This window comes from Lactuca sativa, chromosome 2 (assembly GCF_002870075.4).
Source record: "Lactuca sativa cultivar Salinas chromosome 2, Lsat_Salinas_v11, whole genome shotgun sequence".
NCBI classification, from domain to species: Eukaryota; Viridiplantae; Streptophyta; class Magnoliopsida; order Asterales; family Asteraceae; genus Lactuca; species Lactuca sativa.
In genome coordinates this window covers 148,442,423-148,507,779 of record NC_056624.2, presented here as the reverse complement: position 1 = coordinate 148,507,779, position 65,357 = coordinate 148,442,423, and the positions used below count along the sequence as shown (strand labels likewise).

Below are 65,357 nucleotides of genomic sequence, written 5' to 3'. Positions count from 1 at the left end.
TAACTCGCCGAGTCACCCCGAGACTCGTCGAGTTCAACAACTCCGAGCCCACTCGCACACAACTCACCGAGTCATCCCTTGACTCACCGATTCCCGACCCGACCAGCAAATATTGGAACTCTTCGACAAGACTCATCGAGCCCAAGAACAGACTCGCCGAGTCTAAGGCTATCTTCAACCTACTCGCCGAGTTGTTCATACAACTCGCCGAGTTCCAGGCCATCTTCATCCAACTCGCCGAGTTGTTCTTCCAACTCGCCGAGTCCCAGTTCATCTTCAAGCAACTCGTCGAGTACACCCATGTGACTCGCCGAGTACCACCGGTTTGAATCCATTCAGAAGCATTCCAAGCCATGCAATTGCTCCAAGACATAGATCTAGCCTCCTACAACTCATCCATCACGTAAAGTGGCAAACTTTACGTGAATCCATAGAGATCTAGGCCATTTGCACATTGGGCTAGGGTTTGGGACATGATGGCTCCACAAAACACTCCAACACAGGGACTTTCATGCTCTCTGATCCTTCTCCATTCCAGATCTGAGGTAGCAACCTCAGATCTAACCTCTAGACTCCAATTACATCAAAAGACAAGTTCCCACAAACCCCAAAATGAAGAAACAACATAACAACAGCCCAAGAACGAGATATTACCTCCAAGGAACGCCCCAACTGCAATGAAACTCGAATCCAAGCAAAGCCCCTTGCCCCAAGCCTTCAAACTCCCAAAATTCCTTTAACAAACACCTCCTTCAAGCTCCCAAATGAGATATGATCACTCACACACGAAGGCTAAGGGTTTCTGGACTTGAGGATGAATAAAGAGGCTGAGAGTGGGCTGTTATGTTCTTTATATAGGGCTCAACCCCGAGAATTAGGGTTTTCTCCACTCAGCGCCTACTCGCTGAGTCCATCTTACTGACTTGCCGAGTCGGCTACTTAACACGTGACCCAGTTGCGACTCTACTCGCCGAGTCCACCCATGGACTCGCCGAGTCACTCTTTCCCAAATTACTCTTTTAGCCCTTCTACTCTACTCTTGATATTTCGGGATGTTACATATAATAGGTATAGTTAGGAGATACTACTTACTATTCCAAGTACAAGGAGTCATACAAGAGTCATTTCATTCATGAGTCTATACTAATACATTACAGACTATATGAAATACAAACACATTACAAAAGATACAAATACATAGATAGTTTACTAGATATTCATGAAATTTTACATACTACAAGTACTATGTCAAGAAAATACTTTCATATACAAAAACAAATGGACTTTCATACGTAAATCTATTTAATACTAAGATCTGTGAGACATTTAGCTTCACGTACTCTCAAGTATGCATTTCAAGTCCTGTATTATAAACCATAATCTCTTGGAGGGAAAGCGTGATACTTGTGTATAGATCTATACGAGATTGACAATCCCGCACCTAAACTGTTAGCTACAGTTAGACCGGCAGGTCTGGGGTGACAAACGTCATAACATTCCAACGCCTGAAGAACGTTGTTACAGGCAGTCTGGGTCATTAGTATGGTTATAAAACTCACATGGAGTATTAAAAACACGTTGATTTACGGGGTTATCAAATGCCTTAGTGATTTTATACATACATAAATCTACTATTTTAGGCATGAAAAATACTATTGCATTTCAGTTTTGGGGGACTTTTAAACTACCACCCACTTATGGACAAATATTGGATTTCTAAAAGTAAACGTTCAAAGTAGTCGGGTCTTGGTAGAAGGCTACTTTTTATACTAGTAGGAAATATGAGATTTTCTAGGGTTTTCAAATGTTTACAACTACTTACAAACATGTTCATTGATACAAACTTTCCTTCAAACATTTACAGGTCTTTCTTTACAGTTTTACAAATCAAAGTCACATAAATACTTATGAACTCACCAGCTTTATTGTTGATACTCGCTTTCAAACTAACTTGTATTCTCAGGTCACAAATAGACAGGTACGACGACTAGGTTTTGTGAAGACAGAGCAGTCAAGACTCGTCTTTTATTTTGAATATTCATTATGTAGATCTATACTATGAAAGAATTCACATGTACTTAAAATTATACTATTAATGCAATGGATGATGTTGTTGGTTGTTTACTACTTTGCATTGTTGTGATAAATTACATGACATCCTCCGCCCCAGAACGTTTCCGCCGTTATTGGTTTTGGGGTGTGACACAAGCCACCATGTTTCACTTGACTAGGTGATAACTGATGGGGTTTGGTCCTAAGAGCATCCTATGTGCTCATACAAACCCTAATGCTTGGATCTAGGTTTCTCTATTGTACATGCAAGTTATCCAAGACTATAAACCCTAATTCTAGCATACAAGTAATCATATTAACATAAGAATGGTTTTAAGATATTACCTTGATTGTTATGTAGCAATAACAATCACAATTCCTTCTTGTATTGACTTTAGAAAACTTAGAGTCACAAATGTCACTCCTCTAATGGTTCACAAACACCATAACAAGAGGATGAAGAGGAGAGAGGATGGAGGCTGCCCAAAAACGTGTGAAACCCTAGAATAAAGCTTGGCCACGTTTTTGGTCCTTAAGGGGTCTATATATATAGGAGGTTATTAGGGTAATCTAACAAGGAAACCCTAATTTGGATGCTTAAGCCCTAAGCAACCCATGGATCCCTTTTCTTAAGGCCTTGGACGATTTCCATATGGGTTTCCCCATAGAATTCGTCCACTCCTTAATACAAGGCAATCCATGGCCCAAATTGCAATCATCCTATAATTACAATTCCAGTCCCCTAAAGTTTAATTAATCTCTTTTAGTCACAAAACTAATTACCAATTAATTATTGACTAATATTAATCACACAATATGATTTCTCATTTAATATATTATTCTCATAATATATTAATAAATCATATTTAATCATTTCTCTCCATAATTCATCCTATCAAGTTGCTTTGGTGAAGGCAACCCAAAAGGACCATGCACCATCTGGTCAAGTACATACCAAAATAGTTATGAACTTAAACACTAATCCAACAATAACTCCACCTCACCCTGACACCGCCCTATAAGGTCATTAGCCTTAAGGGCAATCAACACTGATAAATATTAAGCAACTTCAAGCAATGCTTAAACTTGTCACATGATACCACCTTGGTTAACATGTTTATCGGGTTCTAGTCTGTATGCACCTTCATAAAAGATATATCACCATCCTATATGACATCCTACACAAAATGATATATGACATTTATATGTTTGGTACATGCATGATAAACTTGATTATTAGCTAAGTGAATTGCACTTTGACTATCACACCACAAGTCTACACAATCTTGCTCAAACCTTAAATCATATAAAAAACCCCACAACCACGGTGCTTCCTTTTACACCCTCTGTTATAGCCATGTACTCATCATCTATAGTAGAAAGTGTCAATGTTGCTTGTCGTATCGATCACCAACTAACTTGAGAACCATTGAACACATAACCAACTATAGATCGACATCTATCCAGATCACCAACATGATCTGAGTCCAAAAATCCAATAATTCGACATGTATTTCCACCAAAGCATAAACCAATATCAGTGGTTCCTTTCAAATACCTCAAGACCCATTTCACAACTTCCTAACGTGCCTTCCCCGGGTTCTCCATGAACCTACTCACCACACTGACCGCCTGAGAAATATCTGGATGTGTACACACCATGCCATACATCAAACTGTCGACTGCACTGGCATAAGGCACACACTCCATAAATTAGGGGTGTTCATTTGGATGGATCGGTTCGATCCGATCCAATTAAGTAAATCCAAATTGATTTCGGTTTTCAAAATATGAATCCGAATAATCCAAACTAAATTCAAATCCGATCCGATCCGATCAAATTACAATTCGGTTGGATCGGTTTTTATAATCCGGTTTTCAAAAACTTAAACATTTTAAAATGACATAATTATAATATTATCCAATTTTTATAGAAGAAGTAAAAAAATATTTAATTGTGATTTAAAATTTATAAACTACTAAGAATCTATATTATAGTTTAATATTTAATAGATAAAGAACTTTTAAGAGAAAATGCATATTAATGTTTTTTATTAAATGAAACTTTTTGAACTTATTTGAAAAAATGAATTATAAAATTAATAAATAGTTATAGTTATATTCAAAATAAATAAATAATAAATATTCGGTTTTTTTGGATTATTCGGTTCATATTTTATAATCCAAAACCAATCCGAAATCCAAAATAGTAATTCGGTTTTGTTGAAAACCAATCCAAAAATCCAAACATCCGAACCAAATAGTCCAATCCAATTTGTCCAATTGGACAATTCGGTTTTATCCAAATAATGAACGGTCCTACCATAAATGTCTTATCTTTTGCTATAGTGGGAGATTGTCTATTAGAGAGCTTAAAATGTGGTGCCAATGGATTCAACACTGACTTGACATCTTGCATCCCGAACCTCGCAATAACCTTCTCAATGTAGCCTTTATGGCTCAAGAACAATTGATGGTTCGACCTCCCTTTTTTAATCTCCATACCCAATATTCTCTTGGCAATTCCCATGTTCTTCATCTCAAACGCTTTACCATGTTGAGATTTTAGTCTATTTGTCTCCATCTCTCACGTTCCAGATCACAGTTCATTTATGATCCCCTCCGGTGCTGCCACTGGCTTCTCGGCATAATTCCGGCTCGCATCCCCCTGAATGTCTTCTAATGGAACCACTGCCGACTCATCGGCTATACACTTTCTCAATTGCGACACATGAAAAATGTCGTGGATTTGTCTCAAATCCGTGGGCAACTCCAAACGGTAGGCCACCCGGCCTACCCCCGCAATCACATGAAAAGGCCCAATATACCGGGGCCCCAACTTGCCCTCTTCCTGAATCGAATCACTCCTCTCCAAGGAGAGGCCTTCAGGAGTACGAGGTCGCCGACCTGAAATTCAAGCTCGGACCGGCGTCTGTCTGCATAACTTTTCCTGTCGGCTCTGGGCAGTCAATAACCTCTGTCTAACCTGCTGAATATGCTCTGTCGACTGAAGCACGATCTCTGTATTGCCCATCACTCTCTGGAACCGAGAATTACCCAAGATGCAACTCTGCTCTAAATCTCAACGATCACTTGACCCATAAGGGTTAGGAAACCATGAACCACCGGATCCTCGGTCCAAAGCCCACTTTGTCCATTCCGGACCGACTGAGAGACCCATTCTCACTCTCAGAGCAACTCTCACGAGTTCTCCTCTTGCAATCACATACACATGCTGAACTAGCCCCAACGCCCGCAGGTTGGAAGACCCGATACACTGATGATATCCTCGAACATCTCCCAAGATGAACCACTAATATCCACCCTATACCCTGATCAGAATCACACTGAGACTTCAAGATTCTCTCTCCCCCTGCATCCCTTCTGAGTCTCGACAGTCATCCCAACCCGGATGGGTTCCTACTTCACTGCCGCGAACACGATGCTCGAAACCATACTCGAAATACTCTAACCATAACTCTGCTCTGCAGCTTTCACTTTCATGAACTTGCACCCCCTTCGGAGTTACACACCTTCCTCTTTTCCTTTTCCAAGGAACCCTCTTGGCCATAATGCCACTCCAACCGGTGCCACGGTGCTCGCCCCAATCGACACCACCCTTTTTGCGTAACCGCTATTCACATACTCTGGCTCTCATTGCAGGGGCTCTCAGCCTCATGCACTCTCTCCACTCATCAAAATCACTGCCTCAGCTAAACAAGATCACCAATCCCGGGGCCAGACCTTCCAATGTAATCACACTGCAACATACACCATCCGAAATCTCAAACTGATCCAGCAATACCAACAGAGTCTCCAGCATGACTGGACCGACTCTCATAACACATACTAGCCACTCGAGGCTATATCTCTGTGGGTCCGTACACCCAAACTCTGCGAACCCTCAGGTTCTAACTCTGGGAACCTTCCGGTTCCAACTCTAGAAACATGCACAACATAAATCCCGTGGGATTAATGCAGTACAACCCATCACGTACATCAAGCATACAAATACTCTGATCGCATAACCCCGGTTACTTACTCAAACTTGATCCCGGCCTGCTCCCAGGCCTCCACATTCAAATGCCCTAGGTCTGTATCCCGCCCCGCGTACTCGACAATCGCTCTTGTCAGCCTATACTCTGAGCTGACAGAACACTGCTGAATCCCAACAACTAAGCACCCTCACATACTCATCGATCTCCCGGAGAATTCTCCAATTCTCCCCCACTTAAAACACTGACTCATAGCCACCGATCGCCATTAACGACCTTCCAGAACAATCCCGCACAGAGAGAACACTTACACACTGACTGCTTCCCTCAAGCATAAGCAACCCTCAGCAAAACACATCTCCTCCCTGATCAATCCGCTCAAAAGAATCCGGTCTTTCAATTATCCACTCCACGACTGCAGATGCTACCCGACATTCAACCCAGTGCCGCATCTCCACTATCAATCCTCACGAATGATAACCAACGGAATTCCCAAACAATAACCCATAACCAAACCCACAACCTGCAAAAGGATGAATATCGCATCGAAAACCGCACAAGGATACCGGCACCAAAACACCAACTGTAACCATACCAAACCATCAGGGAACAACGAATGCCAAAGCGAAAACCTGAAACACCAATCCATAACCATGCCAAACCCGCGAAACAACGAATACCGCATCGAAATCCACACAAGATACCAGCACAAACAATACGCCACAATCAACGCGAGATAATCAAGACATCAAGAAGGCATCATACCTGCAGCTGCCTCCGGCACTGTTCCGTCTCCCTCTGCCGCAAGCTGATAAGCACGACTCTGAGCCCTTGGGGCTCCGCTCCATCCTGTCCTCCTCCTGAACTCCTCAAGGTGGCCGGTGCTAGAGCCTACACCGGTCCTGCAGAAAGCTGTGGACAGTTGACCCTCAAATGTCCAACCTGCCGACACTGATAACAAATCCTCAAATCCCGAATTGGCACTGACTGCCGACAATCCCGTGCACCGTGCCCCTCCTTTCCGTACTTGCGGCATGCACCACCGGACCAACAAGCTCCGGTGTAAACCCTCCCACACTTCCCACAAGTGTGGCCGCTCCGATCCCCCATTCTGACATCTACGGTCCTGGACCATTTCGGCGCCGACTGCGACTGCATCGGGGCCTGCCTCCGCTCACGCAACTGCAACTCAACCTCTAACTCACGCCACATGGCGGCCTCCTGCAACTCCAACAAGGTCTCACACCTCTGCGCAGACACGAACTGTCTGATATCCCTCTTGAGCATACTCAGATATCAGGACATCTGAGCCTGCTCCGAAGCGAACTCAGGGCAAAACATCGCCCTCTCAATAAACATCCTGGTGATCTTAGTCACCGACTCCGAATCCTGCTTCAGCTCAAGGAACTCCCGAGAAAATCTCTCCCTCTCATCTCGCGGAACATAGCGAGTACTGAACATCGATCTAACTGATCCCCTGAAACCGCAGCCCTCTGCGCGTCGGAATATGACCCCATGGTCAATCTCCACCAATAGGTCCAGAGCACACCTCGCCCTCTGATCAGCAGGGCATAAACTCGTGGAGAAATACCCCTCCACGTCTGATAACCATCTCATAGCAGCAATCGGGTCCTGAACTCCATCGAATGTGGGAGGCTTCGTATAATAGAAGTCCCGATACTGAAAACCCCGACTAGCTCCTCTCTTTGCCGTTGCTACAGCCGCTGTAACTGCCGCGGCAACCGTCTCTGCGAGAGCCGCATATCGCTCATCAAACTACTCAACCATGGCGGTCCTGATCGACCCAAACAATTCTGGCGACTCAGCCCGTAACAATGCAACAACCTCATCACGCAGGATCTCGCGAATCCTCGCATCCCGCTCGCTCGTGCTCGTCCGATCGATAACCTCCGACGGCACCGATTCACCCGGAACTCGCTCCCCCGCTCCCGATCCTGATCCGGATCCACTATCATCATGCCTCTAAATCTCCATACTGAAGGCACCCTACCAATCTCAGACACTTCCCACAATCCTGGGATCCAACTCTCGCAACCCTACCCTAGAGACCATGGTTTCCCTGATACGCGTATGGGTCCTGTGCTTTCAGTAGTACGGGCCCATACTACCTTCCACACCTACCCATATTTGTATGAAGTACTACCACAATACCCTAGGGAACATGCATAACAACTATCAACCCTCACCACTAGAGGAACACTGAGAATATCCCATAAGGGACCCTAGGCTACAGGCATCACAAATCAGGCAACATTATCATGAATTCCTGAAGATCCCTAGCCTAACTCTAGCATGCTGTTCTATCAAGCTCAATAAAACAAATATCACGTATGGTATCTTGGGGTTACTTACTGGCTCCGGCTGATCGTACCTCCGCGTCCTCCTTTTACTAAATTTGAAAACCATTTTAATTTCTCTTTTTAAAATCCTCCTCGATTTGAGACTGGAGTCACACGAATGTTTCCCCAATTCACTCAAACCAAGACTCTGATACCAACTTGTAACATCCAAAATTTCAAAACAATTAAAACTTTTCAAAATCACCCATTTTATTAACATTGATGCAAAAAGGTTTTCAATACATTATTAAACATAGTAATTTCCCAGGTTCATATCATAAAACACCAACGCGTGGAACGGTACGATCACGCCCTTGCCTTGCCACAGACTCTTGAGAACCTGAAACATAAAACCACAACTGTAAGCCCGAAAGCTTAGTGAGATACCCCCAGAATACCAACCACATATACGCCTTTCCAGGCCCTGACCTTCCGGTCCATCGCACAACATAATCGCCTTCCGGCCCATAACATATTGCCTTCCGGCCCATAACATATTGCCTTCCGGCCCACAACATATATTGCCTTTCGGCCCATAAGCATAAAATGCATATACAACATAACGAATAATCATATAGCAGTTCATAGACAACAATCGATCAACAGATTACATATCATAGCATTACTCTAACAAGATACCGGTCTAGCCGGTCACTATCATAACATTACCCTATGAATCAGTCAACATACTAAATGCATACATACGCCTTTCCAGGCCATGACCTTCCGGTCCACATAGTAATGCCTTCCGGCCTGTAACATATAATGACAACTACCCGGATTTCCATCCGGTAAAAAGGGTCGGCCTTGGTGCCATAAACCCTAGCGATATAGTGAGGATAACTCACCTCGAAACTGCCGACTGAACAGATAGCTCAAGCTGCTCCGATCACTGATACGATCTCCACCTCTGGACAGTCACCAATGCACTGAACTCAAACAATAACAACAATTACCAAAATACCCCTGGAACCACTGGTAAATCCTTGGTCAAAGACAAGGTCAAAGTCAACCCCTGACTGACCCTACTCGCCGAGTCAACCCTATGACTCGCCGAGTCCCCATACTCAAAACTTCACTCAACCCGCGATCTAACTCGCCGAGTCACCCCAAGACTCGCCGAGTTCAACGACTCTGAGTCCACTCGCCCTTAACTCACCGATTCCTTAAGACACCCTTTCTACACGTCGAGTATCCCCTTTTTACTCGACGAGTTCCTCCTTGAAGAATCGCGGGGCCACCCCGACTCAACTCGCCGAGTCTGAAGAACAACTCGACGAGTCCCAGTAAATCTTCAAGCTACTCGCCGAGTCTGTTCATCGGACTCGGCGAGTTCATGCCATGCAACCGCTCAAACTGCTTCCTAAGGTCAGAACTGCTCCGAACATTCATAGGTCTGGCCTTCCTAGACTGATCCATCACGTAAGGTCCCCATTTCAGTGCTCATGATACACCCCATGATTCATAACATACATATTGACCTAAGGCATAAGGATTCCAATCCAAAACCTTCATTAATTCCTGAAATGTACAGGCATGGGACATTATGGACCTCCAAAGGTCCCAATACAAAGTTACAATCGTTTGGGGGGACTAGGGTAGCATTCAATCTAATCACAAAAGGGTTCCACAAACCCTAATTCCATAAACACATCAACATAGCAGAGCATAACTCGAATTCTTACCTGAATAATGTGCCCTCTGTGTCCCCAAATCCTCAGAACGTGACTCCCTTGCTGTTCCTTTAGCCAAGCCCTTCTCTTCCTTGCACAACAACACTTCCAAGATCAACAATGGCCCTTGAACTTTGCTCCAGATGCACCCAATCGATTTAGGGTTCTTCTCAGAAGGCTAAAATGAACAATGACGGCCAATATGTGCCTCTTATACGTCCCAAACCTGAACGGTTAGGGTTTTCGCTAAACAGCGCAGACTCGCCGAGTCCATATCTGGACTCGCCGAGTCCAGTCGCGAACCCGCGACCCGGTCTTCGATCCTACTCGACGAGTCTAGGCTCCAACTCGCCGAGTCCCCTCTTAAAACACCCCAAAATCATAATTATATCAATATATGGAATTTCGGGCTGTTACACCTCGCTTTTCCCTCTACAACATACGTAATGTTTTTCTAACACACTAACCCTAACTTTCTTCACTAAATATTACATAACAAGGATACATTGGCCTATTAACTTGGTCCAAAATAGTTGGTCCATAAACTTAAGTTACTAGAGCTATTTCAAGCTTACTAGAGTCGTCCCAAACTCACTAGAGTTGTCTCGATCTTACTAGATAGACCACTTAGGTTGACCACTAAAAATTCTCCACCTTGAACAACATTTGATAGACCTTAAGTTTTGGACGATACACCAAAGAAGAAATTACACAATCTTGAAATGTAAAACTCAACCTAGATGAACCATTTGACCATGGTGTCCTACATACCCTCATTTGAGATCAAGTTGTGACAACCTGAAATTTCTAGCCAATATAACGAATCCCAGTCGAACCTGGTAACCCGTTTTAAGTTAATAAAATATCTTGGAAAATAAAATGTTCAAAAAGTCTCAACTAGGTTGTCTAAATGATAGATATCGTTTCAAGGTTTTCAGGGATATCCAGATCACTCGACTCCGAGTTATAACGAAGAAGTTATGACCAACCGAAGATTCGTGTAAAAACCGGCAAAACTTGTAAACGTAAAACGCGAAGTTTCACTACAATAATTATTAGCCTTAGGTGTCTAAACGAAAGTCGTAGATTACGTTAAACCGTGAGCATGCATAAAAAGAACGCCTAAATCTGACTTCGCATGAGGAAGTTATGATTTTTCTAAGTTCCGAAGTGGCAGTAGACAGCTAAAAACTCGAAACATTGATCGAGTGATTTGTGGCCGACACAACCTAATCGAGAATCGAAGATCTCGTCAATGGTAGCACAACGGTAAAAAGTCTGACAGAAACGGACATCGGATGAAGAAGTTATGGATTTTAAACAGACTTTTCGTGTCCCGGCCTATTAAAAATATATAATTAAAAATAAAGTCAAAATTTACCAACGAAGTCTAAACGAGAGTTGTATAGTACATTCTCACCTACGCGTGCATATAAGGAACGTCAAAAACGGAGATCGTATGCAAAAGTTACAAATTTTATAAGTTTGAGGCACACACACTAAGACGATTTACGCCCAGCGTACTCGGGTGCTAGGCCTCGGTTCGTCCACATCGCTCCAATGCTCCATCCGAGGATGCGGTAAGCCATGATGCATGCGAACGCCCAACGTAACCGAAGTACGCCCAACGTACTCCGAATTTACGCCCAGCGTAATCCCTCTTTCAGCACCCTATAAATAGGATGCGAGTGTGTCGACCATTTTTGCTCATTTTCTCCATTTCTCGCGCCGAAGCTCTGCGTTTAAACCCTCGGAGCCATCCCAAAGTCCCGGTTTTCATATCCAAAGTTCGGAAGGAAGTTTTACGCTCCCGGGATTCCCAAAAATCCCGAGAAATCTGCTTTCTCGAGTAGAAGTTCTGCTCGGTTTTCGTCTCGCTTTCTTCAATCTATCAAGTGAGTTCATACCCTACAAACACACTTTAAATACATTTTAAATGCTTTTTAAATACTTTTAAAGGGGGGGGGGGAGGGGAATACAAGTAAACACCCGGTTATTATCGTGTGAAAATATCAATCCTTTTCTATGTATTCGATATTATTATTTAATCAATCTTATGCGATTTATGACTAGTATACAAATGGATTTACTACACGTTTAGCTGTTTCACCAAACATATTACTTCAAAGGACTTTCTCAAACGTTTTTACATGTTAAAACTCTTTATCAAACTGTCTTACATACTTTATGTTTCCTTTCAAACGCTGTTAGAATCGTGTTTCAAATAAAAGTTTTCTTATACTTAAAACTGTTCTTATCAAACAAACTGCTTTCAAGTCATTATTTCTTAGTTATTCAACTTTTCAAAGGTGTTACAAAACTTCTTTTATACTTTTATATTGTCAAATGCACGCTTATATATGTATAGTTATATAAGTTCCATCAGTTGGTTCAATACCTTTGAGTAGCAAAGGCATACTCGGTTATACACATACAATACTAGTAACTTGTAACGACCGAAAAATACAACCAATTTTAACTTTTTCAAAAACATCTCGATTCCATTAATTCTTTACAAAAAGGTTTTCAATACAAAACATTTAACGTTTCCCAGAATCACAATACTATGAAATCATGAGGAGCGGCACGATCACGCCTTCGCCTTGCCACAGCCTCCTGAAGAACCTGAAAAACATGAAACCACAACTGTAAGCCCGAAAGCTTAGTGAGATATCCCCAAAATACCAACCACACATACGCCCTTCCAGACCACGACCTTCCGGTCTAAATCGTATTGCCTTCCGGCCCCTAACATATTGCCTTCCGGCCCATAACATATTACCTTCCGGCCCATAACATAAAAAGCATACAGAACATAGAACAGCCAGGCATATCGGATCAAACTCCAGTCCAAGCAACCGTGTGCACATAACATATAATCATATAACAGTTCACAGTCAGCAAATCGATCAAACAGATCACATAGCATATGATCACCGTAACCAGGATACCGACCTAGCCGATCACTAGCATAACATCACCCTACGACTCAGCCAACATACTAATTACGCACATACGCCTTTCCAGGCCATGACCTTCCGGTCCACATCACAATGCCTTCCGGCCCACAACATATAATGCCTTCCGGCCCTCTACATATAATGCCTTCCGGCCCATATCATAATGTCTTTCGACCCATATCCCGCAATATCATAACAACAGACAACTACCCGGATTTCCATCCGATAAAGGGTCGGCCTTGGTGCCTTAAACCCTATTGATATAGTGAGGATAACTCACCTCGAAACTGCCGACTGAGCAGATAACCCAAGCTGCTCCGATCCCTGATACGATCTCCACCGCTGGACAACTACCAATGCACTGAACTCGAAACAATAATCAACAATTACCAAAATGCCCCTGGAAACCACTGGTCCACTCTTGGTCCAAGACAAGGTCAAAGTCAACCCCTGACTGACTCTACTCGCCGAGTCAACCCGATGACTCGCCGAGTCCCCATACTCAGAACTTCCCTCAATCCGCGACCTAACTCGCCGAGTCACCCCGAGACTCGTCGAGTTCAACAACTCCGAGCCCACTCGCACACAACTCACCGAGTCATCCCTTGACTCACCGATTCCCGACCCGACCAGCAAATATTGGAACTCTTCGACAAGACTCATCGAGCCCAAGAACAGACTCGCCGAGTCTAAGGCTATCTTCAACCTACTCGCCGAGTTGTTCATACAACTCGCCGAGTTCCAGGCCATCTTCATCCAACTCGCCGAGTTGTTCTTCCAACTCGCCGAGTCCCAGTTCATCTTCAAGCAACTCGTCGAGTACACCCATGTGACTCGCCGAGTACCACCGGTTTGAATCCATTCAGAAGCATTCCAGGCCATGCAATTGCTCCAAGACATAGATCTAGCCTCCTATAACTCATCCATCACGTAAAGTGGCAAACTTTACGTGAATCCATAGAGATCTAGGCCATTTGCACATTGGGCTAGGGTTTGGGACATGATGGCTCCACAAAACACTCCAACACAGGGACTTTCATGCTCTCTGATCCTTCTCCATTCCAGATCTGAGGTAGCAACCTCAGATCTAACCTCTAGACTCCAATTACATCCAAAGACAAGTTCCCACAAACCCCAAAATGAAGAAACAACATAACAACAGCCCAAGAACGAGATATTACCTCCAAGGAACGCCCCAATTGCAATGAAACTCGAATCCAAGCAAAGCCCCTTGCCCCAATCCTTCAAACTCCCAAAATTCCTTTAACAAACACCTCCTTCAAGCTCCCAAATGAGATATGATCACTCACACACGAAGGCTAAGGGTTTCTGGACTTGAGGATGAATAAAGAGGCTGAGAGTGGGCTGTTATGTTCTTTATATAGGGCTCAACCCCGAGAATTAGGGTTTTCTCCACTCAGCGCCTACTCGCTGAGTCTATCTTACTAACTTGCCGAGTCGGCTACTTAACACGTGACCCAGTTGCGACTCTACTCGCCGAGTCCACCCATGGACTCGCCGAGTCACTCTTTCCCAAATTACTCTTTTAGCCCTTCTACTCTATTCTTGATATTTCGGGATGTTACATATAATAAGTATAGTTAGGAGATACTACTTACTATTCCAAGTACAAGGAGTCATACAAGAGTCATTTCATTCATGAGTCTATACTAATACATTACAGACTATATGAAATACAAACACATTACAAAAGATACAAATACATAGATAGTTTACTAGATATTCATGAAATTTTACATACTACAAGTACTGTGTCAAGAAAATACTTTCATATACAAAAACAAATGGACTTTCATACGTAAATCTATTTAATACTAAGATCTGTGAGACATTTAGCTTCACGTACTCTCAAGTATGCATTTCAAGTCTTGTATTATAAACCATAATCTCTTGGAGGGAAAGCGTGATACTTGTGTATAGATCTATACGAGATTGACAATCCCGCACCTAAACTGTTAGCTACAGTTAGACCGGCAGGTCTGGGGTGACAAACGTCATAACATTCCAACGCCTGAAGAACGTTGTTACAGGCAGTCTGGGTCATTAGTATGGTTATAAAACTCACATGGAGTATTAAAAACACGTTGATTTACGGGGTTATCAAATGCCTTAGTGATTTTATACATACATAAATCTACTATTTTAGGCATGAAAAATACTATTGCATTTCAGTTTTGGGGGACTTTTAAACTACCACCCACTTATGGACAAATATTGGATTTCTAAAAGTAAACGTTCAAAGTAGTCGGGTCTTGGTAGAAGGCTACTTTTTATACTAGTAGGAAATATGAGATTTTCTAGGGTTTTCAAATGTTTACAACTACTTACAAACATGTTCATTGATACAAACTTTCCTTCAAACATTTACAGGTCTTTCTTTACAGTTTTACAAATCAAAGTCACATAAATACTTATGAACTCACCAGCTTTATTGTTGATACTCGCTTTCAAACTAACTTGTATTCTCAGGTCACAAATAGACAGGTACGACGACTAGGTTTTGTGAAGACAGAGCAGTCAAGACTCGTCTTTTATTTTGAATATTCATTATGTAGATCTATACTATGAAAGAATTCACATGTACTTAAAATTATACTATTAATGCAATGGATGATGTTGTTGGTTGTTTACTACTTTGCATTGTTGTGATAAATTACATGACATCCTCCGCCCCAGAACGTTTCCGCCGTTATTGGTTTTGGGGTGTGACACAAGCCACCATGTTTCACTTGACTAGGTGATAACTGATGGGGTTTGGTCCTAAGAGCATCCTATGTGCTCATACAAACCCTAATGCTTGGATCTAGGTTTCTCTATTGTACATGCAAGTTATCCAAGACTATAAACCCTAATTCTAGCATACAAGTAATCATATTAACATAAGAATGGTTTTAAGATATTACCTTGATTGTTATGTAGCAATAACAATCACAATTCCTTCTTGTATTGACTTTAGAAAACTTAGAGTCACAAATGTCACTCCTCTAATGGTTCACAAACACCATAACAAGAGGATGAAGAGGAGAGAGGATGGAGGCTGCCCAAAAACGTGTGAAACCCTAGAATAAAGCTTGGCCACGTTTTTGGTCCTTAAGGGGTCTATATATATAGGAGGTTATTAGGGTAATCTAACAAGGAAACCCTAATTTGGATGCTTAAGCCCTAAGCAACCCATGGATCCCTTTTCTTAAGGCCTTGGACGATTTCCATATGGGTTTCCCCATAGAATTCGTCCACTCCTTAATACAAGGCAATCCATGGCCCAAATTGCAATCATCCTATAATTACAATTCCAGTCCCCTAAAGTTTAATTAATCTCTTTTAGTCACAAAACTAATTACCAATTAATTATTGACTAATATTAATCACACAATATGATTTCTCATTTAATATATTATTCTCATAATATATTAATAAATCATATTTAATCATTTCTCTCCATAATTCATCCTATCAAGTTGCTTTGGTGAAGGCAACCCAAAAGGACCATGCACCATCTGGTCAAGTACATACCAAAATAGTTATGAACTTAAACACTAATCCAACAATAACTCCACCTCACCCTGACACCGCCCTATAAGGTCATTAGCCTTAAGGGCAATCAACACTGATAAATATTAAGCAACTTCAAGCAATGCTTAAACTTGTCACATGATACCACCTTGGTTAACATGTTTATCGGGTTCTAGTCTGTATGCACCTTCATAAAAGATATATCACCATCCTATATGACATCCTACACAAAATGATATATGACATTTATATGTTTGGTACATGAATGATAAAATTGATTATTAGCTAAGTGAATTGCACTTTGACTATCACACCACAAGTCTACACAATCTTGCTCAAACCTTAAATCATATAAAAAACCCCACAACCACGGTGCTTCCTTTTACACCCTCTGTTATAGCCATGTACTCATCATCTATAGTAGAAAGTGTCAATGTTGCTTGTCGTATCGATCACCAACTAACTTGAGAACCATTGAACACATAACCAACTATAGATCGACATCTATCCAGATCACCAACATGATCTGAGTCCAAAAATCCAATAATTCGACATGTATTTCCACCAAAGCATAAACCAATATCAGTGGTTCCTTTCAAATACCTCAAGACCCATTTCACAACTTCCTAACGTGCCTTCCCCGGGTTCTCCATGAACCTACTCACCACACTGACCGCCTGAGAAATATCTGGATGTGTACACACCATGCCATACATCAAACTGTCGACTGCACTGGCATAAGGCACACACTCCATAAATTAGGGGTGTTCATTTGGATGGATCGGTTCGATCCGATCCAATTAAGTAAATCCAAATTGATTTCGGTTTTCAAAATATGAATCCGAATAATCCAAACTAAATTCAAATCCGATCCGATCCGATCAAATTACAATTCGGTTGGATCGGTTTTTATAATCCGGTTTTCAAAAACTTAAACATTTTAAAATGACATAATTATAATATTATCCAATTTTTATAGAAGAAGTAAAAAAATATTTAATTGTGATTTAAAATTTATAAACTACTAAGAATCTATATTATAGTTTAATATTTAATAGATAAAGAACTTTTAAGAGAAAATGCATATTAATGTTTTTTATTAAATGAAACTTTTTGAACTTATTTGAAAAAATGAATTATAAAATTAATAAATAGTTATAGTTATATTCAAAATAAATAAATAATAAATATTCGGTTTTTTTGGATTATTCGGTTCATATTTTATAATCCAAAACCAATCCGAAATCCAAAATAGTAATTCGGTTTTGTTGAAAACCAATCCAAAAATCCAAATATCCGAACCAAATAGTCCAATCCAATTTGTCCAATTGGACAATTCGGTTTTATCCAAATAATGAACGGTCCTACCATAAATGTCTTATCTTTTGCTATAGTGGGAGATTGTCTATTAGAGAGCTTAAAATGTGGTGCCAATGGATTCAACACTGACTTGACATCTTGCATCCCGAACCTCGCAATAACCTTCTCAATGTAGCCTTTATGGCTCAAGAACAATTGATGGTTCGACCTCCCTTTTTTAATCTCCATACCCAATATTCTCTTGGCAATTCCCATGTTCTTCATCTCAAACGCTTTACCATGTTGAGATTTTAGTCTATTTGTCTCCACCTTGCTCTTCGAAGCAATAAGCATGTCATCCACATACAAAAGAAGATAAATATTAATCACCTCCATGAAGCTTCCGCATGTAAACACAACAATCATACAAACTTTTGGAGAACCCATGCTTCAACATGAAATAGTCAAATCGCTTGTTCCACGGTCAAGGAGATTGCTTCAATCCATATAGTGATTTCCTCAAGCGACATACTTGACTTTCCTTATCAAGAACCTTGAATCCCTCAAGCCGATGCATATAAATTTTCTCGTCCATTTCTCCATGCAAGAAAACAATTTTTACATCGAGTTGTTCCAACTCCAAATCACCTGAGCAACAATACTCAACAACACCCAGATGGAAGTGTGTTTCACTACCGGAGAAAATATATCATTATAGTCTACTCCCTACTTTTGTGCATACCCTTTTGCTACTAGTCTTGCCTCATACCTTATATCACCGAGTTCGGAAGGATTCTATTTTTTCTTGTATACCCACTTACAACTAATAGCTTTCTTCCCTGTGTACAATGAGACCACCTCCCAAGTTTGGTTCTTCTAAAGAGACTCCATCCTTTCTTCCATTGTAGCCAACTAACTCTCGTTATTGCCATTTTGAATAGCTTCCTTGAAGGATATCGACTCATCCTCCTCCATCGAGAGTGCATACTCAACCAAATTTGCTTGCCCGTAGTGCTTCAAGGGTTGATCAGACCACAACTTATGAAATTTCTTATATGCTTGCCTCGGCCTAGTAGAGACTGAATTGTCCTCGAGCTCTTGTTTCTTTGGTTCGTGTACATTTATTGCTGAATCGTCTCATGTTTAATATCATCATGAAAACCACCATGTTCTTCCTCGTGAACATGACTAGAACCTTGTTATCCTTTAGGTTCTATATCAACTACCCGATGCTTAACCGTCTCAATGTCATCACCATTTGACATCGTAGCTTTCGAAGAAGCTACATTTGAGTTCTCGTCAAAGGTAACATCTCTACTAATTATAAACTTGGAATCTCCCAAACACCAAAGATGGTAGCCTTTCACACCCGATGCATATCCAAAGAAAATTGCCTTATTGACTCTTGCCTCAAGTTTTCCCTCACTAACATGGTAATAGGTTGTGCACCCGAAGATTATGAGTTTCTCATAATATGCATGTTACACTGACCATACCTTATAGGGTATACATCCATCTAGAGACACATGAGGAGACCGATTGATAATGTAGTAAGTTGTAGCAACTGACTCTGCCTACCATTCTATGCCCAAACCAACATATGATCACATACACATTGATCTCTCTCTCAATATGCGATTCAACATCTATGCGACCCCATTTTGCTGTGGTGTTTTCCTGATTGTCTAATATTTAGCAATTTTCTTTCTGAGCACAAAATTCCTTGAAGACACCTTCTGTATACTCAGTATCGTTATCAGATCGGAGTGTATATGGTACAACTCGTCGAAGCCTACAAAATGTTAGTTTATCTATTATGATTTTAGGGGTGAGTATTTTGGATTAGACTGGTTTTACAGAAATTGATGAACCTTGGACTAGAGCCGTTGAGGCTGGTCCAGATCCGGTTCACGGTCCGATATGATCCAAAGATCAAAATGTTTACCCTTAATCTTATGAGACAATGAAAAGTTGTGACCGGTTCACGTGAGATATCACCAAACGAGATAATGAAAAATTGTAAGAAATCCTTATTGGCTGCAAAATGGGCTACAAAATAGGCTCGTCTATTTAAGAAGGAAAATAAAAATGAGTTTTAAGATGGTATTAAAGTATTTTGCAGATGATAATTTTAAAACCCTTTAAAAACTATAACATTTTTGCTAGGTCAAAACTATAATATCGTTTTCTTTTCTTTTGCCATGAAAATGATTTTTAAATATTTTTAACACAAATAACTTAAGAATGATTTTTTTGACAATTTTTTTTTTTCCGGTTAGTCTTATGAAATTCTTTGAGTTGTTTTTTATTCATTTCTCAAAAATACAAATATCATTGTCTTTTTTTTTTTTTCGTTTTAACTTTTTGTTGTGGGTCAGTCTCCCTTTAATACTTAAATTGACTGAAATTCGATTCCATCGCGTCATCTCCTCTCCCGCCACGTATATTAAAGGGTGCCGACGATACAGTTTCCACAATCTTCGTAAACTCAAGCACCAAATCACGGCAGCGTCTCGTATTTTCATCGGTCAAAACCCTAATTCTTCTTCATTTATTGATCGAATCGTCATTTTTTTGTGTTTACATTGCATTCTTTCTCCGATTGAAGATCGAGATAACTGTTTTCCTGTTTCAGTCTGAACATGGCTTGATTTTCGATTTATTTGTTCTAAAAAATTTTCCGTCTTCGTTTGCTATATATTTTGTAAATATTTTTTTAATTATCATAACTTATGACATGATTATCATGTTTGATTATTATAACGTCTTAGTCTGGTTAACCCTAGTTGATGATTACTAAAGTTCTTACTGTGAGTCCGATTCTAATGTACGATACTGAACTTACATTCTTTTTTTCTTCAGCCACTGAAGTTCGAAGTTGCTTATTACTCCTTCTGGTGTTTGGACGTTCATGTAAGGTGATTATCGCACTGACTTGAACTGTTTTTGGGGTTTCATAGAACTTCGTTTCAATTCTGATTAACCGATTCTTTATGTATAAAATCATTACGATTAATGTAAAATTCTCTGAATCTTGCTTTAATCAACTCATTCTCTGATTATGATTCTTTACTCTAAGTATCATCTGATTAGGCACTACTATTTTACAAACTTTACATGCCTTTTGTTTCTATTTTTGTATGTTTAGGAAGTTCACTGAGGATATGGGGTATAGAAGTAACATTGTTCCAGGAGAGCTTCCTGGCTATGGTGCAATATTCATGTCAAATTCAGGAACAAAGAAAGAGTGTTTCCAACGTAAGTTATTTGGGCTACCTTTAGCTCAGTCTGATTTTGTGTTGCATGTGAAAAAAGGAATGTTTCTATTCCTTTTTGAGTTTGAAAAGAGGCAATTACATGGTGTATTTCGTGCTACCTCTAATGGTGAAATCGACATTGAACCCCATGCATTTAGATCATCACAAAAATGCTTTCCTGCTCAGGTACTGGTTTCTACTTTCTACACTGCTAACAATTAATTATGATTTTCATGGTTTATGTATTCAGTATTTTATATATAAAGAAGACTTTTATGTTAAGGATAAGGGTGTGAATAAAGTAATATAAAGCCATTGATTTTGTAGATGCCAATTATTATGCAGGTTCCCTTTACTTCTGTATGGAATTGCTATCCACTATATGAACATGAATTCAAGGATGCTATTAGAGATAATTACTTCTCATGGAAGAAGTTCAAATTTGGTTTGTCCAAGGATCAGGTAGGTCTCTTTACCCTTACATATTGTAATGTTCTTTCACTCATATACATATATTCTAGAAATGTTATCATATCTTGTGTATCCTTTTTGATATAAAACTTTTCAGGTATATAAACTTATGGCATTATTCCGTTCCAAACGAATATCTAAAAACAACCCTTACCCTCCCAGAACTTGCTTGAGATATGATGATAACTCAGGAAAGAGAGACACAAGATATGGTGATAATAGGAAAAAGGTTAGAGAGAGGATGAAATTTATAGAAGAAGAAAATGGCCATGGTTTTGAAATTGATGAAGTTAAAGAAATAGATGATCAGGGCTATAAGACTCTTATGAAGAAAAGAGCACAAAAAGATAACAAAGAGGTGTTCTTAACAAATTGTATGAAGGAAATCGATGATTTTGATTATCGTGATTATAGGAAGTTAGATAGACGCCTTGATCATTCATTAAGGGGATTAAGAAGAGTGAGTGATGAAAGTTTGCATTTTCAGTGTGATATAAATAATGGGAATGAAAACATTTTGGAAGATGGTATTGCCTACAAAAACAAATATTTTAGGGATTACAATAGAGTACATGATGAATATCATGTTCTTAATGATTTCAGTCAAAATCATTCAGCACTGAATAACCTTGGTAATACCCCTAACAAAGGAACTCAAAAGATTGTTGATGGATGGTTTTTTCCAACAGTAGAAAGTCAACAAAGAAGGTTGACCAATCACCCTAAAGGGGTCACTCTCACTACTGATGTTTGTCAAAACCCTAATTATGAGCCAAGAACACCACCATTCAAATCAAGAGAGGAAGATTTTGGGATAAAACTTTGTTCTGATGAAGAATTTGACTTGAAAAATGTCAACCAAAATCTTTCAGATTTTATCCCTGTTTCTGAAGCATCCAAGCATTTTCAAAATCCTTTTGAAGCTAACAATATCGAAAACTCATATGAACACAAGTTTCTGAATTTAACATCTTGTGATCCTTCAATTTATCCAAGTGAAACAATTCCACCACATTTTAGAAAAGTTAGAAGCAAAAAATATGTGCGTAAAGCTAGTGTTTTTGATCGCTTAAATTCGGCTCCAAAACCACTAATCCATAAACAAGAACATGAAAGTGATGAAAAAAGTGAGCTAGATGCATCTACAATGTTGGAGAAAGTTGTAAGAGAAGAAAAAGAATCAACTTTTAAACAAGATGATAAGAATGTAGATTATGAGGCTTTAAAGAAGGAATCCGATGTGAAGGTAGAGTGTGAAGGAATAGATATAGTTGAGGAAACAAGGGTTGTGGATTTTAAACGTCGCAAGAGAACAAACAAGAAGAATCTTGATGATGAATTTAAAGAAAATAACACATCAGGGACAGATTCGGATGTGGGGATGTGTTGTAAGCGTAGGAGACTTGTTAGACCAGTTTTTGTTAAAAAAGAGTCGAATGTTTCTAATGATGAAAATGTACCTTTGAAAGACGATTCCTCTTTAAGAAAAGCATGCGAAAGTGTGAAAAAGATTGAAGGTCAGAAAGATAATATTGAAAGTTGTTTGCAAGTTGAACAAAATGGAAATGCAGTAGATCCGGAAAAACATGAAGAGATATGGGGTTTTGATGACATGGCATGGGTAGTTTCGTCTAAATATGAGCACAAGATGTGTGGTTGGATCGATGAGTGATCTTTCATTGTGACATGAGGGAACTTTAAAAGGTTGATGTGTTTTTCATATTTTATTGTGTTGACAAGAAATGTAAAGTAACCCACTTAGGTCTTATGTTTAGAACATATTTTTGTAACATCAAGTTTTTTTAGCTATATGGTAGCTAATCCGGTTAAAGTTTCTTCATTTTGAACATTTGTAACATCAAGTTGTTTTTTGCTATATGTATTTGTATCCTGTGAAAATGACTTAGGAGGGTAATATTATCTATTTGTTTTGTTTGCATCGGGGCAAATTTTTTTTAATACAATTGACCAACAAACTTTTTGATACTTTATTCGTAGCTAGTTTCAACCCTAAACCAAAACAAAACCTGATCACCGTATGAATAGGGTAAGAGGAAGGTTAGGACTTAGGCAAGACTTTACCCAGAAGGGATATTTCCATTGATGACATTCAATATAAAATAAAAATGTAGAAAGTAGATAAAAAAAATAAAGATAATAATGCGTTTGAATGGTTTCCTACACAACCAGCAAATGACATCCACATTAGCTCAAGCCGTGAGAATGATGTAGGGGAGAAGGTGATAAGAATGCTCATACCGTGTGAAAATCATGTATATACAAATGTCACCACACAAGTTGAGAAAAAAATAAAAAAAATATAGAGTAACTAAAGGAAAAAAATATATATTTAAGCTTTGGAGTTATAAATAAGAATGAAGATTGTTGAGTGGATACGGTAATGACCATAAATACTAACAATTAAACGGATGACAGATGCTAACAATATAAAGCAAAAAAATATATGATCAACCAAAATCGAATCGGGTTCTAACAATGAATTGACATTTTAATCGAATAGTTTTTATATAACCTTCTTTTCTTCAGCTAAACCGATTTTGGATCAGATCCAACAAAAATCGGATAACAAGTTTTGTTTTGCACCTCAACAAATGATCAACTTACTTGTCAAAAGGGAAGTCCTAGTGTAATCTTCTTTTTATTATCTTTGTTAGCTATTTCATTTGTCATCATGAGTAACTCCCATATTGTATAATTTTTGTTTATCTTTGTTTTATGCAAAATACTTTTGTAAATTTATTGACTCATTGTCATGAGATAAAGAATTGTAAGGCATATTATCAAACACGAGATAAACGAAGCTTTTAACGGAAATCCAGACAATGTCACGGTCCACCGCCGTCTTAAGAAAATGTTGAGAAAACTCCGATCACGGCGGCGGCCCCGCTACGGCACCCATGTCTGCGCCTTCATCGCAGCCTTCCTCCTACTTCTCTCCGTTTCTATTCTCTACAATCGCCTCAGCACCGATCGCCATTCCCATCATTCCCGACACCATAACTCCAACGAACTAACTTTCGATCCCCTCCTCGAAGAAGCCGACCCTAATGATAGGAACTCCTCCGAAGACCGGATCGATGAGCTAGACGATGGCGTACAGGAAGATCCAGATTCTAGGGTTCAGGACGAGGAGGACATTCTCAGAAATCTAGATGCTGACGAAGATGAAAATGATCAGTCTAGGGTTTCAAAATACTACTTCGATCACGTTCAGGGTGTGATTCGACGCTCTTTTGATAAGAGGTCGATCGATCAGTGGGAAGATTATGCTAGTTTCGATTCGAATTGGGATAGTAGTACAACCAGCATTAATCTGGCATTTAGTTCGGACGATGTTGCTTTGGATGATAATGTGAGGAGGAAAGTAGCGGAAGTGAAGGGGATCGAGGATGCACTTCTGTTGACAGTGGGGCATAGGGTTTCGCCATTAAGGGAAGGTTGGGGAGATTGGTTTGAAAAGAAGAGCGATTTCTTAAGGCGAGATCGGATGTTCAAATCAAATCTGGAGTTGTTGAATCCTTTAAACAATCCATTTTTACAAGATCCTGATGGGGCTGGAATTACAGGTCTCACCAAAGGTGATAAACTGATTCAAAAACGCATCATTCATGAATTCAAGAAGGTACCTTTCACCAGTAAAAACCCAGACAATCCAGATACAAAATCCAAGGGAACCAACGGACTATCAGAAGAAACGAAAGGAGGGAATTCGAAGGCTGAAAGTGTCCATGAAGCTAGCAAGGCTGAAATGAAGATTGCAGAGAGGAGAACATTGGATGACAATGGCGATAGCAAAACACAATCTGAATTTTCTGGTCAAATCTATGCAGATGGGAAGAGATGGGGTTACTTTCCAGGTTTGAATCCTCGTCTATCTTTCTCAAACTTCATGGATGCATTCTTTAGAAAAGGAAAGTGCTCAATGAGAGTATTCATGGTATGGAATTCTCCACCATGGATGTTCAGTGTTCGACACCAAAGAAGCCTCGAAAGCCTGCTCTTTCACCATCAAGATGCTTGTGTTGTCTTCTTTTCTGAAACATTAGAGCTCAATTTCTTTGATAGCTTTGTAAAAGACGGGTAACTTCTCAGTTCAAATATCCATTTAAAACACATTTTCTGATCTCTCTTTTCTACTTATACATCTCAATTCTTTTATAGTTTCAAGGTTGCTGTTGCAATGCCAAATCTGGATGAGTTGCTGAAAGATACACCAACACACGAATTCGCCTCTGTTTGGTTTGAATGGAGAAAGACAAAGTTTTATCCTACTCATTACAGTGAACTCATCCGCCTTGCTGCCCTTTACAGGTAAGCAACTTTCATGTCTCCAATTGTTTCTTTTTAGTTCTTCTTCATTACCATTAATGGATTTTCTTTTTCTTTGTTGTTATCAGATATGGTGGGATCTATCTTGATTCTGACATTAAAGTCCTTAAACCACTTCATTCTCTATCCAATACAGTGGGCTTTGAAGATGATTCATCAGAAAGTCACTTAAATGGAGCAGTGATGGCATTTAAAAAACACAGGTAACAAAATGTCACAATTGACTGAATGTTTATTTTTGTTTTTAACTTTTTATATTTGCATGATAATGTTTTTGAAATTATTGTATACAGTCCGTTTATAATGGAGTGTTTGAAGGAGTTCTATGAAAGTTATGATGAAACCAGCTTAAGGTGGAATGGAGCTGATCTTTTAAGCAGAGTAAGAACTAAGTTTCTTCATGAAGAAAATCGTGTCAAGAATCAAAAGGAACTGAATCTTCAACCATATTCAGCTTTCTTCCCTATAAGTCGTAACAATATTACAAGGTATGTATGTTTGTGTGTTTACTTATTATATTTCTTCATTTTACATGCAGTTTGATACTTGTTATTTTTTGGTTTATGAAATAGATATTTCAGAGCACCTACAACAGATGTTGAAAGATTTGATGAAGATGGTTTGTATAAAAAGATTGTTAATGAGTCATTTGCATTTCATTTGTGGAACAGTTTAACACATTCTTTAGTTCCAGATCCTGAAAGCCTTGTAGCTAGGCTTATCAATCAACACTGTATTCGTTGCTCTGATGTGTTGTAAATTTAGAATCCCTTATTATATATGTAGATGGGGATTCACAGAGTGTAAATTATTTTTGTTAGAAGAGCTTATAATTGTATGATTGTATTTTTTTTCTTTCCCAAATGAACACTGTTTTATAAACTACTAAAGAAGATTGTATAATGATTTAAAGTTTCTTGGAATCTTGTATAAGAGTAAATTCATTGTAAAACTGTTGAAACTTGAAAGACCACATTTCCAAACGAACTTAGTACAATTCCTAGCTTTTGTAGACTTGTGGTGAATATTGTTAAGCTATTTAGGCGTATAAATACATGAAACGTTTTTACCATTTTGCAATCAAGCAAACAAAATCATCCTGAAACTGTAGAAGCGTTCTTAGAATTTTATTTTCAATCGTTCTTACTTCCTCTCTGACTTCCATTATGCTTTTTCCCCTACCAAGCCTGTCCTCCTTTAGTATTTTCATCTAATACTCTCACAACCAAAGTATACGTGGACATAGAAGTTTAGTAGGTTATAAGAAACCACTTAATTTAGGCATGATGGTTTTAAACTATAGATAAACTAATGTCTCCCATTTCTTATCAAATGAAGCATGATGCCATATCTTATAAAGGTGCATCGTTTTTCCTACCTGCGGTACACTATTGCAATCCCAAATCTACACAAATGAAACTCTTATCATGATCTAGAATAAGCTCGTGATTATTTTTTGGCGAAAGGTCGTTTTAACCTTTTATGTTTGCGGGAGGAAGGATATTTGCGGAAAAGACTTTGTTTTTCAAAAGACAAAAAACATAAAAAAAAATCTTTTTGTCATTTTTTTTCTAGAAGACACAAAAATTTATGATTTTGGAAGATGTTTCCTTAAGTTCTAACCCTAATGTGATATTTCTTTTTCCATCGCCACCGCTACCACCACTGCCGCCAACCAACACCAACACCACCCATCTTTTTTTTTTTTTTTTTTTTTAATGAAAACTTTAAAAAACAAACAGTTTTTTATGAAGACTAGAGATATCGAAAACGCCTTTTGGTCTGAGGTAAATATAACAATTGAGTCTGCCCAACCAAACTTCCATATATTGACATGTACTTTCTACATGTGGACGATGTGTGTTATGGAAAATTATGCTTCGATCCATTTTAAAGGACATTAGGATGGATACCACCTAAAAAACCATCTTCTATATATTGGGAATGTTCAGATCAAACAATAAATAAAGATTTTTTTCCTAATTATCATTCCAACATCATTGGTAATGTTCCGATCAAACTAAATTTTGAGAACACCATTTTTATCCAATTAAAAAAACCTATAACTAATTATAACTTACAAAGAGTTCTAACAAACAAAAGCTTACCATTTATGAAAAGATAATAAAGTACCAAGCTTGGTTCTTCTTCGCTGCACATCTCTATCATGCATTAAACATTGACGGATACTTAAGGGGTGTTTGTGATTGCTTTTTAAACTTTTAAATGACTTTTGGCAAAATGGCTTATTGACTTATGACTTTTTAAAAAGGAGTTTATAAAGATGTATTTGGATTACCTTTTTTAGTTGGAAAAATCAATAAATCAATAAATTAAAAAGTGTTTGCATAACTTTTATATGTAAAATGACCAAAAAAATGACTAAAACCTGGTTTTTGGAACTTCTTGAAACCTCCATTTTCTCCCTTGTCAAAAGTCATTTCAAAATGAATTTTCAAGAAACCAAACACCCTTTTAACTTATTGGCTTTTTGAAAAAGCCAATAAGTTAATAACTCAATTTAAGAAGCAATCTCATACACCCACTTACATTTGTAGATCATAAATCTTTAAGAGTTGATTATGAAGATGGTCTCCCAATAAATGGATGAATGCATGTGCCTTTTTAAGTGCAAAAAAGCTATGACGCCTCGTGGAGTAACAACGAGATCCTCTAACAAGCGAGATAAAATAAGAGCGATGTATAGTGAGAAAGCTCACTCGTACCTTTAGAGTTTAGAAGATAAAGCTTTTTTTTTTTTTTTTTTTTTTTTTTACATCCCACCCCATCCCACCCCCTAGACAAATATGTTGAATAAGTTGTCTAAGAAGATGTTCTTTTGAGTTTTGATATGAATCAATTTGTCATTTGTAAAATAATATACTTGTCTATTGGAAATATGTATCATATAACAAGATATTGAATGCAACCATGTCTATTTTATATATAATTACCCATTTAAAAATTGTATACCTTTTATTTGAAATATGTATTTGGTAACATGAAATTTCAGTAAAAATTTATCATGGTGTCTTCATTTAAGGAAACACTCATACATTTAAAAACTAATTTGTTTATATTGATTTGGAAATACACTTGTAAATTGATTAATGGTGTTTTACAAGTTGTTTTGTTAAAGAAACAAACTATAAGGTGTATAGAGATTCCTTAAACCCCGTTACTATATTATACTTGGTGTAAGACCCATGTATTATATGAGTTAATTAAAAAAAATTAAATATAAAGGTCTAAATATTTAAGAACTTTGGATTTATAAGAAAATAAGAAAAATAATGAATTTTTACTATTGATTTTTTTTATCTTTTAAATTTAAATAAATAAACAAAATAAACTAATAAGCTTTAATTTGAGAATTTTGAAATAAGAATATAAGTCGATAATAAAATTGATATTCATTTATTACTATATTTATTGTAATTATTACATTAAAGTATTATATGTAATTTATTAAAATAGAATAACCCATAAAATGACATATGGAAAAGAAATTAATTCAAAATAATCACAAAATGATATTTGACAAATTGAATGAGAGTGTGACATGTGGCAAAAAAACATTTATTTATTAGAGTATATATATATATATATATATATATATATATATATATATATATATATATATATATATATATATATAAAGTGGAAATAAATAATATATAGTTTTATGTTTTTGGCCATAATGGTTTAGTATTTTAGCACTTTTAGTCCCTATGTATAAAAGAAATACAAAACCAGTTCTTTGTAATTTATTGAAAATGTCATTGTGCAAATTAACTTTACATAAATGTTCCATGTGTTGAAGATTTTTGTATGTTGGCAGATTTGATTCGTATGTAGAAAATAAATTACAAAAAACGTCCCGATATTTTACAGAAAAGGTCCATGTGTATTTTTTTTACAGAAATGATCCATATGTTTAATTTATTTATTTATTTTTAATTTTTTGCAAATTACGTTTAAAAGAATTAAAAAAATAGTCCATACCTAATAGAAATTTTACATTTGAATTTTCTACTGAAATGTCGATTGTTGACAATGAAATCTTCATCGGGTTCTTCAACATTGATGTTATGTGTATGATGACACTCCCGTTAACATTCTTTCTTTTTATCTTCTAAAATATCGTGCTACACGTAGAGGCGAGCTATTTAGAATAATTATTTGGTGTTGATGATGTTGTATCAGTTGGACTGGCTGGAGTGACAATAATCTCTTAAATTATTTCTTCTTTATCTAAACATCACATGTAATTATGCAATGCCCCCACTTTATGGCTATTTGGAGAATACACTTATCTGAGGAAGTTTTGACATTCAAGCCCTTTGTATACATGAACCATAACCTTTTCTCTTCTGATGGTTTTATATAACATATTTTAATTTTAAAAGCTATAGTTTCATAGGGACAAAGTGTCATATTAAACTTTGATTTACTACCTCATTCCATCTCAGATTTTCTAGATCAGTAATTGTGTCTTTTGTTTGAAAAATGTTGTTTTTTTTATCTTCCCCGTGGCACTTGTGAACTACGATGCATGGTTTTAATAAACTCCACATTTTAATAAACCCACCAACATGTAAACCATGTATGGTGTAGAGAACCACTTTCATCGACATTTTTGAAAAGTCGCACTTCTTAATTATAGAAGAACATAAGATTAAAAAACTTTTGACTAGCTTTACAATTTGTTGCTTTTTTTAGTATTTACTACCCTTAGATAATAAGACTCCATCATGTTTGGGGTTTGTTGATAAGACCGATAATTGTTGTTCATTGATGTTTGTAAGATCTATTGTGTTTTATGTTTTATTAAATCATATCTGAACTAGATCTTGTATTCTTTTGAAATAGCTGCAAGAATAGAGATGAAAATGCTTCTCCAAACCATACATGGGTTACATGTTGATGGGGTTATTAAAAGGTGGAGTTTATTAAAACTATGCATCATGGTTACAAGTGCCATGGGGGAAGACGAAAGTAACATTCGACTGAAACACACAATTATCAGTTTAGAAGATTCGAGATGGAATAAGCTACTAAACCTAAAGTTTGACATGCCTCTTTGTCCTTATGAAAACATTGTTTTAGTAATTAAAGAGATGTTTGATAGAACCTTTGGAAGTGAAAAAGTTCTAATTTGTGTATACAAAGAGATTGATTGTCTTAACTTCATCACATAAGTGTATTCTCCAAAAGGTCGTAAAGTGGGGGCATTGTGTAAACCCATCCTATATGGAAGATGTGAAAACCGATGGTTTTGTACCATCCCAGAATGGTGATCTCATTATTGGAGATGGAAATGAAAAGGGTTTAATGGAAGTTTTCTTCTTAGGCAGGAGAGGATGAATCCTGTTGGGATTGGAAAGCTCTTCTATGAAAAATAAAATAGAATTGCAATAGGAGGAGCAACTCTCACACTCAACTATTACAAAAAAAACCAACCATCTTTCTAACACTCCTACTCTAGTATTATGCTATGTATTTCTCTGTGTTTTGGGTTGCATCATTACTGATGACGAAGCCTCTATTTATAGTCATGCAAGCCATAATTTCTCCAGACATCATTTATTGTGTTCACCATAAGGTAGGAAGAAAAACTTGCTACACTAGCTTCTTCATTGTTAACAAAAGGGGCTATTGTAGCTTTGGAGGCTGGAATACAACAAATCTTCCCCTCTAGTCTCCTTCCAGCAATCCTCAGTCCAACTATGTCACCATATAGTTTGTGTTTCTTTTGTGTCACCACCTTGGTCAACATATTTGCAGGATTATCATTTGTGTTGATGTTGTACAACTTCAATTATCATCCCTTGACTGCTTTTCTAAGTCAGTGATAATGAATATTTGTGAGTATGGTACATTGAATTCTTGCTTAATTCCATAGCACTCTGAATATCGCACTAGATGATGTACTCTTCATGTGGAAAGCCTAATTCTTGAAGAAACTGTTTTAGCCATATATGCTCCTTCCCAACTTTAACGACAACAATGTACTCGACTTATGTTGTTGACAGTGCTACACACTTATGTAACTTGGATTTTTAGGAGATAGCTCCCTGCCAAAGTGAAAACTTAACTTGATATAGAATTCCTATTATCAAGATCTCTTGCTATATCGACATCTATATAACCTTCCACGATTGGCTTTGCTTCCCTGTAACATAAACATACTTTCGAACTAACCTTCCTGTATCGAAGTATCCACTTGACTGCTTCCCAATGTTTCTTTCCACGATTAGCTAGATATCTACTCAAAACACCGACAACATGAGCAATATATGCTCTTGTACACACCATTACATACATAAGACTTCCTACAACTGAGGAATAATGGACCACCTTCATGTTTTTTTCTTTCTTGGAAGAGGGACGATTTTTCTTACTCAAGAAGTGATTATCCACCAATACCAACGATCTTGGCATTTTCCATGTTGAACCTTTTGATCATACAGTCGATACACTCCTCCTGTGATAAGAACAATTTTCTTGATTTTTTATCACAAAAAATTTTCATGCCCAATATCTATTTTGTTGGCCTAAGTATTTTATATCAAAGAACTTAGACAAATCCTTCTTCAAGTTTTCGATCATCGTTGCATCTTGGACCACTATCAACAAATTCAATTCCTTCTTTTTATTGGAAACCTTTGACAACGAGGCTCACCTTATACTTCATGATATTTCCCTTGCCATATTTATTCAACTTGAAAACCTACTTGTTTTTCAAGACTTTCTTTCCATTGGGGAGTTTCACCAACTCATATGTTTGATTCTTTCGTAAAGAATTTATTTCTTCTTCCATGGCCTTCTGCCAATTTGCTTTGTCAATATGAGATTGAGCTTCTTGAAAGCCCTCTGGCTCCCCCTTATCAGTAAGAAGGATGTATTTTGAAGTTGGATATCTTATGGATGGAGCACAAACTCATTCGGATTTTTCAAATTGAGTTCCTTCGTTTGCAACTTCCAGCAAATGGATTTGAAGTATTGCGCGCGCGTGTGTGTGTGTGGGGGGGGGAGGGGGGAGGGGAGCTTCCCCTGCTCAACACCTTCTTGATCTGCATTATCAACTTCTTCAGTGGAAACATCATCTTTATTTTCAGATATTGTTTCTAAGAATTTGGAGTTCAGTTGGTTGCTAACTTCTCCAATTTTGGGTCCCATAGCCTGTACTTGAATTCTTTTTCTCCATATCAAATAAAGATGCACGTAATGGATTTGAGGTCCAAATTCTTCTACAATTCACTTGATACATGTGTAAACGCCTTGCATCCAAATACTATCAAGTGAGAATACAAGGTATCTTTACCCGTCCATACCTTCTCCAGAATTTCAAAATTCAACAGAATGGAAGGTGACCTATTTATTAGATAGCAACATGTATATACAGCTTCACCCTAAAAAGGATTTGGGAGTTTATCTATGCTAAGCATGCACAAAACTTTCTCAATAATGGTGAAATTCATCCGTTCTGCTACACCATTAAGGTGTGGGGTTCATGGGACAATCGTTTCATGTATGATGCCATGTTTTGTGCAGTATGTAGAGAACTCACAAGAATAGTACTCACCTTTATTATCTAACTGAAGATATTTCAACTGCTTGCCTGTTTGTCTTTCCACCATTGCATGAAAAGCTTTGAAGCGGTCCAATACTTGGTCCTTTGATCTGAGACAATATGCCCATATATTTCGTGATGCATCATCAATGAATGTCACAAAATAACTATTTCCACCAAGAGATTTTACTTTAATGGGTCCATATATGTTGGAGTGGACAAGGCTCAACAACTCGAAGTGGTTCATTCTTGTGGAACTAAAAGAAATTCTATGTTGTTTCCCAAATAGGTAGTATTCATAGGGATCCAAGGCAACATCTTTTTCCATTGAAATGGACTCATTCTTTGCTAGATTTGCCAATCCCTTCATGCTCGTGTGGACTAGTCTTCTATGTCACAAGTTTGGTGATGTCTCTTCTTCAACAACATTGAGACTTGGCTGGAGGAGCTTTACATGGGTTTTATAAAGTGTATCATGAAGTTGTTGATGGGTTTCGAGCCTAGTCAAAGACCAGCTCGGGACAGAGGAGGCGATAAACAATTTATGATCTAAAGACTCGAAAACATGCAGACTTAACTCAAACAAATCTATGAAACTTACTGGATATAAAATAATAAATCATACCTGTGCTTTCTTGGTGGTTTTCTTTTAATGAGCCAATTGATTGAACTAAAGAACCCAATGTAGATTTGATCTCTTATGATCGCACCCAAGGTACAAAACCTTTGCATACCTGAATAATTCTTGAATAACTAACAACAAACAAATTCGATCAAATGAATCTGTGGTGGACCGCCATGTGGTGAATGAGTAACCACGACATGGGAATTGCACTTCGGAAATTCTAGGGTTTTTGAGGGTTCCAAACTTTGGTGAATGAAGGGTATTTTTCTCATGTACCAAAACCATGTTTTGACCCCTCTTTATATAGGGAGGTGATTTGAAACCCTAAAGGTAATTATATACTATAATACTCCATTCATCCCATATTAATAGTCCATGTTTCCTTTTTGGGTTGTCCCAAAATAATAGCATACTTCTAAAAATAAATATATCTTTTACCAAAATACCCTTCATTATTAGTTAACCTACCATGAAATTAAATTCAACAAAAGGATGAAATTAAATGCAATAAAATGGTACAATTTGTCATTTAATTTAATAAAGTTAGAGGTAATTAATGTTTCCTTAATTTGTGTGTGTGTTTTTTTTTATCTATAGACAATAATTTTGGGACGGAGGGAGTAATAATTATCTAGGTATTTCAATTCATTCTGGAATCCAAATTAATTTATTTTCTATTAGTTAATGAACAAAATGAGTCCCTCATATAAGTATCTTTTCAGTTCTGCTTTATTTTGTTCTTGCATGTAACGCAAAATGACACTATTATTTATAATAATATTATCGGGGTTGTTATGGCTATGGGCACTAATCTCCATAAGCTCCCACTTGCACTTAGGTATCAACAATTGACCGGTCCAATACTTACTAGGAACAACAATGAATGACAGTTCAATGCACTTTTTTATTATGCTTTTAGTACTACTAAAAGTCGGTTAAATGGTATTTTATGTGTACTGAATACGATGGCATTAGTGAGTCAATGAGTTGATACACATGACGAGAGAGTTACTATATACCTTAGATATATCAAGACCAAGCAACGGTGAATGAAATGATTCAAGCTTGTTAATGTCTAATGGGATGACAGGTACGGGTTAGAAGTGACCTAGGTGGTCGAAAAATACATGAAGGTTCGTTAACCGAAGTTGTTCGTATCGGTATTTGATTCATATGATGAAATCATTTTAAGGAGGGGAGAATTGTAACGACTCGAAAATCCTTCCATTAACGACATTAGGTTTCCATTACTCGGAGAAATATTTATTCGAATGATTTTATCATTATGAGGCTAAAACGGAATAAATTAAATAAAAATGGTGTTATTTAATATCTAAAAGAATTAATCAATAACTGAGAGGAATATAATCCAATTAAATTGATTATGAAATTATTAGGGTAAATATAATTCATTTAATTGAGGTAATGGGGTTGAGGGGCTAAAGTGTCAATATTTGAAACGTGAATTGTTCTCTTATTAGGGTTTGGGGTGTTTGGAATTTACTTATAATACTTGAGGGACCTAATTGACAAATCATTTATAACCCCCCATGGTTTCCTATCGACGTGTTAATGTAGCGTAACGAGTTCGTTAGTTTTATCTCTTCTTGCGCTGCCTATACGTACGCTCAAAGAAGTCTACTCGATCAGTCCTTGGTTGTTAGCATGCGTCGATCGTAAGGGGGCTATTGCTCTTGCGTTTGTGTCCCACATAAAAAAAAGAAACGAGCGAGGGAGAGGGGGCAGTGGGATCGAGAGAGAACCGGGGCCTAAGAGGTGTAGGAGATGCGATTGGGGTTCAATTCGGGGCTATTAATTGGCCTTGGTACAATTCTAATTTCCTTCTTATGCAATTCATTCCACAATTGTTGAGAATTGGTTGCAATCATTGTGTATTGCCTTCTATTTGACATCTTTGATCATATTGCTTTCTACTTTCCATTTTGGGATTATGATCGCTTACAACCACTTTGAGTGTTCTTTTTGATGAAGTGTGGCTGTTAAAATCCTTCTAAAACTCTAAGTGTGGAATCGATTGCTTTTTTTTGGTAGTAAAAATCTTTTATTCTTTATCTTCAATTCTTGTGAATCCGTGTGTGTAAGTTTCTGCATATAACCATGCTTTGAACCATTACTAAGGCTCTTAAAACAGCCCTTATATGTCTTGTTCTATGGCTTAATGGCGGAGAAATCCAAACTCTAATTGTGTTTCTTTTTTAGCATCACAATTTGCTTTTCCTTTAAAAGCATTGTACTCTGAGTCATGGTTTGAAGTTGGAATTGTCCTTTGACTCAATGAAGTGCTACTACTCAATTTCCTGCTTCGAAGTTGATGTGCACAATAGATACCTATCAATTTTTAGATTTATAAACCTAACTAACTTAACTAATTTATGCAACTATAAGCATTGTACCTAGTCAGATTATAGAATAACTTAGGTAAGTGGGTGTTGAACACAGAGAACGAAATTTAACTAATGAAATAACTACTTTTAATTAAACTAAGAAAACAAACTTCAAATTGGGTTTTTACTGATTTTGCAATTTCAGTAACTTAATTCAAATTACTTACCAATTAAACAATTATTAAAAGTAAACAAGTAAAGAAAATGATTTTTACTTCAAGTTTAAATAGTACTTCCGTTTAGTTCCGAATTCCCTTTCTCTTATGGTTGACTTCTTGTGGATGGATTATGTTGGTTACCAATTCATTAAATTATTGGTTATTATGATCAAATACCTAGATGCATCAATTTATGAATTACCATGCAATGGTCATGCACAAGGTAAACACCAAATTGATATAAGCAAGAATTGTGCTGTGAATGATAAAACTAATAGTTACTTTCCTACGATCAAGTCAAGCAACCAAACACAAATTATGGATTACTTATGCTCTCTAACCGAATTAAAATTACTAGCTTTATTTACCTAATCCAATATTTGTTCAATCCTAGCTTTAGCAATTTAATGATAATAAACCACTAGGAAACACGTTCATGCAAATAGATTGATCATCTACTACACTAAACTTATATCACGGCAATCAAAGACTAGAACTAAAACATGTTAGGATTTTGATTATCAAACACAAGTAAAATCAAAATAAAACATCCATGAATTTGAAATCAATACATAGGATTCAGGTTCATATTCACCAAACAAAAGTATGCGGTGATTAGCCCATAACTAAAACAGAAACAAAATGAAATCAAAGTTAACTAGAAAAGACATGGTAAAATCTAGAAAACTGAATGATTCAATGATGATCTTCCTTCAATTATCTTCAAAGATTGAATGCAAAATGAAATCTTCACTTTTGAGGGCTTTCTAAGGGGTTTTAGTTGTAATCCTTAGCTTAATCCTCAAGACAACCTCCAGAATTCGACCTAATGCCCGATTTATATAAATACCAAAAATATGGCTGCCACGTTGTAGGCAATAGGTGCCACACCATGGTCAACTCTTAAAACGCGTATACCACAAGTCACCGTAAGCTTCTATGTCAGGACCAGTGGCCACGTCGTGGCCTTTAGATTGCCATGTCGTGGCATGCAATTTTTGCACAAATTCTTTTCTTCTTCCATGTTGCTGCTAGGTTTGACCTCCAAGTTTCTAGCTTTCATCATTTTTGGTCCTTTGATCACATAGCTTGCTCACTAAAGGACCTTTGGATCATTATTTGGGCCTTGGGATTAGATTGGGCCATCTTGGGACTTAGGGTTGGTTCGGGTCATTATGGGCCATGAGTTGCTGGGCCTAGGGTAGGAAGGGTAAAATGGACTTTTACCATTTGATAGAGGGATTATGATTAGGCTTTTAGCTGTGGTTTATTACACTATAGTAGTTAGGGTTGGTTTGAACGTGTTCAGTGTGAGGAGCCGTTGTAGCAACAACTTGCGTGTGATTGTTTATCATCAAATTGAGGTGAGTCTTCTCATAGTGTTTTGGCGAGTCAAAGGCACCAATTCCGGTCCTTTGATTATTGTTATTAGAATGCTATATGTTTGTGTAACTCTTGAATGTATTGTTTGGGTAACGCCCGCAGATTCAGGCTAGTCAATTTAGAGACAATAAGCGTCAAAAATGATTTTTGATAGAATATTATTTAGAATACATAATATCAACTAAGTTATAGTATATGTCACAAGGGTTCCGTAAAGAACACTGAAATCCGAGTTATAACGAAGTAATTATGACCCGTCGAAGTTCTACGGCTAAACCGACACGACACCGCGTAACGTAAAAAAGTGAATTTTTGATAAATTACATTTTATCCTTAGAGATCTAAACGAAAGTCACACTATACTTGAAACTGAGAGCGTGCATAAAAGGAACGTCCAAATCTGACTTCGTATGAGGAAGTTATGATTTTTCTAAGATTTAGCATAACAATGCACAACCCGAAATTCGAATTTTAGATCGACCAATTTTTAGCCGAAACAATCTAAACGAGAATCGAAGATTTCATTAATAGGAGCTCAACGATATAATAACAGACGAAAATGGACGTCGGACAACAAAGTTATGACTTTTTAACGAATTTTATCTGTCTAAGTTTGTTAAAATATAACCTTAAAAATAAATTCAAAATTAGCCGACGGAGTCTAAACAAAAGTTGTAGATTACGTCGCCACTTACGCGTGGAAATAAAGAACGTCGAAAACGGAGCTCTTATGCGAAAGTTACGAGATTTAGAAGTCGGAAATAGGCTAATGCGAATGAGGGTGACGTGGCTTAATCTCAACCCTTGCTTCCTCCCCACGGCCTCACTTCGGATGACCAATAACTGCCCCCTTGTACACGTAGTGTAGCCCTCGTACGCACATCGTACCCCAAGGATTACGTCCAACATAGTTCGAAGCCAACTCCTATAAATTGGTGCGAGGTTTCTCCCATTTTTTCCCACCATAACATTTCTTTCCCTCTCAAACATATCTCTAAACCCATCCCAATCCCTAGTACTTCCCAAGTGCTAAGAGGCGAGTCCCAGAGTGCCAGAAGTCTCCAAGATGCAGAGCTTTCGGCTCAGATGTTTTGCCCCCGTAGAGCCCGGTTCCTAGCTAAACCCTCTTATAAGTAAGTTATGCTTACCCTACTTTAAGTATAGTTTATGTTTAAGTTTAATATCGTTATTACGAACCTATAAACAATATATGTATTATAAAATATAATATAAAAAGTGTTATTATAATATCTTTTAACTACTCGCGGTATGGGGAATCTGGTTTGAAGGGCCGCATAAGGTTGTTGGATTTCATAACAGCTTAAATGCCAAAATGGTCCTACCCTCTGGTGTTTCATACATGGCCCTTGTCTGTACATAGTGGTTGAAAAGTATTGTTTAACACTTATAAAACAATATCACTCGCAAATAGTCATAATAAATATTAGACTAAAATCTAGCGATAATGATACTAGGTTTCGTCAAAGGAAAATAGAATTGTTAGAAGCGAAGCGCTGCCTGAGTTTGGAATCATCACTTTAACAAGTGAGTGCATAGTTACTTTCATCTTAAACATAGATATGAAGTATTTAATATAAATTACGTGTTATGTGTGCATATTATCTGTGTTCTTGATATCTATGCTGGATGAACAAAACAATTTTAAACTTTTCAAAACATCCCTTTTACTAATAAAAATGTTTACAAAATTAGTGTTCTCAAAACATTATTTAAAAATCAGTGCCTCCCAAGACCAATGAAAAAAAATCAGGATGTGTACGGTCACATCTTCGCATTGCAACGTTTCGCTGAAGCACCTGAAACCATAAACAAAAAACTGTAAACACAAGGCTTAGTGAGTTCCCCCAAAGTACCAACACACAATAAATAAAATACACCACGAACAACATGCATCTAGGGCCTTCAACATGACTAGAACGCCCCACTGGCCTAAAGTCCATCTGGTACGCCCACAGAGCCTTTAGAATGACTGGAACGCCCCACCGTCCTACAGTCTATCTGGTATGCTCACAGAACCTTCAGCATGACTGATACGCCTCATCGGGCCTTCAGCCTATCTGGAACATTCTTCGGGCCTTCGGCCTGACTGGTACGCCCTACTGGCCTTCAGTCTATCCGGGACACCCTGGGTCTGTTGGCCTTCAGCACATAGCAGGAATGCCTCAACCCAACCACACATAACATGTCAACATAGACATATCCAAAACACATATAAGCCCGATAAATCATAAAAACATATCGATATAAACATTACCGGGTTTGTTGACTGACGACACAAAGCAATACAGTCTCAAACCACCCACACCATGGCAACATATACACAACTAAACATATATAAGGATGTCAAAAAGTCCCGTGGGACCTCGTTCCCGTGGGGTCCCCGTCCCGTCTGGAGGAATTTTTTTAAAAAAATTGGGGGCGGGGACGGGGGCGGGGGAGAGGTTAACCCCTGTTTTAATTTCGGGGGTGGGGGCGGGGGTAGGCAATCCCGCCCCGAAACCCCTATGGGGCCCCCTTTAATAAATTACACATATATTTACATTTATTAATTATATAAATACAATAAACAATAACATGATTTTGAGCTTCCAAAATTCATCAAAAAACATATTTTTAAGTTGTTTGTATAATGTTTTTAAGACGCCATAACTTTTTTATTTTTAACATGTAAGATTCTGCTATAAATAATTACTTGTTACTTAAAAAATAGCTTATTTTAGCCTAAATAATAACTTCTTTTAGCCCGAAAAAAGGCAGCTTGAAATCAATCGGGGGTGAGGGTAATAAAGGGGATTCGGGGGCGGGGGCGGGGGTTGGAAGGATGAACATTTCGGGGGCGGGGACGGGGACGGGGGAACAGGAAAATTCTGGGGGCGGAGGCAGGGGAGACACTCACCGTCCCGTTTGCCCCCGTTGACATCCCTAAACATATAACCAGTCAACAGACAATCAGATAGATCTTACAGATCACTAAGCATAACATCATCCTATATACCAGGATACAGATTTAACAGATCACTACATAATACCAACATGCGATAAACCAAAATACAATATAATAGGCCGACCTTGGTGCCTTCGACCCAAAAGTACAGGGAGAAAAACTCACCTTACACTGCCGAAACATACATACGATCCCTGGCTGCTGGCTGACAAATCCCCAAACTGCCCAAATCAAGAAAACCCTATCAACAGCTGATCCCACAAATAATATCTGATTGCAGATCCGCTAAAATCCATGCGCTATCAAATACCACAATGACAACCCATGAACATCTAGCCCTTGACTCACGTTATGAGCCCAAATTAGGGTAAAAGACCTTTTTACCCTTCCTCAAGCTTGGCCCAAGGCCAAGGCCCAAACTAGATGACCAAAGGGCCAAAATCCAAAATAAGCATCTAAGGCCCAAATATGACCCAATATCCTAAAAGGCCCAAAATATCCAAAAGTCAACCCTGGTCAAACTTATGGTCAAAGGTCCATAGCCAACAAGTCAACAAAACAAGAAAAGCCAAACAGGTCGAGTACACCCTGCGTACTTAGCTGGTACACCCAACGTACACCCTTTGGGGTCAGCCAACGCAACGTACCAGATGGGTACGCCCAACGTACCCCTCTGAACCCCAATCTTCTCCATTAAGCACTTAACCACATAAGTCCTTGCTCCAAATTCTCAGGTATAATTCTTATGCATGACTTAACACGTAAAGTTGGCAACTTTACTTGCATGCATGGATGAATAGGGATCTAGAGCTCAAAAGAGCTTAATGAAAGGTCTTAACACATGCATGAGTCCAAATAAACCATAAAGATCCCATTTTTATACCTTTGGGACTCCTAAAACATCCAGATCCACAAGGTCAAGCCTCTAAAACAACCTTAGCTCACAAGGACCAACCGAAAGAGGCTAAAATGACCATAAACAACCCAAAAGAAGATCCAACCAAAGAGATGACAAGATCAAAGCTTTTTACCTTCAATAGATTGTAAAAGATGAGAAACTTCTCGATCTACAAGCCCTCTCCAAGAATTGAGTCTTCAACCTTCCTCCTCTCTTACACAAGCCACCATAAACCCTCTTCCAAACTCCATCACTCACTCAAGGCACTTTAGGGTTTCAATGCATACAAAAAGGGGTGGAGGCTGACTTAAAATGCCCAAAGGAAGGATAAAATGATGCTTATATAGAGGTAAAACCCCGAAATTAGGGTTTGGTATTGAAGGGAGTACGCCCCGTGTACCCCTTAGTATGCCCGACATACTCAAGGACCATCCACGACCATTACACCCATTACGCCCCACGTTCACAATGAGTATGCCCCGTGTACTCATTGAACCTCAAAAACTGCAAAACTTCACTTGGCCCTAACTTCTTCGTTCTAAGTCTGTTTCCGACAAAATTTATATCCATAGAAAGGTGACGGGAAGCCCTACACTTCTAACAACTCACCTTTGCCTTAAAACCTCCCGAATAACAACCCAAACTCATAAAGACCCGAACTGCCCAAGTTACGAATATACCCTTGGGCACTGCAACACAATCGAACTCTTGGATCATATAATCTATAATACACACATCCGAAAAGGGCGAAATCCTATCTTCCCTATGGCCCTAAGCCTTATGATAACTGATGATCGGGCAACAACCCCAAATAATGAAGCGATTCGAAACTGTGTGTTACAACTCTCCCCTACTTAAATTCAATTTCGTCCTCGAAATCACTCATTAACATCCCCGGCATGCCCAAAAGCCTGAGGGATACAACCTAAACCTTGAGCATACAACGACCTTCCTAAGGCAACCGAAGCCAGTCTAAGTAGAACTTTTCCAACCCGAAGAAGACGAAACCACAATCGTATGCAGAAAACCAACCCTACTTTACCTGAAATCAGAAGTCGCGAACTGGTCTGACTCCCTAACAGACCGCCCATACTGAACCAATGCTAAATCCATGACACTTATCCATCAACCATCTACTCTCAATGATAAGAATTCCATGAACATAAGGAGATACGAGATACCTATTTCCTTAACTGTCAGACCAATACACTGATACTATAATCTTGGAGCCCCACAATTTCCCCGACCTTTTCACAGGTAGAACCATTCCAGAGCACATATACATAAGCTAAATCCTAAACCCTCCAGCTGATGCCTTTGGCATACAAATTTCTTAACCCTCGTCTATCTGAAATACAGACCTTGAACGGATACACTCACTATTTCCAGCACGAGTTTCCACCAAAATCCAGCTCAAAAATGGCCACTCACGGAATTTCTCCTAAATTCTTTCCTAAAACTGATGAGCATCCAATTATGGAGCTACCCCCAATCATGATTGGAGACGCTACCAAAACATACCGAAATGACCCTCTAAACATATAAATTGCAAACTTTACCCAAATTCAAATCCATACAACTTACCACAACCTTAATACCCTTGATTCTCTGTCATGCTATTACCAACCACTGCTACAACGAGCAGAGATGATCAATCCAAAAATTTTCGCATTTCATCCAACCCCATCTGCTCAGGTGTACTCCCGCCTGGAAAACCACTCAAGACATTCTTGAGGAACTTATGATTCGCGGCTTCAAAAACAATTCCCAACTTGCTAATCAAACCCTAACAACAGCTTGCGAACAAACGGAAACATAAAATGCCTACATTTCACTGATACTTTCTGATACCTGATTGATACTCCCAACAATCCTTAATTGTTCCATTTAAACAAAATAAATTACACCTCTCTCGGCAATACACATATTGAGTTACCACAATGCACATCCTTAGGGAACCCATAATCTCGTCCCAAAAAGGGAAGAAACACCAGAGCTCTACTGAGCAAAAAACCTCAAACATTAACAGAAAACATTCCCATGAATGATCGCAACAAACCCCAAACCTTGATTTGAGACTTAACCAATTCTATCAATACGCATATAGCTCACGAAGGCTTTCTGAATGCTACCAAAAACCGGATCCTGCTATAACCAAGTTTTTACACCCCAAGAGGGTAAACACACCCCGAAGCCAAAGGAACAAAAAAATACTTAACTTGATGGTAGTTGACACATTCCTTGAACTTAACCGTCACCACTTGAATTCTTCGGAGAATCCCCACTGAATGATGAACTCAACGACCGATGGTCTAGAACGCATTTCTACTTAACCCAAAGAACCACAAACCTACCTAGAACTGAACATACATGTTTCTAGAAATGGTTCACTGATCAACATCTGCCCAAACTAATCTGAAAACAGCAATCCAAACAGCGAACTGACAAATCCCTCAATGACTGATACTCAACCCGAGAATCCCAGTTCTCCCCCCCCCCCCCCCCCCCACACTTAGTACTCGAACCACCACCCACTGGTGTTGAAACCATATCATAACCCAACCGGCTCAACCAGGTTCGACCATACCTGACCTTGGAATGAATAATATACACAGAATGATCCTCCATAATTATAACCTCTTAGCATTAAGGATTTCACACGAGAGCATAAGCAGCTATCGACTTATGATTCAATATAAACTCCTTCCCTGCTATCCCAAACGACAATCCGACACATGGATTTCCTATATCCCAAGAATACAGGCCCTTGCTCGCATAACAAAGTAATCATATCACATCAATTCACCCACGCACACCGGTGCCGACATAAAATCGCCAACCACTGCGACCAACAGACCACAAACTAAGTCTGCAACTTAACTCTGAAAGTCATAAGCCTGCTCACTTTTCCGAACTTGGAACACTGAAAGGGCATGATCCTTGCCACAGATAGCAACGATCCAATTCGTCAATCAACCACTCAACTCCCATCTAAGATCTCTGAGCCGATCATAACAATCGCTTCCTTCTGTAATCTTGCTACTCAAGGCACAACCTCGATTAAAACCCTCGAGACCTCCAAAACAACATGCTCATCACGTTCTTCGGGCCTTCGACCTGACTGGTACGCCCAACTGGCCTTCAGTCTATCCGGGATGCCCTGGATCTGTCGGCCTTCAACACAAAGCAGGTCCGCTTCAACCCAACCACTCATACACCGTGTCGACACACACACACACACACACATATATATATATATATATATATATATATATATATATATATATATAACAGATAATCATGCAGTTACCAACCAATAACAAACATACACATCACTAAGCATAGCATCATACTATCTACTAGGATACAGATCTAACATATCACTATAATTCTGAATCATGCAATAATCAGAATAACAATCCAAAAGGGCCGGACTTGGTGCCTTCTAACCAAAAGTATTGTGAGGAACACTCACCTCATAATGACGAATCACGCAGAAAACCTCTGGCTGCTGGCCCACTAAAATCCCTGAACTATCACAACAAACAAATATCCAATTAATAATTGTATTCCCATCCTTGACTAATAACTCATACTTAGGGTAAATGGCCACTTTACCCTTCCGCAATTGAACCAAGACCCAAGCCCAATTCTTGATCCAAAAGCCCAAAATTAATTAAGACCCATCATTGGCCCAATTTTCCAAATTGGGCCCACACTCCCTTTTGGGCCTCCTCCTAAGGTCCAACCCTTCACTTGGCCGAAAATACTCATACTCAGATAGTCCAATACGGGCCCAAGCATACAAGCCCAAAATCCAAATTCCAACAAAAACCGTATGCGAGGCATACACCGAGCCTCGCATTGACCCACAAGGGGTGGATGACCAAGTACACGGGGCGTGCCTTCACAGATCCAAAAGTCCCTTTTTATGCTTAATAGCTTAAGTACTTAAGCCCAAACTACATATCCACGGTCTAAATGCACCCTAGAGTCATAAAGTCTCTAACTTTATGACTGTACACGTCCAAAAGTTCTTAATACAAGGTCTTAATACATTAAGAACCTTCTACCAAATGCATGGGACACTTCTAGCCATTGGGACCTCATTTTTATGATTAAGGACCCCTCCAAGGGTCTGAAAGGGCGACTCAAAACATCCAGAACATGCCATGCTCAAGATGGAGCATTTGGGGCCAAATGAAACATAAAAAGGACCCAAACATGAGATATATCATATAAACCATAAAGGTATGAACTTTATACCTTTAGATGATGGAGAAGGAATCTAAAATCCGAGATCCAACCTTGCTTCAAGCTTTCAAGCTTCTTGATGCACTTCCCTTTCCTATAAAAACACCAAGAACACACTTTAGGGATCTCAATCTCACTCAAGGGGGCTAGGGTTTTGCAAGAACAACTCAAGGACTTGTAAGCTGAAAGGATAAGGGTAAATGGTCCATAAAGATGTCTAGATACTCCTCAAACCCTAAAATTTAGTGTTTCACCCGGATACTAGTACGTCCAACGTATATATGTGTACGCCCATTATACTCGCATATACGCTCAGCGTACACCTCCTGCCCTAAAATTTACCATTTTGCCACTAGGGCTTCTTAGGGACAATTCCAACCAATCCAAGGACTAAAATGACATAATTTAAAACCAAGGGAAGGATTTGAAAATACATGAAACCCAGGATGTTACAATATAAATATGAAACACATATACCAACTTCACATGGAATTTTGAAGGCAAGTGAGCTTGATTCATTTGATATATGTGAATCCTATTTATATGGGAAGATGATTCACAAGTGTATTTATCTATTAGTGGTTAAAGAAAAAAAAAGGCTTGAGAAAGAATTATACATAAGTGATGTATGTAATCTTTTCAATCCATGAATAGATTTGGTGATAGATGCTTAATCAATTTTACTAACAATTTTTTATTCGTTATTGTTGTAACCTTTGATTTTCTAAAATTGTGTAACATCCCAAATTTCGAGTCCAAAAATTTCGTTTTTAATTTAATAACAAAACCATAAGTGTCAACCATTCATTCAAAACATGTCATATCAGAGTATCATGTCTAAAACATTATTTTATTTTATCAGAGTAAAACATCCCATGCTAAACAAACAATGGTGTGTGCCATGCGATCACCCCAAGCTCCTCCCTTCGCTACCGGAAGTACCCGAAACTAGATCTGAAAACCGTAAGCACGAAGCTTAGTGAGTTCCCCAACCTACCATATACCATACATAATCACATACTACAACGTAGGGCCTCGCCCGCTACATCGGGCCCCGCCCGACTCCGGACGAATCCGAAATCAAGCCCCGCCTGGCTTCGAGCCCCGCTCGGTATACAAATCTATCTCTCTTAGGCCCCGCCTATCTCTGGGCCTTGCCCACTAAACACATACAGACATATAACATAACACATAACAAGTAGCTAACATACTCTACTATACTCCTAATCTAAGGCCTCGCCTAACTTGGGCCCCGCCCCTGTCCTACAACCGGTGAGTCATGGAACCCCGTCCATGCTCCTGCTGATAGTGAGATACGGGCCCCCGCCCACACTTACCTATCTCCTATCTCGGGCCTCGCCCATGTTCTGCTACTAATGAGATACGGAACCCCGTCCATACTCTACTAGTGGTGAGATTCGGGACCTCGTCCGCACTCACCTCCCTACCAGACACATACAGGTATCACACAGACAACAAGTATAATCTATCATGCAAATATACCTCGGGCTCCCGCCCGGTATCAGACCTTGGTTTGGAATATCATACATATAAACCTGCCTCGGGCACCCGTCCGGCATCGGACCTTGGTCCGGAATATCACACTAGCATACAGTGCCTAGGGCTAACCCCCGGGTCTTCCTACTCATAAACTACATGGGCCGACATTGTGGCCTTAGACCCATTCATATAGTGAGGAGACTCACCTCGCACTGTTGAACCCTGTTGATACTCCTTTGGCTGTTGACTGGCAAATTCCCGAACTGCTGACCCTTCGGCTTCCCGAACTACCAATACTAAACACCAATTAGTCCAATACAATAATCCTTCTTAGGGTAAAATGACCATTCTACCCCTAGTCCAACTTGGTCCATGTCTAAGGCCCAATACTAGGTAAGCTTCCCAATCCCACTAGGGCCCACTAATGGCCCAATTTGTTTCGGGCCCAATCCCTCTAATAGGCCTTATCCTAAGCCCAAACATTTCCTTGGTCCATATTATCTAACTTCTAATGGCCCACTATGGCCCAATAACCCAAAGCACGGCCCAAACTAAGGCCCAAAATGCAAGGCCCTCACTGACAGAGTACGCGAGGCGTACATTCACGTACGCTAAGCGTACTAGCCCCTGGTGAGTACGTTGGGCGTACCTACATGTACGCTCAGCGTAACCCCCTTGTTAAGCCCTTTTCTCATTAAGTGCTTAATACTCCACTTTAGAAGCTACAAATACAGATCCCGGTCCTTTTCCATGTCTTAATCCATAAAGTCACTGACTTTGTGACTTAACTTGGCCCAATCAAGCCTAAACTCCCAAAATGACATCCTTCTTCCATAAAGAGGGCTAGATCTCATGCATGAACCCATTAAGACGTTCAAGATGGAGACTTTACTGCTTTTGGGACCTTTTTAGCTCTGAGGGTGGCAACCCTAAGCTCAAACACTAGGTTTCATCAAAAGGGTCCATTCTTTGGACCTAAAAAGGTCCAAAGCTCCATAAACGTAGATCTAAACTTCTATAAGGAAAGTTGGAAGCTTTATACCTTCTGGGGTTTGTAAATGAGCTGGAGAACTTGGATCCAAAAGCTCTTCCTTGATCAATGAGACTCCAAGATGATCACACCTCTCCAAGAACACTAAAATGCACTAAAAATGGCCTTACAAGCTCCAAGAACACTCAATAGGGTTTAGGGTTTCATAGCAGCTCTTTAGGGTGAAATGGAGGCTGAATCTTGAGGGTATAATGTTCCTTATATAGTGGCACACCCTAAATTTAGGGTTTCTGGGCTTTGGACGTACCCTAGGCGTATGCCAAAGAGAAACCACAACCATTTCCCTTGTACGCTGGGTGTAACCCAGCTTACGTTGGGCGTACCCACGTGCCTTCCACTTTGCATGCATGGTCCTTCTTTGCCAACTTTTCCATTAAGGGACCATTTATGTCAATAACTTCAAAATGCTATAACTCCTTCGTTCTAAGTCTGTTTCCGACGAACTTTATATCCATAAAAAGGTGGTGAGAAGCCCTTCGCTTCTAGCGACACACCTCAGCCCAGAAATTCTCAAATAAAAACTTCAAGACCTATAAAAGACTGAAACACCCCTAGCCTCGGGATCTGAAATCCAATAACAGTTACTTTTCAGAACAAGGTGTTACAAATTGTTTCATAATGAAGATTGAAATACAACTTAATGAGACCATCTTTAAACTTTCATTGTGATAAAGAAAATGTGTTTTGTAAACCAAGTCTTCTTGGAACATCTTAGGAGTTGTGGAATCGATTCACAATTTATACCGTAAAAAACACTCACTCGTCATTAGTATGGGTCTTGTGGCACAGGATCACCTAGTCACTTGGATTTAGCTTTTGATGTTCGAGGTAGCCTTTGTACTCTCTAGTGGGATAGGGTCATGGCTACTAGCTGAATGTCGATAGTACAAAGTTTTTGAAGAGGATAAAAATAGACATTTTAGTCTATTATATGATGTTTTTAAAAGAACTATTTACTTTATAAAATTTTTTGGAATTATGATCACTGCAACAAATATATATTGAATATATATTTGCAACTAAACAAGTAGATTAAATATTTTCATTAGTCTAAGGATGTAATCGCTTATCCTTACTTAAAATGTATGGAGTTATAGAGATTATGTTAGACAAAAAGCTTAACCACTCTAGCATCTACTAACTGCATTTATGTAGATTATCATAAATGACTGTTTAGGATTAAATCTCTACTAATCCCATTAATTGTCATTATAGAAGAAAAGTACTTAGAAAGTTCTTTTCCTAAGTGGGAGCTATATGGAACTTTAAGAGCTAAAGAACCATAAACTAAATGCATCCTAGTTTGGAACTAGCAAGTTTTCAACTCTTGTTAAATCTGCTCAATAGTTGATCAGAAACCAATAAAGCACATAGAGATGCATTCATGTATGATTATCAAGTATGGTCTTGATTAATCTTCCTCGATATATTGCGAATATAAAGAGTAAGTGAGTTTTCAGAGGAGAAAACATACATGAATGAAAATCTTTCCAAGATTTAAGCTAACATCTCAAAGTAGGAATCTTCTTTTTTATAAGATAATTAAATAGTGTGATTTAATTATAAATCAAGAAGACTCTTGTGTTTTCTACAAAGCTAGTGAGAGCGTAGTAACATTCATAGTCTTATATGTAGTCAACATACTAATTCTTGGAATAAGGATCTATATAGATAGATCATGGCAACTTAAATGATTAAGTAAAATTACATCAATTGTCAAGGATCTTAAAGGCTTAAGATAAAGGACTCTGAGAGAGTTATCTTGTCAAATACCACATGACATGATTTTGAGCATCCCTCAAAATCCTAGTATAATGTTTTGAACTAGATAATATGATTATATTCCATATGCTGTTGCAATTGGATTAATTATATATGTCATGATTATGCATAAAGGCCAAATAAATCGTATTATTAAAGCATGTCGGATGATACTAGTATAATCCGAGAACGAGTCATTGTGTGACTTATAGGAACATTCTAAAGTACTTGCGATAACTAGAGAAATATTGCTAATCTGGGAAGTATTTGAAAGAAAGCTATGTTTATAGTTAGAGTACATTATGATTTGGAGAACCACATACAAAGATACTTAATGTATAGTTCATTATGACTAGGAGTAATCCCACTACATAAGTATTGGTATCTAAGTCATATTTAAGCATCTAATATATTCTCAATAGTTTTCTCTATATATGAGTTATATATAAAACTGAAAATGTATGTATTCACAAAGTTTATACAAATCAAGTTTGTCAAATCTACTTAACAAAGATCCTTCATTAGTTAAAGCATGAAAGTCAAGCTAGTTTAATAAGGACTTGTTGATATAAGTAGATGCAATTGAAATTTAGTATTTGGATATTGGAACAATAAAAGCAACATATATTGTAATGAATTGATATATTGGATATGAGTCTCTCACTGAATAATTGTTGTGTTCTATATTAGCATGTTTAAATCCTTGAATAACTAGGTTATTTTAAATGTCCATAGTCGTTCATAGTTGTGGGAGCATCTACAAAGTAAGACTAATATAAGTGGATTTGTTGATTCTCATGGAGATGAGAATAGCAAGAGCTGCTATCAACTTCGTAGATACTTGATTAGGAGAATAAGTATTGGACCTGACTCGCATCAAAATCACTTTATGGATCGTATTCATGAGTGATGTTTTGATCAAGGTTGTATCTTTGTATTCTTAGACTTGAGATACATATTTGAGACTTGAAGTGTAGGAATTGTTGTGCTTTGACATTGTTTGACGTTGTTTCATAAAAGGCATTCATAAGGACCATCGTTGGGTATGACATGAACTACATTAATGGGCATATATAGTCCAGATGAGATTTGTCCATCTTATTCGTTGAGAGTTAGAAATCTAAGGTCTTACTCAAAGTTGAACACTACATGGAATTGATTGCAATCCATATCCCATGTTCAACATGATGTCTAAGACAAAGAAATAATTGATATGTTGTTAGGGGCAGTAGCCTGTTGCTAGACGTCAACTACTGTCTATGTCAGTCTATAATGAATCTTGTGCAAGTGGGAGATTGTTTAATCTATATACCCAAAAATCATTATTGGGTGATATTGTTAATGATATATGGTCCTATAGGGTCACACCTTTATCAAGTTGCCACATTTTGTATATTTATTATTAATATGATTATTAATCCTTCCTAATAAATGAAAATAATTTTGCCACATGTCACTCTCTCATTAACTTGGACACATGTAATTTTTTGGTATTTTTGATTAAATGTTTTTTTCCATTTGTCATTTTCTTATTTTATTTATCTTTTCTTTATTACCACATTATATTTACACCTCAATTAATAATTACCTTAATTGAAATTAACCAATAAATTACAATATTAATACTTATATATGTTTCCTTTTATATTTAAATTTTAAATTTTAAATTTCAAATCTAAACTTTCAAATTTAAATAAAATTTTATTTAAACTTTTATATTTAATTTTTATTTTATCAAATCCGTATAACATACGGGTCTCACACCTAGTAAATAATATCAATTCTTGTATTTTAATAAAGGAATAATTATTGTTTTGTGAAAATAATAATTATAAGAGAGTATAACTAGTTATTATTTAATATGGTATGAATTAATAAATCATGCACAACCTTTTGGATTAGTTAGATTCTTTTGTATTTTACCTAAAGACAAAGTTTATATTTTATAAACTTAGAGTTTATAAAATTTAAAGAATACATCCTCTTATGAGAGGTATGACCAAATTTAATAAAGAAATATGGAGGTTGTTTGTCAACCTTCATGCTTTGTCTCTCCATGCTTCTAAATGCTACAAATACTTTAAAATATTTTAATGTAAAACCGTAAGTATGAAGAGCTTCCTTTTTTTCTTCTAAAGGCTACAAAACTAGCTAGTTTTTTTGGTATTTCTTTCTTCCCTTTTTTCTCTCTAAAAACGTGAGTATGACGAGTTTCCTTTGTTTTGAAGTTTGGTGTTTTACTTTGGTATATAAAGCTTCCATGAGTTGTCTCATTTAGTGCTTATTTAAGTTAAGCACTTAAAGGCTTAAGACACTCAAGAATACAAGAAGGAACTAACATTCCAAGTGTTTTACTCTTGATGATGGATACCATAGAAAAATCATATTCTTTGATTTATGCTATCTTCATCAACACCCTAAAACCAAGTGGGTTTAAAGGCTTAAAAGGTTGTCGTTTTAAAAACTCTTTGATTGTTTTTATTTCATTTTAACATCTATAAATGGATCCTTGATGGTTTGGTTTTTTTATAAATTAAAAATAAACTTGTTGTTTTTATAAGACTTCCATTGTGGTTTTTATGAAAAACAAAATTATATTTTATATCAAAACCCATCACATAAATCCACCATTAGTTTCTGTATTTTCCTTGGAGATTCTTTAATCTCGTGGAAAAGTAAGAAACATGATTATGTCTCTTGCCCGTTTACAAAAGTCGAGTATCGTGCTACTGTTGTGATTACCTATGAGATTGGTTGGTTGCATTGGCTTTCTTGCTGTTGAAGTCTTGTTATTTCTCATCCTACCCCTTTGCATTGTTGCAACAATAGTGAAATGCAGATTGCAAATAATTTTGTTTCCCATGAGCAAACAAAAAAACTGTAAATCGCCATCATTTTCAGCTTGAAACAATCTCGCTTCCTTGTATACCATCAACTTTGTAGATTGTTGATATTTTTAAGAAGACTCAATTATTTGTATTTATAGTTTTCTTTCAATAATGAAACCTTAACCGTTTTCTCTTTAAATTGTTATTAATTTACAACTTCGTTAACGAAGTCCGATAGAATATAAAGGAATTGGAGCCACAAATTCCAATTAATGTGTTTGGGTGCCATATCGACCGGATTGAATTTGGGAGATACCTTCAAATTCATGTCCCAAGGATTACATCATTCCTAGGGGTGGGTGGTAAAACTAAGCCACATTGTTTAGTTTTTCATTAAATGACCAAATTGTCGTAAAAAACCCATTTTCTATATACAAGTATTCCCCATGATTCTAAAGTGCAAAAAACATAAGCAAGTTGTTTGCATTCTATGCTAAAGTAATCATAACAAAAGACCAAAAAAAAATTTACCAAAGATTATAAGATATATGTCGTGACTTATGAAACTGAAGTGGACAATTTTGCAAGTAAATCATTACACGAAATGCTTCCTTTTTCTGAACTTTCTTGTGAAAAATTCGGTAAAAGCTCCATAACATCAACATCCTCAGAAGCATGACAAACACATGTCAAAATAGTTGAAGTCAACTTTGAGTCAAGCATAATCCCCTTTTTAGCCATTTCACGAAGCAACTCAAATATCTCATCTGTTTCACCCTTTTCACACAAACATTTTAACAAAGAATCATACACAAATTTATCTGGCATGAAACCAAAATCAACCATCTTTTTCAACATCCCCTTTGCCTCTTCCAATTCCCCTAATTTACAATATCTATTTATCAATATAGAAAACGTATACGCATCAGAATCCACACCCTTTTCACGCATCATTATGAGTAATTTTCTCAAATCCTCCATATTTCCAGCTTTAAATAATGAATCGATTATAATATTGAAAGAAGTCACATCAGGTTCACAATTCTCATTTCCCATTTCTTGAAACAACATTGTTGCTTGTTCTAAACTACCCTCCTTACATAATGCCAACATTAATGCATTGAAATCACACACATTGGGAACATGACCATGTTTTCTCATAAGAATAAAGATCCCTTTTGCAATGTTAATCATATGTAATTTGCAAAATCCGTTGATAATGTGACTAAAAGTGTAGGAATTTGGGGTCAATCCCACTTCAAGAATTTGTTTCCATAGTAACAAACTCTTTTCAATTTCTCCATTTCTCAAATACGCGTCTATAAGTGAATTATAAGTTATCACATTACCATTATTTCCATTTGAAATCATGTTTTGATGAATCTTTGTTGCCTCGTTTATACGGTTTTCTTTGCATAGACCTTGGATGAGTAAATTATGTGTCTTGACATTGGGATTAACATCGTTTTTTTCAATCAAAATGTTGTAAAGAATCAATGCATCATCAACTTTCTTTTGGTCACACAGTTCTTTAAGTAAATTGTTGTAAAAGTTCATGGAAGGATTCTTTTCCTTCTCCATCATTGTTTTCAATAGCTTAAAACAATCGATAATCAATCCCTCTTTACATAAGCTGATAATCAACTGCATGTATGTTGTGCTATTAGGCTCTTGACCCTTTTCTATACTCAAATTAAGTAAATCTAAAGCTTTTTTAGCTTTCCCATTGAGACAATGCCCATTGATTAAACCTGTATATGTAACAGCATCTGGTAGAATTCCATTATCCATCATGGAATTTAAGATTCTCATGGCTTCTTTGAACTTTCCCTCTTTAGAAAGACCATGAACTAAAGGATTATATATGTCTAAAGAAGGAGATAATCCTTTACTCATCATATCATCAAGAACCTCTTTCCCTTTTCCGGTCTTTCCATTTTGGTAAAGATTGATTACCAATGTTCTGTAAGTAACCAAATCAGGAGCACAACCTAAATTCTCCATTTTACCCTTCAAAGCTAAGGCTTCATCATATCTACTAGTCTTGCAAAGGCCAGAAACGAGGGTATTAAGTGTCACTTCATCTGGAGCTAACCCATAGCTAGAAACTTGATGAAAAAGTCCCATGGCATCATCAATTTTGTTCTTGTGACATAGACCTTTCAATACAAGATTAACAAGGTACACATTGACACTGAATCCGCTTTTTAGAATCAAACATAAAACAGAAATTGCATATTCTGGTTTCTGGAAATGCACTAAACTCTCAATTACAGCACCATATGAAAGAAAGAAAGGGACTACTCCAATGGTAGCTAGTTTTCTGTAAACTTGCAAAACTAAACCGTACTTACTGTTTCTACCCAAGCTTTCCACGATGAAATTGCATGTGGAAGAAGAAGGAATCAGGCCTAACTCAGCCGACTGTTCGAAAAGCAAAACCGCATCTGCAAATTGGGGATTAGGTTTTTGTAGAAGCTGTCTTAATTGGGTATCTAAGTTATTTGTCACAGCATGATTTGAATGAGCTATACCAATTGAACGAGATACCGATGATGATGAAGAGAAAAGCTTAGTGAAAACACTACCATGGTAGATAAATGGACGTTTGAAGAACGGTTTTATCATGCTTCGAGTCATGATTGAATATGTGACTATTACTATTTATGTGCGTGTGCGTTGCATTAGGGTTTTAAGAGTATGAAAAAAAGGCAGGAAATCAAGTAGTAATGAATTCGATTTAACGACTCGATGGTGTGGATTACCTGTTGAAGGTTGCCGGAGGGAAAAACTTGCCGGAGTACTGCTAATTGCTAAAGAAGCCGGACGGAAGCTTGAAGGTTTTAGCTGGGGTTGCTGTTTTGATGGCGTAGAGGAGGAAATAGAGTTAGTTTCATATATGGTCTATCAACTATATATTCATATACACTTTTTATCCAAGTACTTTTTATATTTTCATTAACAGTCCTTGATGCACAAAATGATAAATGTTGAAATTTCTTATAAACATAAGTTATTTTTCTAAGACAAAACTGCAAAAATGATCCATATTGTATGCATTTTTTTTCTACTTTTTTGGTTTTTGCGGTCATTTTGAGCTAATTTCATTGCAGATTTAGTCTCTCAGTAAATTGAAATGACTTTAATACCCATAGGGTATTTATTTTCTATTTTTCTTTCATTTTTTAAATCTAATAATTATTTATTTATTTAAACAATAAAAAAAAAGATGGCCCATTCCCTCCCACTCACTCTCTCTCTCTCTCTCTCTCTCTCTCTCTCTCTCTCTCTCTCTCTCTCTCTCTCTCTCTCTCTCTCTCTCTCTCTCTCTCTCTCTCTCTCTCTCTCTCTCTCTCTCTCTCTCTCTCTCTCTCTCTCTCTCTCGTTTTTTTCCCCTCAATTCCAATCTGGAACATGATACCAACTTAAACTCCTTCACTTCACCACCATTTTCACATAATTACAAACCAAAACATCCTAAAACTAGAACCATCAAATGAGTTTTTGAATTTTGTGATTCGAGGAAGAAAATCACGGATATGGCTCTGGACATACCGACCCATTTCGTCGTCCCCAAGGGATGTACAGGCTACAATAACTAAAGCAACTGTCATGGACGCATTTGACTTTCCACCAAAAAGGTCTGATTTTGCATTACTGATAGAATCCAGCCCCCGAAAAGGTGTGTTTTTTTGGCTAGTAATCGTTTTTGCATCTGGGTTTATCTAAGTTTGTAGTTGTTGGTCACACCATGATCTTCATTTTCGTTTTCTCAGAAAGTATAGTTGTACAAGGTATCTAGTTCTATTCTAAACCATTGAAGATGCGTGTGGTGATGAATACAATGGTTTGTTGGTGTAGACAAATGTGTATGTGTGTGTGTTTTGAAGGTCTTGGTGGTTATGAGAAGAAGATCATTTGATTTCATTATTTAGGTTTCAAAGGTGATATATATATATATATATATATATATATATATATATATATATATATATATATATATAGATTGAGGGAAATATGGAGATGATAGATAAGGATGTGGTTTTTTAAACCTAAGGACAACAAAGGGTTCATCGGACTTGGGAAGCATGTCGATGAAAGAGAGTTGTATCGTCAGAGGTTCGCCAGAAAAAGCTTGACACGAGATCTGGGTTTCGTTGGAAAAAGCTTCAAACGAGATTTGTGTGTGTTCTTGTTCTGATGATGAATTCCAATATCTAATTTGATGTTCTTGAGACATTTGTTGATTTTTTTAAGGAAAAACCATTAAAGAGTTATGGTAAAGGAAAAGTAATGAAGAAGAAGAAATAGGCACGAGAGAGAGAGAGAGAGAAAGAGGTGGACCCTTTTATTTTTTTATTGTTTAAATAAATAAATAACTATTAGATTTTAAAAAGATGAAAGAAAAATAGAAAATAAATATCCCAAGGGTATTAAAGTCATTTCAATTTACTGATGGACCAAATCCGCAACGAAACTAGCTTAAAAGGACCACGAATCCAAAAAAATCAAGGTTTGGACTAAACCCCAAAAAAATACATACCATAGGGACCATTTTTTGTAGTTTTTTCGTTTTCTAATAGTAAAACTTATGTTTTATTGTTATGGTTTGTCATGATGTCATCTCATAAACCAATATTCAGATTGTAGCTGAAAAAACTTTTTTACATAAAATGTTACAATTTGTAGTTTTGAGAAAAAAAATTGTACAATGGTTCATCTTTTTAGTTGAAAATTATCATTGTGGTCCAAAAAATTTTAGAACACAATTGATACAGAAGAAGTTTTTTAATGTTGTTTTGGTCCTAGGCAACGGTGGAAAATATTGATTTGCCATTATTATTTTCTTTTTCTTTTTTTTATTTATTTTAGTACTTTTTAGATTAGAAAAAAAAAATCTAACCCCACCCAACACACACACCCTCTTTAACTCATACCGACTCCATCTATCTCTCTCTTAAGTATCCTGTCAGAAACCACATCTAGCACCTTCATTCCCACCGGAACCTACCATCACCTACCAAAACGAACGAAGTCGTCACCCTTTGTCGTACCACCACCATCTTCACTCCATATTGTAGCACCTGGTTCCTGGTACGTAAAATTTATCTAAATATTTTGCATTTTGGCCTTAGACTCAGTGAGTTGTAGGCCTGACTCGCCGAGTAGAGACAGGTTTGGGAGCACGTTTAAGCTGGCGATTCGGCGAGTCCCCGCTGTCTGATGAAACCCTAAATTTCAAGGGTTTGCACCCTATCTAAACCCTCTTATCCACCCCCAAGCTCGCCCCCTTCACCTTCAGAGCTCTCTACTTTGTTCAAGCCTTGTTCATTGTGAGATTGAAGCATTTTGGTGTGTTTTCTTGAAGATTTGGAGAGGGAAGGAGAGCAGATCAAGAAGAGAAGAAGGAGGCCAGGCATCCTTGTGTTATCTGAGTGATTTCCTTGAGGTATAACTCAGTTTCCCTCTGTTTTCATGATTATTGTCCCTTCTAGCTCCATGAAAGTCTTTCTTGAGCCTTTCCCCAAGCTTGTTTGCGTATTAGGGTTTGTAATAAGTTGTTTAGCCTCTAGATCTAGGCATGATTGAGCTCCAGGAGCTTGGATCTACTGCCTTTATGGAGCCATATTGCATGAAAACCCTAGATCTACTCTTTTAATGCATTTTGAGCCCTAAAACCTTCATTGGTGTTTATTTACACGTAAAGTTGGAAACTTTACATGATAACCAGGCCCTAGAAACCCATATCTATGTATGGCATGAGCTGGATCCAAGCAAAATCAAATATTTAGTGTTTGCATGCGATAGACTCGGCGAGTCGAGTCGTGAGTCCCCGAGTTTCCCCTTTTGTGTTTGCGGAGTGGAGTAGTGAGTCATGGGGTGTGACTCAGTGAGTCGGAAGCCAGACTCACCCATGAAGAAACTCGGCGAGTCAATGCCCTGACTCGGCGAGTCCAAGGAAAACTTCTTGCCTCAAGAACAGACTCGGCGAGTTGTTCATACAACTCGGCGAGTCGCAGCATAGCATGTTCTTCGGATGAAGATGAAGGCGAGTTGTTCATACAACTCAGCGAGTAGGATGAAGGACTATTGGACCTTGGATTAAAAGGAAACTCGTCGAGTCAACGCCTAAATCGACGAGTAGAGACGGGGTTATGGTCAGACAAAAGGATAGGGACTCGGCGAGTTGGCAGGCCAACTCGGCGAGTCGGGTCAACTGAAAGTTGACTTTGACTTTGACTCTTGGCTCGGTCAGGGGTAAATGGTCATTTTACCCTGAGGATGGTTGGCAGTATTTGACTGGGTGTTTTGTGGGGATTCTAGCCGGAGGACTTCCGGGACAGCAGCAGCAGAAGACAGTCAATTCCCACGCAGATCAGCAGCTACTTTGAGGTGAGTTACCTTCCAGTAGCGGTGGGTCTACAACCACAATGCCGACCCACCAGTAGGAGTTGTATGTTAGATGATTGTCTTTGTGATATCATCTAGGTTTGCTACTACTTGATATGTTATATGCTGGCATGATATGAATATGTGATAGTAGTGGAGTTTGGTTGTTAGGACCGAAGGGTAGGTCAGACACCCCAGATATGTCTGACAGTATGTGATGATATGTTTATATGCTGGCATGATGTGTTATATGTGATAGTGGTAGTAGGAGGGGAATAGTCCTCAAGCCCGGTCCTTAGGACCGAAGGGTAGATCGGACGCCCCAGATATGTCTGATAATATGTTATGTTATGATATATGTGATAGTAGCGGTAGGGGGTGAAATAGTCCCCAAGGATCGGTTGTTAGGACCGATGGGTAGTCAGCACCCCAAAATGGCTTGACATGGGTAGTCAGCACCCCAGAACGGCTTGACACGGGTAGGTCGGCACCCCAGAATGGCCGTACCGGGTAGGTCGGGCACCCCAGAATTGCCCGTCAGTGTGTATGATATGTGATTGTATGGTATGTGGTAAGATGGGGGAACTCACTAAGCTTCGTGCTTACAGTTTTCAGTTTTGGTTTCAGGTACCTCTTCTTCGAAAGGGAAGGAGCCGGCACGGTAGCGGTACATCACACACACGCTTTGTATTCCGCACTATGGGATCCTCCTAGGGTTTTGTACTCTGATAGTATTATGTTTTATGAAATGGTTTCCAGACAAACAACACCTTTTATGAAATGTCATGATCCGTGAATGTTTTATTTCTAATGTGTTGCAAATTGTATGTTTTAAAAATGAAAATTTTGGCTCCTATTTATGGGATGTTACACATATGTTCTTCGTCGGAGGCATCAAAACCCTAGCGTCATTGGAGGCATCAAAACCCTAGCATCTCTGTCATCAGTAACCCTATTTTCACCTTCATTAACGCTTTCAAAACTCGTTCAAACAACCTTCTGAGATAAAGAGAGGTGTTGTTGTCGAACTGCAAACACTAGCTCTAATATGCAAACCCTAACACCTTGTTGTTTAAATCTAAAACCTTTAAATCTAAAACCTACATGATAGGTGGCGAGGGCACCGACTGTGGTGTGAAAACCCTAAATCATTTGGTAGAAAGGTGACAGATCCAACTCCAACGTCTGCAACTCGAAGGGTAAACACCGAAGATGATCTTCGACAAACAAATCCATAGCAAAAGGGTGCTTCCGGCGGTGACTAGTCAAGGTTTCAAGCATAACAATTGTGAGAGATAGAGAGATGGAGAAGAGGATGGATGTTCGCATTTTCAAGTGTAAATGGGAAGATAAGAGGTTCGTTCTGGCGAGGAAATGGTGGTCTAGTAGGCGGTGGAGAGAGAGTGTGTGAGAGAGAGAGACACACACGCACACACAGAGAAAGAGAGAGAGAGTTTAAATGTGATGGTGGATTGGTAGGTTAGTAGGAGGTAGGGTAAATGCTTCTAATTTGCTTATTTAAATTGTTATAAACGGAAAATGAAAGTTCAAAATTTGAAAGGGTAAAATTTTCATTTCAAAATTTTTTGGATCAAAGCAGCGATAAAAAACTTATTTTGGACCGGTGGTGTTAGTCTAAAACGTTTTGGACCAAAATAACAATTTCAGCAACCATAGGAACAATTTTGCAATTTAGTCTAGATCTAATGAACTGCGGTTTTGTGGAAATGATAATAAATTCAAAAACTGCAACAATCAAATGACTCGAACATTAATCTTAAGTATTGCCTATGACATAACTTGTTATTTGCTTTCTTTTTGGGTGTACGGATGTCCTAAATCAAAACCACAATGACAAGTGTCCATACATCTTAAATGGTTGTGATATCTTTTAAGAGAAATTAAATATCCTTCTACATTTTATTCCTATTTATCCTCCTACCATATCAAATGTTGACATATGTCACATTTAATGAAATTGATAATATTTTAGTCCACTTGTCACTATTTAATGTGGGTAGGATGATAGTAGGAATAACATGTAGGGGGATATTTAATTTCTAATCTTTTAAATACCATAATTGTCCAATCCTTTTATAAGAAAAACATTCTCACACATGCAAACCTACATGATGAACATTTATCAAGTAAACAAATTTATTTCACAGACAACCTTTTTCTTAAATAATTTCCATTTTTCAATCTTTATAGTTATTGAATTTGTGTTTTATGTCTATTGGCGGAGCCATACTCAAACGAAAGGGGTATCCCAACTTTTTTTGCGGGTATCATCATAACAACTGAGCATGGGAGGGGATGGGCTTTGACCTAAAATTGAACACAAAACCGACAACCTCGGTTTTGAAACTTTAAAAACCGAACCGAACCGAACCCAAATCCATCGGTTCGGTGTTTTAGTTTTCAATTTGTATTTGGCAGTGTTGCAGAAATCGGCCTTGGCGGCCGATTAATCGATGATTAATCACTTGGCGGCCTTAAACCGATTATGATTAGGGTGTTTAGCGGAAATCGGTCAAAGTCGGCATTAACAGTCCTTGGCGGCCCTTGACGGTCTCGGCGGTCACAGGCCAAAATTTTTAAAAAAATTCAAAAAATTTTAATTTTCAAATATTACACCAAAATTTTAAGCTTTCAAATTTTAAAATATTAAACTAAAATTTTCAAAATTTTATATTTTTAAAATTTAAATTTCCAAATACTTAGTTTTTTAGGGAATGTTAATTTTTTAAATGATTTTATTAATAATTAAGGGTCTCCGATTAATCCCCGTCTAGTCCGATTAATTGTTTATCACCAGTCGACCGCCGATCGATTTTTACAACCTCGGTATTTGGGTTTTCTGGTTTGATTTTGGTTTTAAACCCTAATTGAATACTTAAATAACTTCAAATCTTGTTATATAAACATGAAGTTGAAGTATCTTTTGATACTTGAATCGATGTAAGACTCAAAGTAGATATCAAATGAAAAATGAGAATAACAAGTTTATATAATAGATGAAAATAACTGAGTTTACATATGTATGGTGATGTGGGATAAAATAGCTGGGAAAATAAAAGAATAGAATAACTGGGAAAATAAAATAGTTGAAGTATCTTGAGACATTTGTTTCAATAAACCAACTTCTTAACCATTAGACTAACTATTTATTTGTGCTTATAAGTTACACTACATAAAACGAATTCTTTCTAAAAAAATTACACTACCAAATTTTTTTTGAGGGGTATCCCGGGCTACCCCTTGGATCCGCCCTTGTTTATGTTGTTTATGATGCTAGATTTTCTTAAGATATGTTCAAAGAAGATCGAAAAGAGAAATGATTAAGTTTCCTTTCTTAGTTCATCTTTTTAATATCATTCCCTTATTTAACAATGTTATATATGAGCAAAGGCAGAGGAGATATGTAAATTATTTGTCATTTCAATATATATATATATATATATATATATATATATATATATATATATATATATATATATATATATATATAAGTAAAGGCAAATTGACATTCGGAGTAGGACCTGCTGATGGTGTGGAAAGAAGCCAGAAAGACGAACTGTTTTACAAAATGATGGTTTGCTTTATGGATTGTAGATATATCGAACGTGTAACATCTCAAAGTTCGAGGCAAAAAATTTCATTTTTTAGTAAGTTAAAATAAAACCAACAGTATAAGAAAACATCCATAATATCATGTCATGTTAAAACCAAAGTAAAAATAACCAAAACATGTTATCATAGACAATATCAGAGTGTAATCCCAAAGATCTCACGTGCGGAAAAACCATAGTATGATGCGCCGCGATCGAGCCGACTCTTTTCCTTTGAAAACGAAGTTCCTGAAACCAAAACTGATAACTCTAAGCACGAAGCTTAGTGAGTTCCCCCATCTTACCACAAATTATACAATCACATAGCATACATACTGCCGCCCAATTCTGGGGTGCCCGACCTACCCATGTCAAGCCATTCTGGGGTGCTGACTACCCGTGTCAAGCCATTATGGGGTGCTGACTACCCGTGTCAAGCCATTCTGGGGTGTCTGCCTACACTCCAGTCTATCTCACCCGGTTACGGGGACTATCTCACCCCCTACTACTATCACATAATAACATATCATAAACATGTTGTCAGACATATTTGGGATGTCCAACCTACCCTTCGGTCCTAACAACCGATCGGGGGACTATTCCCTCCTACCACCACTATCACATAGAACATAATATACTGACACATAGAACACATCAAGTAATAGCAAACCAGACAATTATCACAAAGACAATCATCTCAATTGTAATCAACTACTAGTGGGTCAACCTTGGTGCTTTAGACCCACTTCTACTGGAAGGTACCTCACCTAACACTGATGAAGTCCCGTAGACACAATCCCAACTGCTGGATGATAGCTTCCCGAACTGTCAATATCAAAACATCACCCAATTAATAATTAGGTTCCACTACAAAACCATAAGTACACATTTGGGGTCATTACTATATTACCCCATGCCTGGCTTTATTCAAGCCCAAGGCCCAATCCATAGGCCCAAAAGTCAATCTATGAATCAAAGCCCAACATATGGCCCAATTTTCCAAATTGGGCCCATACTTCTATATGGTCTTATTCTAAGGCCCAACCAAAAGTCCAGTCCAACATTTGGTATTCTAATGGCCCAATACCTCATAATCATAAAGGCCCAAACTATGGCCCATCAATGACCCAATTTTCCAAATTGGGCCTTACTTAAAAAGCCCGTTAATTATTCTAGTCTATTTGCTTGATCTGGGATGGCCCGTTAATAACCCAATCATCAAGGCCCAAAAGAAAGGCCCACCAATAAATCCAAGTGAAATTAGGGTTTCACATAAAATGACGATTAGGGTTAAGTTTTTCTCACTTACCCCATTAAAGACTTAATCCATTAAGTCCCACATGGCCTTAGGTTAATTGCAAATTGTTATTAATTAATATTTTAATTTAATAACGATTTTAGTGCGGGTGATTGATCCAAAGCCCATATATCCAAATTAGGGTTTTCTAAACCTTAATTAGGGTTTCCAACCCATTCAATGCCCAATAGGCCCAAAACCAAGTCCTTAAGCCCACTAGGGTTTCTTAGGCCCATTAGGGCTTCATTGGGCCTATTAGGGCTTCAAGCACCCCAACCGAATCAAACACAACACGACAATACACATCGCCACCCGACACGGCGATCGGTGGCGGCAGGAGGCGATAGCCAACACTTCACGGTGGTTGTTAGGGTTTCTTTTCATTATTCATATTTCTAATTACATATTACGATGCTAATCTACAAAATAACTCACACAACTAAGCTAAACACACACACACACACACAAACAACCACCTTGTGGTGGCCGATGGTGGCTAATGGCGGCAGCCACCACCTCACCGTGGTGGTGGTGGATGTTCTAGGTTTTCCACCCTCCTGGTGGCGGTTGGCGACGGCAAAACACAAAACGGCGGCAACAGCGGCGACATCATTGACGATCTTGGAATGTGGTAGTGGCTCACGGTGGGACAACAACCCACAAACACCACAACATCTTCAACTGAACTATCCACGAGAACTGGC

At 37.9% G+C, this 65,357-nt stretch overlaps 3 protein-coding genes across 3 annotated transcripts; 2 read left to right on the top strand and 1 right to left on the bottom strand.

Moving 5' to 3' along the window:
• Nucleotides 1-20,152: 20,152 nt before the first annotated feature.
• On the top strand, nt 20,153-23,538 carry LOC111909705 (uncharacterized). Its single transcript, XM_023905491.3, has 5 exons — nt 20,153-20,400; nt 20,736-20,791; nt 21,022-21,316; nt 21,476-21,592; nt 21,699-23,538. Exons 3-5 carry the CDS (start codon nt 21,038-21,040, stop codon nt 23,271-23,273), a joined length of 1,971 nt encoding a protein of 656 aa, XP_023761259.1. The 5' UTR covers nt 20,153-20,400; nt 20,736-20,791; nt 21,022-21,037; the 3' UTR covers nt 23,274-23,538.
• An 803-nt stretch (nt 23,539-24,341) lies between these two features.
• Nucleotides 24,342-26,866, top strand: LOC111909706 (uncharacterized protein At4g19900). Its single transcript, XM_023905492.3, has 5 exons — nt 24,342-25,702; nt 25,784-25,933; nt 26,020-26,154; nt 26,245-26,439; nt 26,524-26,866. The coding sequence occupies exons 1-5, from the start codon at nt 24,474-24,476 to the stop codon at nt 26,708-26,710; spliced, it is 1,896 nt and encodes a 631-aa protein (XP_023761260.1). The 5' UTR covers nt 24,342-24,473; the 3' UTR covers nt 26,711-26,866.
• Nucleotides 26,867-53,761: 26,895 nt separating this feature from the next.
• Nucleotides 53,762-56,250, bottom strand: LOC111909708 (pentatricopeptide repeat-containing protein At4g28010). Its single transcript, XM_023905494.3, has one exon. It carries the CDS (start codon nt 55,993-55,995, stop codon nt 53,914-53,916), a length of 2,082 nt encoding a protein of 693 aa, XP_023761262.1. The 5' UTR covers nt 55,996-56,250; the 3' UTR covers nt 53,762-53,913.
• Between the last annotated feature and the right edge of the window lie 9,107 nt (nt 56,251-65,357).

Bases quoted from the DNA above. Each gene is read 5' to 3' on its own strand.
- LOC111909705 (XM_023905491.3), top strand. From the start codon at position 21,038: ATGGGGTATAGAAGTAACATTGTTCCAGGAGAGCTTCCTGGCTATGGT. The intron at 21,317-21,475 runs GTACTGGTTTCT...ATTATTATGCAG, and splicing joins AAAAATGCTTTCCTGCTCAG to GTTCCCTTTACTTCTGTATG. The intron at 21,593-21,698 runs GTAGGTCTCTTT...AAAACTTTTCAG, and splicing joins TTGGTTTGTCCAAGGATCAG to GTATATAAACTTATGGCATT.
- LOC111909706 (XM_023905492.3), top strand. From the start codon at position 24,474: ATGTTGAGAAAACTCCGATCACGGCGGCGGCCCCGCTACGGCACCCAT. The intron at 25,934-26,019 runs GTAAGCAACTTT...TGTTGTTATCAG, and splicing joins CGCCTTGCTGCCCTTTACAG to ATATGGTGGGATCTATCTTG. The intron at 26,155-26,244 runs GTAACAAAATGT...TATTGTATACAG, and splicing joins ATGGCATTTAAAAAACACAG to TCCGTTTATAATGGAGTGTT.
- LOC111909708 (XM_023905494.3), bottom strand. From the start codon at position 55,995: ATGACTCGAAGCATGATAAAACCGTTCTTCAAACGTCCATTTATCTAC.